The sequence below is a fragment of the Cyanistes caeruleus genome, unplaced genomic scaffold, assembly GCF_971803275.1.
Source record: "Cyanistes caeruleus unplaced genomic scaffold, bCyaCae1.hap1.1 HAP1_SCAFFOLD_69, whole genome shotgun sequence".
Classification (NCBI taxonomy): domain Eukaryota; kingdom Metazoa; phylum Chordata; class Aves; order Passeriformes; family Paridae; genus Cyanistes; species Cyanistes caeruleus.
This window is the reverse complement of record NW_028255886.1, coordinates 582,970-654,048: the sequence shown is the minus strand read 5'-3', so window position 1 is coordinate 654,048 and position 71,079 is coordinate 582,970. Positions and strand designations below refer to the sequence as shown.

The following is a 71,079-nucleotide window of genomic DNA, read 5'->3' as shown; positions in this document are numbered from 1 at the left end:
CCAGCTGAACCTGGCATCTCTGAATGGGTCTTTACATTCTTCCCAGGAAGATGAATGGCAATCACTATTTTGGCAGGGAGGAAAGTGCATCAGCTAGCAATTTGCTGTAGAAAATGTGCTTTCTGCTCCTCTCACAGCCAAAACTCCTACCCATTTCTTGGAAGTCCTTCTTAGATAAGGACCGTGTTCAACTGAGTGACAGTGAAGCCAAATGGCAATGCCGCAATCAATTGTCCTGTACACAATCTCCTTCATCCACGTGGAAGGTTACTCACGGGCACACAAGAGGACGGAAGAAACCCAAATGCATCGTTGGACATAATAAAATCAGACGTGTTGAGGGCTGAAGAAATCTTGCAGAGATATGGAAAGCTGCCCTGAAAACCCAGTTCGGGGAGAGCCTGAGCTCTTTTGTGCTTCTAGGCCTGAAGATGCTCAGCACCTTTCCCAGATGCTCAGCAGGCAGTAGGATTGTGCCTGAATCTGGCTCTGGAAATGCCAGTGCCTCAACTGAGAGCTGTGGCAATGATTTCCATTGCATGGAGAGGGGCCACAGTCCTGCAAGAGTCTTTCAGCAGAGCAAACAGCAGCCTGGAGGGTGGGCAATGCTGCATCTGGACCACTGCATGCTCATCCTTCACCACAATGCAGAGCTGCCGTGGATCACTTTTTCCATTTCTCCTGTTGGATATGTTTTGGAGAAGTTGTTCTAGGTGGCTTTGGATGGTGATCCAAGTAGGAAGCAGCCATTCGCCTGCTGTGATATCCTTACAACTAGTCCTAACTTCTCATTGCCTTTGGTTTGATTGAGGGTGTTTTATCTGTTTGTTTGATTGGTTTCTTTGGGTTGGTTTCTTTGTGTTTTTCTCTCTTTTGCTTGGAGTTTCTTTTCCTTTTTTAGAAATGACTGGTGAAGTTGGCACAAGCAAACTCCAGAAAACGTAAAGCAGGCTTGACTTTCCAGAAATTGCTTTTGGCTGGCTTTAGCTGCATTCCCCAGGATCACGATCAGCAGTAGATATTTGCAGGTTTTGCTCTGCATCCTCAGCCTGCCCAGGTGTTGTTCAGTGTTTCAGCAGTGGAGAAGACGATGGATATTTTGCTAAACCTCCTTTCAAACAACAAAACTTGGGTTAGCACGACAGAAAAGAAGAAAAGAAAATCTTCGCCAGTTAGAACAGAGCCAGAGTCCCACCATTTCCCCCTCCACTTTTCTTTCTTTTCTACATTTAGAGGTAAAGCTTCCATCTCCAAAAGCTTCCATCTCTCACTTCCTGATGTAGCCATTTGCTAGCCTTTAGCCTTGACTGCCACGCATCGGACTGCTGTCCGTGTGGGGCTGGGGATGCTCAGCCTGGAAAGAGAAGGGGGCTGGCGAGGCCTCCCTGCAGCTCTAGGAAAGATGGGCACAGAGAGGAGAAGCCTTTCAACTGCAGGAGTGAGCTTGAAGTTGGATCTAATGAAGCTGCTCTTTTCCACTCCGGCTGCTGGGCCACTGGCCCAGGCTGTGCACAGAGGCTGGGGATGCTCCATCTTTGGCAACATCCAAGGCCAGCTGGGAGCGGGGCTCTGAGCAACCTATTCTGGGCGAAGATTGCTCCGCTTGGAACAAGATGGTCTTTAGGGTCCCTTCCAAGCCCAAGCACCCAGGGATTCCATCATTCATTCTAGGGTCTCCGTTGTCCTCTTCAGCCTGGGCCTGAACTCCTGGCGGTGATGTCACAGTGCACGCTCCAGCTAGAACTTCCAGCATCCAGCAACGGCCACAACACAACCCTTGGCTCCTTGTGCCAGCACGCTCTTCACCCTGCTCCAAGCCTACCCCTGTCACCTTGTTGCCACCTGCTCCCTGATTCCCCCAGCAGTCCCCAAAGCTCCCCATCGCTTGGATTTTGCTCTCCATCCCTGCAGGATGTCTGCATTTGTTCCAAAAGAGGTATGCTACTATTCCACGGAGGCGGACACCCCGCAGCTGCCTGGCTGGGCTGGAGCTCTGTGGGACAGGCTGGGAAATTTTGCTACCTCTGCAGGCTGGCACAGACCGAGAGGAGGAGACGGACGTCGATACACAGACTGATAGAGAAGAAGCCATGGAAGTGGACGGAGAGGATACTGGAGAGGAAGAGATGGATGTGGATATGTACGAGACAGAGGAAGAGATGGAGGTGGAAACGAAAGATTCTATTGAAGAGATGGATATTGATCTAAAAGACAAGGAGGAAGACATGGTCTTGGGATGAAGACCGATGCCAGCAGCAGAACAGGCAGGTGCTCCCCACAGGCAGAGTGGGTCCCCTGCTGCCAGCCTGGGGCCGGGCTGGGCACTTCCTGCTCAGGGACACGCTAGCCCATGCACTGCATTCTGCTGGCCATCCCTGGCCTGGCCTGGGCTTGCTGTGGGCCACACAAGCCCTGTTCCAGTGCCTGGGCCACAGCCCACAGCCAGGCTCCCTTCTGGCAGCAGAGTCCCACTGGGCCAGTGTCCCAGCCCGGCAGCACATGGAACACCCTTCCGTGCCTGACTGCACTGACCGTGCTACTTGTTTTTCTTCCAGGACTTAGGGACATCACAGACACAGAAGCCACCCTGCTGTACATACGTTTTACAGTTGTTGTGTTCAGGATAGAGGTTTTAGAGTTTGTTTAAGTTGTCTGTAAATACGTTTCATAGAGTTTTTTTAGATCTGTTCTCAGGTAAATAGGTTCTATAGTTTGTTGTTGTTGTTGTTGTTGTTGTTACCAATATTCTTACAGTGTAAATATGTGGTGTAGTTCATTCTTGTTCCTTTTCTTCTACAGATAAACAGTCTTTGATTTTCACACCCCAGTTCTCTTTGCATTTTCTTCGGGCACATTTGCAAAGCTGTGGCTTGTTTCGGGAACAATGTTTGCAGGACTCTAAAAAGAGTATCAAAACCGCTCTGCCACACTCTCAGCTGCTGCTGCTGCCCCAAAAAGCACTGGCTGGCTTTGCTCACACAATCACAGTTGTGGTGGCATTTCTACCACACCACAGGACAGCGATGTTTTCCCTCTTCTCCTGGAAATACCTACAGCACTTGTGCGTAGCAAGGCAAACATGAGCCTCTTTTAGTGGCCCTTGAAATTGGACATGTGAAATGAGGCACACAAAGCCACAGGCCAGCTGAACCTGGCATCTCTGAATGGGTCTTTACATTCTTCCCAGGAAGATGAATGGCAATCACTATTTTGGCAGGGAGGAAAGTGCATCAGCTAGCAATTTGCTGTAGAAAATGTGCTTTCTGCTCCTCTCACAGCCAAAACTCCTACCCATTTCTTGGAAGTCCTTCTTAGATAAGGACCGTGTTCAACTGAGTGACAGTGAAGCCAAATGGCAATGCCGCAATCAATTGTCCTGTACACAATCTCCTTCATCCACGTGGAAGGTTACTCACGGGCACACAAGAGGACGGAAGAAACCCAAATGCATCGTTGGACATAATAAAATCAGACGTGTTGAGGGCTGAAGAAATCTTGCAGAGATATGGAAAGCTGCCCTGAAAACCCAGTTCGGGGAGAGCCTGAGCTCTTTTGTGCTTCTAGGCCTGAAGATGCTCAGCACCTTTCCCAGATGCTCAGCAGGCAGTAGGATTGTGCCTGAATCTGGCTCTGGAAATGCCAGTGCCTCAACTGAGAGCTGTGGCAATGATTTCCATTGCATGGAGAGGGGCCACAGTCCTGCAAGAGTCTTTCAGCAGAGCAAACAGCAGCCTGGAGGGTGGGCAATGCTGCATCTGGACCACTGCATGCTCATCCTTCACCACAATGCAGAGCTGCCGTGGATCACTTTTTCCATTTCTCCTGTTGGATATGTTTTGGAGAAGTTGTTCTAGGTGGCTTTGGATGGTGATCCAAGTAGGAAGCAGCCATTCGCCTGCTGTGATATCCTTACAACTAGTCCTAACTTCTCATTGCCTTTGGTTTGATTGAGGGTGTTTTATCTGTTTGTTTGATTGGTTTCTTTGGGTTGGTTTCTTTGTGTTTTTCTCTCTTTTGCTTGGAGTTTCTTTTCCTTTTTTAGAAATGACTGGTGAAGTTGGCACAAGCAAACTCCAGAAAACGTAAAGCAGGCTTGACTTTCCAGAAATTGCTTTTGGCTGGCTTTAGCTGCATTCCCCAGGATCACGATCAGCAGTAGATATTTGCAGGTTTTGCTCTGCATCCTCAGCCTGCCCAGGTGTTGTTCAGTGTTTCAGCAGTGGAGAAGACGATGGATATTTTGCTAAACCTCCTTTCAAACAACAAAACTTGGGTTAGCACGACAGAAAAGAAGAAAAGAAAATCTTCGCCAGTTAGAACAGAGCCAGAGTCCCACCATTTCCCCCTCCACTTTTCTTTCTTTTCTACATTTAGAGGTAAAGCTTCCATCTCCAAAAGCTTCCATCTCTCACTTCCTGATGTAGCCATTTGCTAGCCTTTAGCCTTGACTGCCACGCATCGGACTGCTGTCCGTGTGGGGCTGGGGATGCTCAGCCTGGAAAGAGAAGGGGGCTGGCGAGGCCTCCCTGCAGCTCTAGGAAAGATGGGCACAGAGAGGAGAAGCCTTTCAACTGCAGGAGTGAGCTTGAAGTTGGATCTAATGAAGCTGCTCTTTTCCACTCCGGCTGCTGGGCCACTGGCCCAGGCTGTGCACAGAGGCTGGGGATGCTCCATCTTTGGCAACATCCAAGGCCAGCTGGGAGCGGGGCTCTGAGCAACCTATTCTGGGCGAAGATTGCTCCGCTTGGAACAAGATGGTCTTTAGGGTCCCTTCCAAGCCCAAGCACCCAGGGATTCCATCATTCATTCTAGGGTCTCCGTTGTCCTCTTCAGCCTGGGCCTGAACTCCTGGCGGTGATGTCACAGTGCACGCTCCAGCTAGAACTTCCAGCATCCAGCAACGGCCACAACACAACCCTTGGCTCCTTGTGCCAGCACGCTCTTCACCCTGCTCCAAGCCTACCCCTGTCACCTTGTTGCCACCTGCTCCCTGATTCCCCCAGCAGTCCCCAAAGCTCCCCATCGCTTGGATTTTGCTCTCCATCCCTGCAGGATGTCTGCATTTGTTCCAAAAGAGGTATGCTACTATTCCACGGAGGCGGACACCCCGCAGCTGCCTGGCTGGGCTGGAGCTCTGTGGGACAGGCTGGGAAATTTTGCTACCTCTGCAGGCTGGCACAGACCGAGAGGAGGAGACGGACGTCGATACACAGACTGATAGAGAAGAAGCCATGGAAGTGGACGGAGAGGATACTGGAGAGGAAGAGATGGATGTGGATATGTACGAGACAGAGGAAGAGATGGAGGTGGAAACGAAAGATTCTATTGAAGAGATGGATATTGATCTAAAAGACAAGGAGGAAGACATGGTCTTGGGATGAAGACCGATGCCAGCAGCAGAACAGGCAGGTGCTCCCCACAGGCAGAGTGGGTCCCCTGCTGCCAGCCTGGGGCCGGGCTGGGCACTTCCTGCTCAGGGACACGCTAGCCCATGCACTGCATTCTGCTGGCCATCCCTGGCCTGGCCTGGGCTTGCTGTGGGCCACACAAGCCCTGTTCCAGTGCCTGGGCCACAGCCCCCAGCCAGGCTCCCTTCTGGCAGCAGAGTCCCACTGGGCCAGTGTCCCAGCCCGGCAGCACATGCAACACCCTTCCGTGCCTGACTGCACTGACCGTGCTACTTGTTTTTCTTCCAGGACTTAGGGACATCACAGACACAGAAGCCACCCTGCTGTACATACGTTTTACAGTTGTTGTGTTCAGGATAGAGGTTTTAGAGTTTGTTTAAGTTGTCTGTAAATACGTTTCATAGAGATTTTTTAGATCTGTTCTCAGGTAAATAGGTTCTATAGTTTGTTGTTGTTGTTGTTGTTGTTGTTACCAATATTCTTACAGTGTAAATATGTGGTGTAGTTCATTCTTGTTCCTTTTCTTCTACAGATAAACAGTCTTTGATTTTCACACCCCAGTTCTCTTTGCATTTTCTTCGGGCACATTTGCAAAGCTGTGGCTTGTTTCGGGAACAATGTTTGCAGGACTCTAAAAAGAGTATCAAAACCGCTCTGCCACACTCTCAGCTGCTGCTGCTGCCCCAAAAAGCACTGGCTGGCTTTGCTCACACAATCACAGTTGTGGTGGCATTTCTACCACACCACAGGACAGCGATGTTTTCCCTCTTCTCCTGGAAATACCTACAGCACTTGTGGGTAGCAAGGCAAACATGAGCCTCTTTTAGTGGCCCTTGAAATTGGACATGTGAAATGAGGCACACAAAGCCACAGGCCAGCTGAACCTGGCATCTCTGAATGGGTCTTTACATTCTTCCCAGGAAGATGAATGGCAATCACTATTTTGGCAGGGAGGAAAGTGCATCAGCTAGCAATTTGCTGTAGAAAATGTGCTTTCTGCTCCTCTCACAGCCAAAACTCCTACCCATTTCTTGGAAGTCCTTCTTAGATAAGGACCGTGTTCAACTGAGTGACAGTGAAGCCAAATGGCAATGCCGCAATCAATTGTCCTGTACACAATCTCCTTCATCCACGTGGAAGGTTACTCACGGGCACACAAGAGGACGGAAGAAACCCAAATGCATCGTTGGACATCATAAAGTCAGACGTGTTGAGGGCTGAAGAAATCTTGCAGAGATATGGAAAGCTGCCCTGAAAACCCAGTTCGGGGAGAGCCTGAGCTCTTTTGTGCTTCTAGGCCTGAAGATGCTCAGCACCTTTCCCAGATGCTCAGCAGGCAGTAGGATTGTGCCTGAATCTGGCTCTGGAAATGCCAGTGCCTCAACTGAGAGCTGTGGCAATGATTTCCATTGCATGGAGAGGGGCCACAGTCCTGCAAGAGTCTTTCAGCAGAGCAAACAGCAGCCTGGAGGGTGGGCAATGCTGCATCTGGACCACTGCATGCTCATCCTTCACCACAATGCAGAGCTGCCGTGGATCACTTTTTCCATTTGTCCTGTTGGATATGTTTTGGAGAAGTTGTTCTAGGTGGCTTTGGATGGTGATCCAAGTAGGAAGCAGCCATTCGCCTGCTGTGATATCCTTACAACTAGTCCTAACTTCTCATTGCCTTTGGTTTGATTGAGGGTGTTTTATCTGTTTGTTTGATTGGTTTCTTTGGGTTGGTTTCTTTGTGTTTTTCTCTCTTTTGCTTGGAGTTTCTTTTCCTTTTTTAGAAATGACTGGTGAAGTTGGCACAACCAAACTCCAGAAAACGTAAAGCAGGCTTGACTTTCCAGAAATTGCTTTTGGCTGGCTTTAGCTGCATTCCCCAGGATCACGATCAGCAGTAGATATTTGCAGGTTTTGCTCTGCATCCTCAGCCTGCCCAGGTGTTGTTCAGTGTTTCAGCAGTGGAGAAGACGATGGATATTTTGCTAAACCTCCTTTCAAACAACAAAACTTGGGTTAGCACGACAGAAAAGAAGAAAAGAAAATCTTCGCCAGTTAGAACAGAGCCAGAGTCCCACCATTTCCCCCTCCACTTTTCTTTCTTTTCTACATTTAGAGGTAAAGCTTCCATCTCCAAAAGCTTCCATCTCTCACTTCCTGATGTAGCCATTTGCTAGCCTTTAGCCTTGACTGCCACGCATCGGACTGCTGTCCGTGTGGGGCTGGGGATGCTCAGCCTGGAAAGAGAAGGGGGCTGGCGAGGCCTCCCTGCAGCTCTAGGAAAGATGGGCACAGAGAGGAGAAGCCTTTCAACTGCAGGAGTGAGCTTGAAGTTGGATCTAATGAAGCTGCTCTTTTCCACTCCGGCTGCTGGGCCACTGGCCCAGGCTGTGCACAGAGGCTGGGGATGCTCCATCTTTGGCAACATCCAAGGCCAGCTGGGAGCGGGGCTCTGAGCAACCTATTCTGGGCGAAGATTGCTCCGCTTGGAACAAGATGGTCTTTAGGGTCCCTTCCAAGCCCAAGCACCCAGGGATTCCATCATTCATTCTAGGGTCTCCGTTGTCCTCTTCAGCCTGGGCCTGAACTCCTGGCGGTGATGTCACAGTGCACGCTCCAGCTAGAACTTCCAGCATCCAGCAACGGCCACAACACAACCCTTGGCTCCTTGTGCCAGCACGCTCTTCACCCTGCTCCAAGCCTACCCCTGTCACCTTGTTGCCACCTGCTCCCTGATTCCCCCAGCAGTCCCCAAAGCTCCCCATCGCTTGGATTTTGCTCTCCATCCCTGCAGGATGTCTGCATTTGTTCCAAAAGAGGTATGCTACTATTCCACGGAGGCGGACACCCCGCAGCTGCCTGGCTGGGCTGGAGCTCTGTGGGACAGGCTGGGAAATTTTGCTACCTCTGCAGGCTGGCACAGACCGAGAGGAGGAGACAGACGTCGATACACAGACTGATAGAGAAGAAGCCATGGAAGTGGACGGAGAGGATACTGGAGAGGAAGAGATGGATGTGGATATGTACGAGACAGAGGAAGAGATGGAGGTGGAAACGAAAGATTCTATTGAAGAGATGGATATTGATCTAAAAGACAAGGAGGAAGACATGGTCTTGGGATGAAGACCGATGCCAGCAGCAGAACAGGCAGGTGCTCCCCACAGGCAGAGTGGGTCCCCTGCTGCCAGCCTGGGGCCGGGCTGGGCACTTCCTGCTCAGGGACACGCTAGCCCATGCACTGCGTTCTGCTGGCCATCCCTGGCCTGGCCTGGGCTTGCTGTGGGCCACACAAGCCCTGTTCCAGTGCCTGGGCCACAGCCCACAGCCAGGCTCCCTTCTGGCAGCAGAGTCCCACTGGGCCAGTGTCCCAGCCCGGCAGCACATGGAACACCCTTCCGTGCCTGACTGCACTGACCGTGCTACTTGTTTTTCTTCCAGGACTTAGGGACATCACAGACACAGATGCCACCCTGCTGTACATACGTTTTACAGTTGTTGTGTTCAGGATAGAGGTTTTAGAGTTTGTTTAAGTTGTCTGTAAATACGTTTCATAGAGTTTTTTTAGATCTGTTCTCAGGTAAATAGGTTCTATAGTTTGTTGTTGTTGTTGTTGTTGTTGTTACCAATATTCTTACAGTGTAAATATGTGGTGTAGTTCATTCTTGTTCCTTTTCTTCTACAGATAAACAGTCTTTGATTTTCACACCCCAGTTCTCTTTGCATTTTCTTCGGGCACATTTGCAAAGCTGTGGGTTGTTTCGGGAACAATGTTTGCAGGACTCTAAAAAGAGTATCAAAACCGCTCTGCCACACTCTCAGCTGCTGCTGCTGCCCCAAAAAGCACTGGCTGGCTTTGCTCACACAATCACAGTTGTGGTGGCATTTCTACCACACCACAGGACAGCAATGTTTTCCCTCTTCTCCTGGAAATACCTACAGCACTTGTGGGTAGCAAGGCAAACATGAGCCTCTTTTAGTGGCCCTTGAAATTGGACATGTGAAATGAGGCACACAAAGCCACAGGCCAGCTGAACCTGGCATCTCTGAATGGGTCTTTACATTCTTCCCAGGAAGATGAATGGCAATCACTATTTTGGCAGGGAGGAAAGTGCATCAGCTAGCAATTTGCTGTAGAAAATGTGCTTTCTGCTCCTCTCACAGCCAAAACTCCTACCCATTTCTTGGAAGTCCTTCTTAGATAAGGACCGTGTTCAACTGAGTGACAGTGAAGCCAAATGGCAATGCCGCAATCAATTGTCCTGTACACAATCTCCTTCATCCACGTGGAAGGTTACTCACGGGCACACAAGAGGACGGAAGAAACCCAAATGCATCGTTGGACATAATAAAGTCAGACGTGTTGAGGGCTGAAGAAATCTTGCAGAGATATGGAAAGCTGCCCTGAAAACCCAGTTCGGGGAGAGCCTGAGCTCTTTTGTGCTTCTAGGCCTGAAGATGCTCAGCACCTTTCCCAGATGCTCAGCAGGCAGTAGGATTGTGCCTGAATCTGGCTCTGGAAATGCCAGTGCCTCAACTGAGAGCTGTGGCAATGATTTCCATTGCATGGAGAGGGGCCACAGTCCTGCAAGAGTCTTTCAGCAGAGCAAACAGCAGCCTGGAGGGTGGGCAATGCTGCATCTGGACCACTGCATGCTCATCCTTCACCACAATGCAGAGCTGCCGTGGATCACTTTTTCCATTTGTCCTGTTGGATATGTTTTGGAGAAGTTGTTCTAGGTGGCTTTGGATGGTGATCCAAGTAGGAAGCAGCCATTCGCCTGCTGTGATATCCTTACAACTAGTCCTAACTTCTCATTGCCTTTGGTTTGATTGAGGGTGTTTTATCTGTTTGTTTGATTGGTTTCTTTGGGTTGGTTTCTTTGTGTTTTTCTCTCTTTTGCTTGGAGTTTCTTTTCCTTTTTTAGAAATGACTGGTGAAGTTGGCACAACCAAACTCCAGAAAACGTAAAGCAGGCTTGACTTTCCAGAAATTGCTTTTGGCTGGCTTTAGCTGCATTCCCCAGGATCACGATCAGCAGTAGATATTTGCAGGTTTTGCTCTGCATCCTCAGCCTGCCCAGGTGTTGTTCAGTGTTTCAGCAGTGGAGAAGACGATGGATATTTTGCTAAACCTCCTTTCAAACAACAAAACTTGGGTTAGCACGACAGAAAAGAAGAAAAGAAAATCTTCGCCAGTTAGAACAGAGCCAGAGTCCCACCATTTCCCCCTCCACTTTTCTTTCTTTTCTACATTTAGAGGTAAAGCTTCCATCTCCAAAAGCTTCCATCTCTCACTTCCTGATGTAGCCATTTGCTAGCCTTTAGCCTTGACTGCCACGCATCGGACTGCTGTCCGTGTGGGGCTGGGGATGCTCAGCCTGGAAAGAGAAGGGGGCTGGCGAGGCCTCCCTGCAGCTCTAGGAAAGATGGGCACAGAGAGGAGAAGCCTTTCAACTGCAGGAGTGAGCTTGAAGTTGGATCTAATGAAGCTGCTCTTTTCCACTCCGGCTGCTGGGCCACTGGCCCAGGCTGTGCACAGAGGCTGGGGATGCTCCATCTTTGGCAACATCCAAGGCCAGCTGGGAGCGGGGCTCTGAGCAACCTATTCTGGGCGAAGATTGCTCCGCTTGGAACAAGATGGTCTTTAGGGTCCCTTCCAAGCCCAAGCACCCAGGGATTCCATCATTCATTCTAGGGTCTCCGTTGTCCTCTTCAGCCTGGGCCTGAACTCCTGGCGGTGATGTCACAGTGCACGCTCCAGCTAGAACTTCCAGCATCCAGCAACGGCCACAACACAACCCTTGGCTCCTTGTGCCAGCACGCTCTTCACCCTGCTCCAAGCCTACCCCTGTCACCTTGTTGCCACCTGCTCCCTGATTCCCCCAGCAGTCCCCAAAGCTCCCCATCGCTTGGATTTTGCTCTCCATCCCTGCAGGATGTCTGCATTTGTTCCAAAAGAGGTATGCTACTATTCCACGGAGGCGGACACCCCGCAGCTGCCTGGCTGGGCTGGAGCTCTGTGGGACAGGCTGGGAAATTTTGCTACCTCTGCAGGCTGGCACAGACCGAGAGGAGGAGACAGACGTCGATACACAGACTGATAGAGAAGAAGCCATGGAAGTGGACGGAGAGGATACTGGAGAGGAAGAGATGGATGTGGATATGTACGAGACAGAGGAAGAGATGGAGGTGGAAACGAAAGATTCTATTGAAGAGATGGATATTGATCTAAAAGACAAGGAGGAAGACATGGTCTTGGGATGAAGACCGATGCCAGCAGCAGAACAGGCAGGTGCTCCCCACAGGCAGAGTGGGTCCCCTGCTGCCAGCCTGGGGCCGGGCTGGGCACTTCCTGCTCAGGGACACGCTAGCCCATGCACTGCGTTCTGCTGGCCATCCCTGGCCTGGCCTGGGCTTGCTGTGGGCCACACAAGCCCTGTTCCAGTGCCTGGGCCACAGCCCACAGCCAGGCTCCCTTCTGGCAGCAGAGTCCCACTGGGCCAGTGTCCCAGCCCGGCAGCACATGGAACACCCTTCCGTGCCTGACTGCACTGACCGTGCTACTTGTTTTTCTTCCAGGACTTAGGGACATCACAGACACAGATGCCACCCTGCTGTACATACGTTTTACAGTTGTTGTGTTCAGGATAGAGGTTTTAGAGTTTGTTTAAGTTGTCTGTAAATACGTTTCATAGAGTTTTTTTAGATCTGTTCTCAGGTAAATAGGTTCTATAGTTTGTTGTTGTTGTTGTTGTTGTTGTTACCAATATTCTTACAGTGTAAATATGTGGTGTAGTTCATTCTTGTTCCTTTTCTTCTACAGATAAACAGTCTTTGATTTTCACACCCCAGTTCTCTTTGCATTTTCTTCGGGCACATTTGCAAAGCTGTGGCTTGTTTCGGGAACAATGTTTGCAGGACTCTAAAAAGAGAATCAAAACCGCTCTGCCACACTCTCAGCTGCTGCTGCTGCCCCAAAGAGCACTGGCTGGCTTTGCTCACACAATCACAGTTGTGGTGGCATTTCTACCACACCACAGGACAGCAATGTTTTCCCTCTTCTCCTGGAAATACCTACAGCACTTGTGGGTAGCAAGGCAAACATGAGCCTCTTTTAGTGGCCCTTGAAATTGGACATGTGAAATGAGGCACACAAAGCCACAGGCCAGCTGAACCTGGCATCTCTGAATGGGTCTTTACATTCTTCCCAGGAAGATGAATGGCAATCACTATTTTGGCAGGGAGGAAAGTGCATCAGCTAGCAATTTGCTGTAGAAAATGTGCTTTCTGCTCCTCTCACAGCCAAAACTCCTACCCATTTCTTGGAAGTCCTTCTTAGATAAGGACCGTGTTCAACTGAGTGACAGTGAAGCCAAATGGCAATGCCGCAATCAATTGTCCTGTACACAATCTCCTTCATCCACGTGGAAGGTTACTCACGGGCACACAAGAGGACGGAAGAAACCCAAATGCATCGTTGGACATAATAAAGTCAGACGGGTTGAGGGATGAAGAAATCTTGCAGAGATATGGAAAGCTGCCCTGAAAACCCAGTTCGGGGAGAGCCTGAGCTCTTTTGTGCTTCTAGGCCTGAAGATGCTCAGCACCTTTCCCAGATGCTCAGCAGGCAGTAGGATTGTGCCTGAATCTGGCTCTGGAAATGCCAGTGCCTCGACTGAGAGCTGTGGCAGAGTCTTTCAGCAGAGCAAACAGCAGCCTGGAGGGTGGGCAGTGCTGCATCTGGACCACTGCATGCTCATCCTTCACCACAATGCAGAGCTGCCATGGATCACTTTTTCCATTTCTCCTGTTGGATATGTTTTGGAGAAGTTGTTCTAGGTGGCTTTGGATGGTGATCCAAGTAGGAAGCAGCCATTTGCCTGCTGTGATATCCTTACAACTAGTCCTAACTTCTCATTGCCTTTGGTTTGATTGGGGGTGTTTTATCTGTTTGTTTGATTGGTTTCTTTGGGTTGGTTTCTTTGTGTTTTTCTCTCTTTTGCTTGGAGTTTCTTTTCCTTTTTTAGAAATGACTGGTGAAGTTGGCACAACCAAACTCCAGAAAACGTAAAGCAGGCTTGACTTTCCAGAAATTGCTTTTGGCTGGCTTTAGCTGCATTCCCCAGGATCACGATCAGCAGTAGATATTTGCAGGTTTTGCTCTGCATCCTCAGCCTGCCCAGGTGTTGTTCAGTGTTTCAGCAGTGGAGAAGACGATGGATATTTTGCTAAACCTCCTTTCAAACAACAAAACTTGGGTTAGCACGACAGAAAAGAAGAAAAGAAAATCTTTGCCAGTTAGAACAGAGCCAGAGTCCCACCATTTCCCCCTCCACTTCTCTTTCTTTTCTACATTTAGAGGTAAAGCTTCCATCTCCAAAAGCTTCCATCTCTCACTTCCTGATGTAGCCATTTGCTAGCCTTTAGCCTTGACTGCCACGCATCGGACTGCTGTCCGTGTGGGGCTGGGGATGCTCAGCCTGGAAAGAGAAGGGGGCTGGCGAGGCCTCCCTGCAGCTCTAGGAAAGATGGGCACAGAGAGGAGAAGCCTTTCAACTGCAGGAGTGAGCTTGAAGTTGGATCTAATGAAGCTGCTCTTTTCCACTCCGGCTGCTGGGCCACTGGCCCAGGCTGTGCACAGAGGCTGGGGATGCTCCATCCTTGGCAACATCCAAGGCCAGCTGGGAGCGGGGCTCTGAGCAACCTATTCTGGGCGAAGATTGCTCCGCTTGGAACAAGATGGTCTTTAGGGTCCCTTCCAAGCCCAAGCACCCAGGGATTCCATCATTCATTCTACGGTCTCCGTTGTCCACTTCAGCCTGGGCCTCAACTCCTGGCGGTGATGTCACAGTGCACGCTCCAGCTAGAACTTCCAGCATCCAGCAACGGCCACAACACAACCCTTGGCTCCTTGTGCCAGCACGCTCTTCATTCACCCTGCTCCAAGCCTACCCCTGTCACCTTGTTGCCACCTGCTCCCTGATTCCCCCAGCAGTCCCCAAAGCTCCCCATCGCTTGGATTTTGCTCTCCATCCCTGCAGGATGTCTGCATTTGTTCCAAAAGAGGTATGGTACTATTCCACGGAGGCGGACACCCCGCAGCTGCCTGGCTGGGCTGGAGCTCTGTGGGACAGGGTGGGAAATTTTGCTACCTCTGCAGGCTGGCACAGACCGAGAGGAGGAGACGGACGTCGATACACAGACTGATAGAGAAGAAGCCATGGAAGTGGACGGAGAGGATACTGGAGAGGAAGAGATGGATGTGGATATGTACGAGACAGAGGAAGAGATGGAGGTGGAAACGAAAGATTCTATTGAAGAGATGGATATTGATCTAAAAGACAAGGAGGAAGACATGGTCTTGGGATGAAGACCGATGCCAGCAGCAGAACAGGCAGGTGCTCCCCACAGGCAGAGTGGGTCCCCTGCTGCCAGCCTGGGGCCGGGCTGGGCACTTCCTGCTCAGGGACACGCTAGCCCATGCACTGCATTCTGCTGGCCATCCCTGGCCTGGCCTGGGCTTGCTGTGGGCCACACAAGCCCTGTTCCAGTGCCTGGGCCACAGCCCCCAGCCAGGCTCCCTTCTGGCAGCAGAGTCCCACTGGGCCAGTGTCCCAGCCCGGCAGCACATGGAACACCCTTCCGTGCCTGACTGCACTGACCGTGCTACTTGTTTTTCTTCCAGGACTTAGGGATATCACAGACACAGATGCCACCCTGCTGTACATACGTTTTACAGTTGTTGTGTTCAGGACAGAAGTTTTAGAGTTTGTTTAAGTTGTCTGTAAATATGTTTCACAGAGTTTTGTTAGATCTGTTCTCGGGTAAATAGGTTTTATAGTTTGTTGTTGTTGTTGTTGTTGTTGTTACCAATATTCTTACAGTGTAAATATGTGGTGTAGTTCATTCTTGTTCCTTTTCTTCTACAGATAAACAGTCTTTGATTTTCACACCCCAGTTCTCTTTACATTTTCTTCGGGCACGTTTGCAAAGCTGTGGATTGTTTCGGGAACAATGTTTGCAGGACTCTAAAAAGAGTATCAAAACCGCTCTGCCACACTCTCAGCTGCTGCTGCTGCCCCAAAAAGCACTGGCTGGCTTTGCTCACACAATCACAGTTGTGGTGGCATTTCTACCACACCACAGGACAGCGATGTTTTCCCTCTTCTCCTGGAAATACCTACAGCACTTGTGGGTAGCAAGGCAAACATGAGCCTCTTTTAGTGGCCCTTGAAATTGGACATGTGAAATGAGGCACACAAAGCCACAGGCCAGCTGAACCTGGCATCTCTGAATGGGTCTTTACATTCTTCCCAGGAAGATGAATGGCAATCACTATTTTGGCAGGGAGGAAAGTGCATCAGCTAGCAATTTGCTGTAGAAAATGTGCTTTCTGCTCCTCTCACAGCCAAAACTCCTACCCATTTCTTGGAAGTCCTTCTTAGATAAGGACCGTGTTCAACTGAGTGACAGTGAAGCCAAATGGCAATGCCGCAATCAATTGTCCTGTACACAATCTCCTTCATCCACGTGGAAGGTTACTCACGGGCACACAAGAGGACGGAAGAAACCCAAATGCATCGTTGGACATCATAAAGTCAGACGTGTTGAGGGCTGAAGAAATCTTGCAGAGATATGGAAAGCTGCCCTGAAAACCCAGTTCGGGGAGAGCCTGAGCTCTTTTGTGCTTCTAGGCCTGAAGATGCTCAGCACCTTTCCCAGATGCTCAGCAGGCAGTAGGATTGTGCCTGAATCTGGCTCTGGAAATGCCAGTGCCTCAACTGAGAGCTGTGGCAATGATTTCCATTGCATGGAGAGGGGCCACAGTCCTGCAAGAGTCTTTCAGCAGAGCAAACAGCAGCCTGGAGGGTGGGCAATGCTGCATCTGGACCACTGCATGCTCATCCTTCACCACAATGCAGAGCTGCCATGGATCACTTTTTCCATTTCTCCTGTTGGATATGTTTTGGAGAAGTTGTTCTAGGTGGCTTTGGATGGTGATCCAAGTAGGAAGCAGCCATTCGCCTGCTGTGATATCCTTACAACTAGTCCTAACTTCTCATTGCCTTTGGTTTGATTGGGGCTGTTTTATCTGTTTGTTTGATTGGTTTCTTTGGGTTGGTTTCTTTGTGTTTTTCTCTCTTTTGCTTGGAGTTTCTTTTCCTTTTTTAGAAATGACTGGTGAAGTTGGCACAACCAAACTCCAGAAAACGTAAAGCAGGCTTGACTTTCCAGAAATTGCTTTTGGCTGGCTTTAGCTGCATTCCCCAGGATCACGATCAGCAGTAGATATTTGCAGGTTTTGCTCTGCATCCTCAGCCTGCCCAGATGTTGTTCAGTGTTTCAGCAGTGGAGAAGACGATGGATATTTTGCTAAACCTCCTTTCAAACAACAAAACTTGGGTTAGCACGACAGAAAAGAAGAAAAGAAAATCTTCGCCAGTTAGAACAGAGCCAGAGTCCCACCATTTCCCCCTCCACTTTTCTTTCTTTTCTACATTTAGAGGTAAAGCTTCCATCTCCAAAAGCTTCCATCTCTCACTTCCTGATGTAGCCATTTGCTAGCCTTTAGCCTTGACTGCCACGCATCGGACTGCTGTCCGTGTGGGGCTGGGGATGCTCAGCCTGGAAAGAGAAGGGGGCTGGCGAGGCCTCCCTGCAGCTCTAGGAAAGATGGGCACAGAGAGGAGAAGCCTTTCAACTGCAGGAGTGAGCTTGAAGTTGGATCTAATGAAGCTGCTCTTTTCCACTCCGGCTGCTGGGCCACTGGCCCGGGCTGTGCACAGAGGCTGGGGATGCTCCATCCTTGGCAACATCCAAGTCCAGCTGGGAGCGGGGCTCTGAGCAACCTATTCTGGGCGAAGATTGCTCCGCTTGGAACAAGATGGTCTTTAGGGTCCCTTCCAAGCCCAAGCACCCAGGGATTCCATCATTCATTCTACGGTCTCCGTTGTCCACTTCAGCCTGGGCCTCAACTCCTGGCGGTGATGTCACAGTGCACGCTCCAGCTAGAACTTCCAGCATCCAGCAACGGCCACAACACAACCCTTGGCTCCTTGTGCCAGCACGCTCTTCATTCACCCTGCTCCAAGCCTACCCCTGTCACCTTGTTGCCACCTGCTCCCTGATTCCCCCAGCAGTCCCCAAAGCTCCCCATCGCTTGGATTTTGCTCTCCATCCCTGCAGGATGTCTGCATTTGTTCCAAAAGAGCTATGGTACTATTCCACGGAGGCGGACACCTCGCAGCTGCCTGGCTGGGCTGGAGCTCTGTGGGACAGGGTGGGAAATTTTGCTACCTCTGCAGGCTGGCACAGACCGAGAGGAGGAGACGGACGTCGATACACAGACTGATAGAGAAGAAGCCATGGAAGTGGACGCAGAGGATACTGGAGAGGAATACATGGATGTGGATATGTACGAGAGAGAGGAAGAGATGGAGGTGGAAACGAAAGTTTATATTGAAGAGATGGATATTGATCTAAAAGACAAGGAGGAAGACATGGTCTTGGGATGAAGACCGATGCCAGCAGCAGAACAGGCAGGTGCTCCCCACAGGCAGAGTGGGTCCCCTGCTGCCAGCCTGGGGCCGGGCTGGGCACTTCCTGCTCAGGGACACGCTAGCCCATGCACTGCATTCTGCTGGCCATCCCTGGCCTGGCCTGGGCTTGCTGTGGGCCACACAAGCCCTGTTCCAGTGCCTGGGCCACAGCCCCCAGCCAGGCTCCCTTCTGGCAGCAGAGTCCCACTGGGCCAGTGTCCCAGCCCGGCAGCACATGGAACACCCTTCCGTGCCTGACTGCACTGACCGTGCTACTTGTTTTTCTTCCAGGACTTAGGGATATCACAGACACAGATGCCACCCTGCTGTACATACGTTTTACAGTTGTTGTGTTCAGGATAGAAGTTTTAGAGTTTGTTTAAGTTGTCTGTAAATACGTTTCACAGAGTTTTGTTAGATCTGTTCTCGGGTAAATAGGTTTTATAGTTTGTTGTTGTTGTTGTTGTTGTTGTTGTTGTTACCAATATTCTTACAGTGTAAATATGTGGTGTAGTTCATTCTTGTTCCTTTTCTTCTACAGATAAACAGTCTTTGATTTTCACACCCCAGTTCTCTTTGCATTTTCTTCGGGCACATTTGCAAAGCTGTGGGTTGTTTCGGGAACAATGTTTGCAGGACTCTAAAAAGAGTATCAAAACCGCTCTGCCACACTCTCAGCTGCTGCTGCTGCCCCAAAAAGCACTGGCTGGCTTTGCTCACACAATCACAGTTGTGGTGGCATTTCTACCACACCACAGGACAGCGATGTTTTCCCTCTTCTCCTGGAAATACCTACAGCACTTGTGGGTAGCAAGGCAAACATGAGCCTCTTTTAGTGGCCCTTGAAATTGGACATGTGAAATGAGGCACACAAAGCCACAGGCCAGCTGAACCTGGCATCTCTGAATGGGTCTTTACATTCTTCCCAGGAAGATGAATGGCAATCACTATTTTGGCAGGGAGGAAAGTGCATCAGCTAGCAATTTGCTGTAGAAAATGTGCTTTCTGCTCCTCTCACAGCCAAAACTCCTACCCATTTCTTGGAAGTCCTTCTTAGATAAGGACCGTGTTCAACTGAGTGACAGTGAAGCCAAATGGCAATGCCGCAATCAATTGTCCTGTACACAATCTCCTTCATCCACGTGGAAGGTTACTCACGGGCACACAAGAGGACGGAAGAAACCCAAATGCATCGTTGGACATAATGAAGTCAGACGTGTTGAGGGATGAAGAAATCTTGCAGAGATATGGAAAGCTGCCCTGAAAACCCAGTTCGGGGAGAGCCTGAGCTCTTTTGTGCTTCTAGGCCTGAAGATGCTCAGCACCTTTCCCAGATGCTCAGCAGGCAGTAGGATTGTGCCTGAATCTGGCTCTGGAAATGCCAGTGCCTCGACTGAGAGCTGTGGCAGAGTCTTTCAGCAGAGCAAACAGCAGCCTGGAGGGTGGGCAGTGCTGCATCTGGACCACTGCATGCTCATCCTTCACCACAATGCAGAGCTGCCATGGATCACTTTTTCCATTTCTCCTGTTGGATATGTTTTGGAGAAGTTGTTCTAGGTGGCTTTGGATGGTGATCCAAGTAGGAAGCAGCCATTTGCCTGCTGTGATATCCTTACAACTAGTCCTAACTTCTCATTGCCTTTGGTTTGATTGGGGGTGTTTTATCTGTTTGTTTGATTGGTTTCTTTGGGTTGGTTTCTTTGTGTTTTTCTCTCTTTTGCTTGGAGTTTCTTTTCCTTTTTTAGAAATGACTGGTGAAGTTGGCACAACCAAACTCCAGAAAACGTAAAGCAGGCTTGACTTTCCAGAAATTGCTTTTGGCTGGCTTTAGCTGCATTCCCCAGGATCACGATCAGCAGTAGATATTTGCAGGTTTTGCTCTGCATCCTCAGCCTGCCCAGGTGTTGTTCAGTGTTTCAGCAGTGGAGAAGACGATGGATATTTTGCTAAACCTCCTTTCAAACAACAAAACTTGGGTTAGCACGACAGAAAAGAAGAAAAGAAAATCTTTGCCAGTTAGAACAGAGCCAGAGTCCCACCATTTCCCCCTCCACTTCTCTTTCTTTTCTACATTTAGAGGTAAAGCTTCCATCTCCAAAAGCTTCCATCTCTCACTTCCTGATGTAGCCATTTGCTAGCCTTTAGCCTTGACTGCCACGCATCGGACTGCTGTCCGTGTGGGGCTGGGGATGCTCAGCCTGGAAAGAGAAGGGGGCTGGCGAGGCCTCCCTGCAGCTCTAGGAAAGATGGGCACAGAGAGGAGAAGCCTTTCAACTGCAGGAGTGAGCTTGAAGTTGGATCTAATGAAGCTGCTCTTTTCCACTCCGGCTGCTGGGCCACTGGCCCAGGCTGTGCACAGAGGCTGGGGATGCTCCATCCTTGGCAACATCCAAGGCCAGCTGGGAGCGGGGCTCTGAGCAACCTATTCTGGGCGAAGATTGCTCCGCTTGGAACAAGATGGTCTTTAGGGTCCCTTCCAAGCCCAAGCACCCAGGGATTCCATCATTCATTCTACGGTCTCCGTTGTCCACTTCAGCCTGGGCCTCAACTCCTGGCGGTGATGTCACAGTGCACGCTCCAGCTAGAACTTCCAGCATCCAGTAACGGCCACAACACAACCCTTGGCTCCTTGTGCCAGCACGCTCTTCATTCACCCTGCTCCAAGCCTACCCCTGTCACCTTGTTGCCACCTGCTCCCTGATTCCCCCAGCAGTCCCCAAAGCTCCCCATCGCTTGGATTTTGCTCTCCATCCCTGCAGGATGTCTGCATTTGTTCCAAAAGAGCTATGGTACTATTCCACGGAGGCGGACACCCCGCAGCTGCCTGGCTGGGCTGGAGCTCTGTGGGACAGGGTGGGAAAGGGACCCCACGCTGAAATTTTGCTACCTCTGCAGGCTGGCACAGACCGAGAGGAGGAGACGGACGTCGATACACAGACTGATAGAGAAGAAGCCATGGAAGTGGACGGAGAGGATACTGGAGAGGAAGAGATGGATGTGGATATGTACGAGACAGAGGAAGAGATGGAGGTGGAAACGAAAGATTCTATTGAAGAGATGGATATTGATCTAAAAGACAAGGAGGAAGACATGGTCTTGGGATGAAGACCGATGCCAGCAGCAGAACAGGCAGGTGCTCCCCACAGGCAGAGTGGGTCCCCTGCTGCCAGCCTGGGGCCGGGCTGGGCACTTCCTGCTCAGGGACACGCTAGCCCATGCACTGCATTCTGCTGGCCATCCCTGGCCTGGCCTGGGCTTGCTGTGGGCCACACAAGCCCTGTTCCAGTGCCTGGGCCACAGCCCCCAGCCAGGCTCCCTTCTGGCAGCAAAGTCCCACTGGGCCAGTGTCCCAGCCCGGCAGCACATGGAACACCCTTCCGTGCCTGACTGCACTGACCGTGCTACTTGTTTTTCTTCCAGGACTTAGGGACATCACAGACACAGATGCCACCCTGCTGTACATACGTTTTACAGTTGTTGTGTTCAGGATAGAGGTTTTAGAGTTTGTTTAAGTTGTCTGTAAATACGTTTCACAGAGTTTTGTTAGATCTGTTCTCAGGTAAATAGGTTCTATAGTTTGTTGTTGTTCTTGTTACCAATATTCTTACAGTGTAAATATGTGGTGTAGTTCATTCTTGTTCCTTTTCTTCTACAGATAAACAGTCTTTGATTTTCACACCCCAGTTCTCTTTGCATTTTCTTCGGGCACATTTGCAAAGCTGTGGCTTGTTTCGGGAACAATGTTTGCAGGACTCTAAAAAGGGTATCAAAACCGCTCTGCCACACTCTCAGCTGCTGCTGCTGCCCCAAAAAGCACTGGCTGGCTTTGCTCACACAATCACAGTTGTGGTGGCATTTCTACCACACCACAGGACAGCGATGTTTTCCCTCTTCTCCTGGAAATACCTACAGCACTTGTGGGTAGCAAGGCAAACATGAGCCTCTTTTAGTGGCCCTTGAAATTGGACATGTGAAATGAGGCACACAAAGCCACAGGCCAGCTGAACCTGGCATCTCTGAATGGGTCTTTACATTCTTCCCAGGAAGATGAATGGCAATCACTATTTTGGCAGGGAGGAAAGTGCATCAGCTAGCAATTTGCTGTAGAAAATGTGCTTTCTGCTCCTCTCACAGCCAAAACTCCTACCCATTTCTTGGAAGTCCTTCTTAGATAAGGACCGTGTTCAACTGAGTGACAGTGAAGCCAAATGGCAATGCCGCAATCAATTGTCCTGTACACAATCTCCTTCATCCACGTGGAAGGTTACTCACGGGCACACAAGAGGACGGAAGAAACCCAAATGCATCGTTGGACATAATGAAGTCAGACGTGTTGAGGGATGAAGAAATCTTGCAGAGATATGGAAAGCTGCCCTGAAAACCCAGTTCGGGGAGAGCCTGAGCTCTTTTGTGCTTCTAGGCCTGAAGATGCTCAGCACCTTTCCCAGATGCTCAGCAGGCAGTAGGATTGTGCCTGAATCTGGCTCTGGAAATGCCAGTGCCTCGACTGAGAGCTGTGGCAGAGTCTTTCAGCAGAGCAAACAGCAGCCTGGAGGGTGGGCAGTGCTGCATCTGGACCACTGCATGCTCATCCTTCACCACAATGCAGAGCTGCCATGGATCACTTTTTCCATTTCTCCTGTTGGATATGTTTTGGAGAAGTTGTTCTAGGTGGCTTTGGATGGTGATCCAAGTAGGAAGCAGCCATTTGCCTGCTGTGATATCCTTACAACTAGTCCTAACTTCTCATTGCCTTTGGTTTGATTGGGGGTGTTTTATCTGTTTGTTTGATTGGTTTCTTTGGGTTGGTTTCTTTGTGTTTTTCTCTCTTTTGCTTGGAGTTTCTTTTCCTTTTTTAGAAATGACTGGTGAAGTTGGCACAACCAAACTCCAGAAAACGTAAAGCAGGCTTGACTTTCCAGAAATTGCTTTTGGCTGGCTTTAGCTGCATTCCCCAGGATCACGATCAGCAGTAGATATTTGCAGGTTTTGCTCTGCATCCTCAGCCTGCCCAGGTGTTGTTCAGTGTTTCAGCAGTGGAGAAGACGATGGATATTTTGCTAAACCTCCTTTCAAACAACAAAACTTGGGTTAGCACGACAGAAAAGAAGAAAAGAAAATCTTTGCCAGTTAGAACAGAGCCAGAGTCCCACCATTTCCCCCTCCACTTCTCTTTCTTTTCTACATTTAGAGGTAAAGCTTCCATCTCCAAAAGCTTCCATCTCTCACTTCCTGATGTAGCCATTTGCTAGCCTTTAGCCTTGACTGCCACGCATCGGACTGCTGTCCGTGTGGGGCTGGGGATGCTCAGCCTGGAAAGAGAAGGGGGCTGGCGAGGCCTCCCTGCAGCTCTAGGAAAGATGGGCACAGAGAGGAGAAGCCTTTCAACTGCAGGAGTGAGCTTGAAGTTGGATCTAATGAAGCTGCTCTTTTCCACTCCGGCTGCTGGGCCACTGGCCCAGGCTGTGCACAGAGGCTGGGGATGCTCCATCCTTGGCAACATCCAAGGCCAGCTGGGAGCGGGGCTCTGAGCAACCTATTCTGGGCGAAGATTGCTCCGCTTGGAACAAGATGGTCTTTAGGGTCCCTTCCAAGCCCAAGCACCCAGGGATTCCATCATTCATTCTACGGTCTCCGTTGTCCACTTCAGCCTGGGCCTCAACTCCTGGCGGTGATGTCACAGTGCACGCTCCAGCTAGAACTTCCAGCATCCAGTAACGGCCACAACACAACCCTTGGCTCCTTGTGCCAGCACGCTCTTCATTCACCCTGCTCCAAGCCTACCCCTGTCACCTTGTTGCCACCTGCTCCCTGATTCCCCCAGCAGTCCCCAAAGCTCCCCATCGCTTGGATTTTGCTCTCCATCCCTGCAGGATGTCTGCATTTGTTCCAAAAGAGCTATGGTACTATTCCACGGAGGCGGACACCCCGCAGCTGCCTGGCTGGGCTGGAGCTCTGTGGGACAGGGTGGGAAATTTTGCTACCTCTGCAGGCTGGCACAGACGGAGAGGAGGAGACGGACGTCGATACACAGACTGATAGAGAAGAAGCCATGGAAGTGGACGCAGAGGACACTGGAGAGGAAGAGATGGATGTGGATATGTATGAGACAGAGGAAGAGATGGAGGTGGAAACGAAAGATTATATTGAAGAGATGGATATTGATCTAAAAGACAAGGAGGAAGACATGGTCTTGGGATGAAGACCGATGCCAGCAGCAGAACAGGCAGGTGCTCCCCACAGGCAGAGTGGGTCCCCTGCTGCCAGCCTGGGGCCGGGCTGGGCACTCCCTGCTCAGGGACACGCTAGCCCATGCACTGCATTCTGCTGGCCATCCCTGGCCCGGCCTGGGCTTGCTGTGGGCCACACAAGCCCTGTTCCAGTGCCTGGGCCACAGCCCCCAGCCAGGCTCCCTTCTGGCAGCAGAGTCCCACTGGGCCAGTGTCCCAGCCCGGCAGCACATGGAACACCCTTCCGTGCCTGACTGCACTGACCGTGCTACTTGTTTTTCTTCCAGGACTTAGGGACATCACAGACACAGATGCCACCCTGCTGTACATACGTCTTACAGTTGTTGTGTTCAGGATAGAGGTTTTAGAGTTTGTTTAAGTTGCCTGTAAATACGTTTCATAGAGTTTTGTTAGAGCTCTTCTCAGGTAAATAGGTTCTATAGTTTGTTGTTGTTGTTGTTGTTACCAATATTGTTACAGTGTAAATATGTGGTGTAGTTCATTCTTGTTCCTTTTCTTCTACAGATAAACAGTCTTTGATTTTCACACCCCAGTTCTCTTTGCATTTTCTTCGGGCACATTTGCAAAGCTGTGGCTTGTTTCGGGAACAATGTTTGCAGGACTCTAAAAAGAGTATCAAAACCGCTCTGCCACACTCTCAGCTGCTGCTGCTGCCCCAAAAAGCACTGGCTGGCTTTGCTCACACAATCACAGTTGTGGTGGCATTTCTACCACACCACTGGACAGCGATGTTTTCCCTCTTCTCCTGGAAATACCTACAGCACTTGTGGGTAGCAAGGCAAACATGAGCCTCTTTTAGTGGCCCTTGAAATTGGACATGTGAAATGAGGCACACAAAGCCACAGGCCAGCTGAACCTGGCATCTCTGAATGGGTCTTTACATTCTTCCCAGGAAGATGAATGGCAATCACTATTTTGGCAGGGAGGAAAGTGCATCAGCTAGCAATTTGCTGTAGAAAATGTGCTTTCTGCTCCTCTCACAGCCAAAACTCCTACCCATTTCTTGGAAGTCCTTCTTAGATAAGGACCGTGTTCAACTGAGTGACAGTGAAGCCAAATGGCAATGCCGCAATCAATTGTCCTGTACACAATCTCCTTCATCCACGTGGAAGGTTACTCACGGGCACACAAGAGGACGGAAGAAACCCAAATGCATCGTTGGACATAATAAAGTCAGACGGGTTGAGGGATGAAGAAATCTTGCAGAGATATGGAAAGCTGCCCTGAAAACCCAGTTCGGGGAGAGCCTGAGCTCTTTTGTGCTTCTAGGCCTGAAGATGCTCAGCACCTTTCCCAGATGCTCAGCAGGCAGTAGAATTGTGCCTGAATCTGGCTCTGGAAATGCCAGTGCCTCGACTGAGAGCTGTGGCAGAGTCTTTCAGCAGAGCAAACAGCAGCCTGGAGGGTGGGCAGTGCTGCATCTGGACCACTGCATGCTCATCCTTCACCACAATGCAGAGCTGCCATGGATCACTTTTTCCATTTCTCCTGTTGGATATGTTTTGGAGAAGTTGTTCTAGGTGGCTTTGGATGGTGATCCAAGTAGGAAGCAGCCATTTGCCTGCTGTGATATCCTTACAACTAGTCCTAACTTCTCATTGCCTTTGGTTTGATTGGGGGTGTTTTATCTGTTTGTTTGATTGGTTTCTTTGGGTTGGTTTCTTTGTGTTTTTCTCTCTTTTGCTTGGAGTTTCTTTTCCTTTTTTAGAAATGACTGGTGAAGTTGGCACAACCAAACTCCAGAAAACGTAAAGCAGGCTTGACTTTCCAGAAATTGCTTTTGGCTGGCTTTAGCTGCATTCCCCAGGATCACGATCAGCAGTAGATATTTGCAGGTTTTGCTCTGCATCCTCAGCCTGCCCAGGTGTTGTTCAGTGTTTCAGCAGTGGAGAAGACGATGGATATTTTGCTAAACCTCCTTTCAAACAACAAAACTTGGGTTAGCACGACAGAAAAGAAGAAAAGAAAATCTTTGCCAGTTAGAACAGAGCCAGAGTCCCACCATTTCCCCCTCCACTTTTCTTTCTTTTCTACATTTAGAGGTAAAGCTTCCATCTCCAAAAGCTTCCATCTCTCACTTCCTGATGTAGCCATTTGCTAGCCTTTAGCCTTGACTGCCACGCATCGGACTGCTGTCCGTGTGGGGCTGGGGATGCTCAGCCTGGAAAGAGAAGGGGGCTGGCGAGGCCTCCCTGCAGCTCTAGGAAAGATGGGCACAGAGAGGAGAAGCCTTTCAACTGCAGGAGTGAGCTTGAAGTTGGATCTAATGAAGCTGCTCTTTTCCACTCCGGCTGCTGGGCCACTGGCCCGGGCTGTGCACAGAGGCTGGGGATGCTCCATCCTTGGCAACATCCAAGGCCAGCTGGGAGCGGGGCTCTGAGCAACCTATTCTGGGCGAAGATTGCTCCGCTTGGAACAAGATGGTCTTTAGGGTCCCTTCCAAGCCCAAGCACCCAGGGATTCCATCATTCATTCTACGGTCTCCGTTGTCCACTTCAGCCTGGGCCTCAACTCCTGGCGGTGATGTCACAGTGCACGCTCCAGCTAGAACTTCCAGCATCCAGCAACGGCCACAACACAACCCTTGGCTCCTTGTGCCAGCACGCTCTTCATTCACCCTGCTCCAAGCCTACCCCTGTCACCTTGTTGCCACCTGCTCCCTGATTCCCCCAGCAGTCCCCAAAGCTCCCCATCGCTTGGATTTTGCTCTCCATCCCTGCAGGATGTCTGCATTTGTTCCAAAAGAGCTATGGTACTATTCCACGGAGGCGGACACCCCGCAGCTGCCTGGCTGGGCTGGAGCTCTGTGGGACAGGATGGGAAATTTTGCTACCTCTGCAGGCTGGCACAGACCGAGAGGAGGAGACGGACGTCGATACACAGACTGATAGAGAAGAAGCCATGGAAGTGGACGCAGAGGACACTGGAGAGGAAGAGATGGATGTGGATATGTACGAGACAGAGGAAGAGATGGAGGTGGAAACGAAAGATTCTATTGAAGAGATGGATATTGATCTAAAAGACAAGGAGGAAGACATGGTCTTGGGATGAAGACCGATGCCAGCAGCAGAACAGGCAGGTGCTCCCCACAGGCAGAGTGGGTCCCCTGCTGCCAGCCTGGGGCCGGGCTGGGCACTCCCTGCTCAGGGACACGCTAGCCCATGCACTGCATTCTGCTGGCCATCCCTGGCCCGGCCTGGGCTTGCTGTGGGCCACACAAGCCTTGTTCCAGTGCCTGGGCCACAGCCCCCAGCCAGGCTCCCTTCTGGCAGCAGAGTCCCACTGGGCCAGTGTCCCAGCCCGGCAGCACATGGAACACCCTTCCGTGCCTGACTGCACTGACCGTGCTACTTGTTTTTCTTGCAGGACTTAGGGACATCACAGACACAGATGCCACCCTGCTGTACATACGTCTTACAGTTGTTGTGTTCAGGATAGAGGTTTTAGAGTTTGTTTAAGTTGCCTGTAAATACGTTTCATAGAGTTTTGTTAGATCTGTTCTCAGGTAAATAGGTTCTATAGTTTGTTGTTGTTGTTGTTGTTACCAATATTCTTACAGTGTAAATATGTGGTGTAGTTCATTCTTGTTCCTTTTCTTCTACAGATAAACAGTCTTTGATTTTCACACCCCAGTTCTCTTTGCATTTTCTTCGGGCACATTTGCAAAGCTGTGGGTTGTTTCGGGAACAATGTTTGCAGGACTCTAAAAAGAGTATCAAAACCGCTCTGCCACACTCTCAGCTGCTGCTGCTGCCCCAAAAAGCACTGGCTGGCTTTGCTCACACAATCACAGTTGTGGTGGCATTTCTACCACACCACTGGACAGCGATGTTTTCCCTCTTCTCCTGGAAATACCTACAGCACTTGTGGGTAGCAAGGCAAACATGAGCCTCTTTTAGTGGCCCTTGAAATTGGACATGTGAAATGAGGCACACAAAGCCACAGGCCAGCTGAACCTGGCATCTCTGAATGGGTCTTTACATTCTTCCCAGGAAGATGAATGGCAATCACTATTTTGGCAGGGAGGAAAGTGCATCAGCTAGCAATTTGCTGTAGAAAATGTGCTTTCTGCTCCTCTCACAGCCAAAACTCCTACCCATTTCTTGGAAGTCCTTCTTAGATAAGGACCGTGTTCAACTGAGTGACAGTGAAGCCAAATGGCAATGCCGCAATCAATTGTCCTGTACACAATCTCCTTCATCCACGTGGAAGGTTACTCACGGGCACACAAGAGGACGGAAGAAACCCAAATGCATCGTTGGACATAATAAAATCAGACGTGTTGAGGGATGAAGAAATCTTGCAGAGATATGGAAAGCTGCCCTGAAAACCCAGTTCGGGGAGAGCCTGAGCTCTTTTGTGCTTCTAGGCCTGAAGATGCTCAGCACCTTTCCCAGATGCTCAGCAGGCAGTAGGATTGTGCCTGAATCTGGCTCTGGAAATGCCAGTGCCTCAACTGAGAGCTGTGGCAATGATTTCCATTGCATGGAGAGGGGCCACAGTCCTGCAAGAGTCTTTCAGCAGAGCAAACAGCAGCCTGGAGGGTGGGCAATGCTGCATCTGGACCACTGCATGCTCATCCTTCACCACAATGCAGAGCTGCCATGGATCACTTTTTCCATTTCTCCTGTTGGATATGTTTTGGAGAAGTTGTTCTAGGTGGCTTTGGATGGTGATCCAAGTAGGAAGCAGCCATTTGCCTGCTGTGATATCCTTACAACTAGTCCTAACTTCTCATTGCCTTTGGTTTGATTGGGGCTGTTTTATCTGTTTGTTTGATTGGTTTCTTTGGGTTGGTTTCTTTGTGTTTTTCTCTCTTTTGCTTGGAGTTTCTTTTCCTTTTTTAGAAATGACTGGTGAAGTTGGCACAAGCAAACTCCAGAAAACGTAAAGCAGGCTTGACTTTCCAGAAATTGCTTTTGGCTGGCTTTAGCTGCATTCCCCAGGATCACGATCAGCAGTAGATATTTGCAGGTTTTGCTCTGCATCCTCAGCCTGCCCAGATGTTGTTCAGTGTTTCAGCAGTGGAGAAGACGATGGATATTTTGCTAAACCTCCTTTCAAACAACAAAACTTGGGTTAGCACGACAGAAAAGAAGAAAAGAAAATCTTCGCCAGTTAGAACAGAGCCAGAGTCCCACCATTTCCCCCTCCACTTTGCTTTCTTTTCTACATTTAGAGGTAAAGCTTCCATCTCCAAAAGCTTCCATCTCTCACTTCCTGATGTAGCCATTTGCTACCCTTTAGCCTTGACTGCCACGCATCAGACTGCTGTCCGTGTGGGGCTGGGGATGCTCAGCCTGGAAAGAGAAGGGGGCTGGCGAGGCCTCCCTGCAGCTCTAGGAAAGATGGGCACAGAGAGGAGAAGCCTTTCAACTGCAGGAGTGAGCTTGAAGTTGGATCTAATGAAGCTGCTCTTTTCCACTCCGGCTGCTGGGGCACTGGCCCAGGCTGTGCACAGAGGCTGGGGATGCTCCATCCTTGGCAACATCCAAGGCCAGCTGGGAGCGGGGCTCTGAGCAACCTATTCTGGGCGAAGATTGCTCCGCTTGGAACAAGATGGTCTTTAGGGTCCCTTCCAAGCCCAAGCACCCAGGGATTCCATCATTCATTCTACGGTCTCCGTTGTCCACTTCAGCCTGGGCCTGAACTCCTGGCGGTGATGTCACAGTGCACGCTCCAGCTAGAACTTCCAGCATCCAGCAACGGCCACAACACAACCCTTGGCTCCTTGTGCCAGCACGCTCTTCATTCACCCTGCTCCAAGCCTACCCCTGTCACCTTGTTGCCACCTGCTCCCTGATTCCCCCAGCAGTCCCCAAAGCTCCCCATCGCTTGGATTTTGCTCTCCATCCCTGCAGGATATCTGCATTTGTTCCAAAAGAGGTATGGTACTATTCCACGGAGGCGGACGCCCCGCAGCTGCCTGGCTGGGCTGGAGCTCTGTGGGACAGGGTGGGAAAGGGACCCCACGCTGAAATTTTGCTACCTCTGCAGGCTGGCACAGACGGAGAGGAGGAGACGGACGTCGATACACAGACTGATAGAGAAGAAGCCATGGAAGTGGACGCAGAGGACACTGGAGAGGAAGAGATGGATGTGGATATGTACGAGACAGAGGAAGAGATGGAGGTGGAAACGAAAGTTTATATTGAAGAGATGGATATTGATCTAAAAGACAAGGAGGAAGACATGGTCTTGGGATGAAGACCGATGCCAGCAGCAGAACAGGCAGGTGCTCCCCACAGGCAGAGTGGGTCCCCTGCTGCCAGCCTGGGGCCGGGCTGGGCACTCCCTGCTCAGGGACACGCTAGCCCATGCACTGCATTCTGCTGGCCATCCCTGGCCTGGCCTGGGCTTGCTGTGGGCCACACAAGCCCTGTTCCAGTGCCTGGGCCACAGCCCCCAGCCAGGCTCCCTTCTGGCAGCAGAGTCCCACTGGGCCAGTGTCCCAGCCCGGCAGCACATGCAACACCCTTCCGTGCCTGACTGCACTGACCGTGCTACTTGTTTTTCCTTCCAGGACTTAGGGACATCACAGACACAGATGCCACCCTGCTGTACATACGTTTTACAGTTGTTGTGTTCAGGATAGAGGTTTTAGAGTTTGTTTAAGTTGTCTGTAAATACGTTTCATAGAGTTTTGTTAGAGCTGTTCTCAGGTAAATAGGTTCTATAGTTTGTTGTTGTTGTTGTTGTTGTTGTTGTTGTTACCAATATTCTTACAGTGTAAATATGTGGTGTAGTTCATTCTTGTTCCTTTTCTTCTACAGATAAACAGTCTTTGATTTTCACACCCCAGTTCTCTTTGCATTTTCTTCGGGCACATTTGCAAAGCTGTGGCTTGTTTCGGGAACAATGTTTGCAGGACTCTAAAAAGGGTATCAAAACCGCTCTGCCACACTCTCAGCTGCTGCTGCTGCCCCAAAAAGCACTGGCTGGCTTTGCTCACACAATCACAGTTGTGGTGGCATTTCTACCACACCACAGGACAGCGATGTTTTCCCTCTTCTCCTGGAAATACCTACAGCACTTGTGGGTAGCAAGGCAAACATGAGCCTCTTTTAGTGGCCCTTGAAATTGGACATGTGAAATGAGGCACACAAAGCCACAGGCCAGCTGAACCTGGCATCTCTGAATGGGTCTTTACATTCTTCCCAGGAAGATGAATGGCAATCACTATTTTGGCAGGGAGGAAAGTGCATCAGCTAGCAATTTGCTGTAGAAAATGTGCTTTCTGCTCCTCTCACAGCCAAAACTCCTACCCATTTCTTGGAAGTCCTTCTTAGATAAGGACCGTGTTCAACTGAGTGACAGTGAAGCCAAATGGCAATGCCGCAATCAATTGTCCTGTACACAATCTCCTTCATCCACGTGGAAGGTTACTCACGGGCACACAAGAGGACGGAAGAAACCCAAATGCATCGTTGGACATAATGAAGTCAGACGTGTTGAGGGATGAAGAAATCTTGCAGAGATATGGAAAGCTGCCCTGAAAACCCAGTTCGGGGAGAGCCTGAGCTCTTTTGTGCTTCTAGGCCTGAAGATGCTCAGCACCTTTCCCAGATGCTCAGCAGGCAGTAGGATTGTGCCTGAATCTGGCTCTGGAAATGCCAGTGCCTCGACTGAGAGCTGTGGCAGAGTCTTTCAGCAGAGCAAACAGCAGCCTGGAGGGTGGGCAGTGCTGCATCTGGACCACTGCATGCTCATCCTTCACCACAATGCAGAGCTGCCATGGATCACTTTTTCCATTTCTCCTGTTGGATATGTTTTGGAGAAGTTGTTCTAGGTGGCTTTGGATGGTGATCCAAGTAGGAAGCAGCCATTTGCCTGCTGTGATATCCTTACAACTAGTCCTAACTTCTCATTGCCTTTGGTTTGATTGGGGGTGTTTTATCTGTTTGTTTGATTGGTTTCTTTGGGTTGGTTTCTTTGTGTTTTTCTCTCTTTTGCTTGGAGTTTCTTTTCCTTTTTTAGAAATGACTGGTGAAGTTGGCACAACCAAACTCCAGAAAACGTAAAGCAGGCTTGACTTTCCAGAAATTGCTTTTGGCTGGCTTTAGCTGCATTCCCCAGGATCACGATCAGCAGTAGATATTTGCAGGTTTTGCTCTGCATCCTCAGCCTGCCCAGGTGTTGTTCAGTGTTTCAGCAGTGGAGAAGACGATGGATATTTTGCTAAACCTCCTTTCAAACAACAAAACTTGGGTTAGCACGACAGAAAAGAAGAAAAGAAAATCTTTGCCAGTTAGAACAGAGCCAGAGTCCCACCATTTCCCCCTCCACTTCTCTTTCTTTTCTACATTTAGAGGTAAAGCTTCCATCTCCAAAAGCTTCCATCTCTCACTTCCTGATGTAGCCATTTGCTAGCCTTTAGCCTTGACTGCCACGCATCGGACTGCTGTCCGTGTGGGGCTGGGGATGCTCAGCCTGGAAAGAGAAGGGGGCTGGCGAGGCCTCCCTGCAGCTCTAGGAAAGATGGGCACAGAGAGGAGAAGCCTTTCAACTGCAGGAGTGAGCTTGAAGTTGGATCTAATGAAGCTGCTCTTTTCCACTCCGGCTGCTGGGCCACTGGCCCAGGCTGTGCACAGAGGCTGGGGATGCTCCATCCTTGGCAACATCCAAGGCCAGCTGGGAGCGGGGCTCTGAGCAACCTATTCTGGGCGAAGATTGCTCCGCTTGGAACAAGATGGTCTTTAGGGTCCCTTCCAAGCCCAAGCACCCAGGGATTCCATCATTCATTCTACGGTCTCCGTTGTCCACTTCAGCCTGGGCCTCAACTCCTGGCGGTGATGTCACAGTGCACGCTCCAGCTAGAACTTCCAGCATCCAGTAACGGCCACAACACAACCCTTGGCTCCTTGTGCCAGCACGCTCTTCATTCACCCTGCTCCAAGCCTACCCCTGTCACCTTGTTGCCACCTGCTCCCTGATTCCCCCAGCAGTCCCCAAAGCTCCCCATCGCTTGGATTTTGCTCTCCATCCCTGCAGGATGTCTGCATTTGTTCCAAAAGAGCTATGGTACTATTCCACGGAGGCGGACACCCCGCAGCTGCCTGGCTGGGCTGGAGCTCTGTGGGACAGGGTGGGAAATTTTGCTACCTCTGCAGGCTGGCACAGACCGAGAGGAGGAGACGGACGTCGATACACAGACTGATAGAGAAGAAGCCATGGAAGTGGACGCAGAGGACACTGGAGAGGAAGAGATGGATGTGGATATGTATGAGACAGAGGAAGAGATGGAGGTGGAAACGAAAGATTATATTGAAGAGATGGATATTGATCTAAAAGACAAGGAGGAAGACATGGTCTTGGGATGAAGACCGATGCCAGCAGCAGAACAGGCAGGTGCTCCCCACAGGCAGAGTGGGTCCCCTGCTGCCAGCCTGGGGCCGGGCTGGGCACTCCCTGCTCAGGGACACGCTAGCCCATGCACTGGATTCTGCTGGCCATCCCTGGCCCGGCCTGGGCTTGCTGTGGGCCACACAAGCCCTGTTCCAGTGCCTGGGCCACAGCCCCCAGCCAGGCTCCCTTCTGGCAGCAGAGTCCCACTGGGCCAGTGTCCCAGCCCGGCAGCACATGCAACACCCTTCCGTGCCTGACTGCACTGACCGTGCTACTTGTTTTTCTTCCAGGACTTAGGGACATCACAGACACAGATGCCACCCTGCTGTACATACGTCTTACAGTTGTTGTGTTCAGGATAGAGGTTTTAGAGTTTGTTTAAGTTGCCTGTAAATACGTTTCATAGAGTTTTGTTAGATCTGTTCTCAGGTAAATAGGTTCTATAGTTTGTTGTTGTTGTTGTTGTTGTTACCAATATTCTTACAGTGTAAATATGTGGTGTAGTTCATTCTTGTTCCTTTTCTTCTACAGATAAACAGTCTTTGATTTTCACACCCCAGTTCTCTTTGCATTTTCTTCGGGCACATTTGCAAAGCTGTGGCTTGTTTCGGGAACAATGTTTGCAGGACTCTAAAAAGAGTATCAAAACCGCTCTGCCACACTCTCAGCTGCTGCTGCTGCCCCAAAGAGCACTGGCTGGCTTTGCTCACACAATCACAGTTGTGGTGGCATTTCTACCACACCACTGGACAGCGATGTTTTCCCTCTTCTCCTGGAAATACCTACAGCACTTGTGGGTAGCAAGGCAAACATGAGCCTCTTTTAGTGGCCCTTGAAATTGGACATGTGAAATGAGGCACACAAAGCCACAGGCCAGCTGAACCTGGCATCTCTGAATGGGTCTTTACATTCTTCCCAGGAAGATGAATGGCAATCACTATTTTGGCAGGGAGGAAAGTGCATCAGCTAGCAATTTGCTGTAGAAAATGTGCTTTCTGCTCCTCTCACAGCCAAAACTCCTACCCATTTCTTGGAAGTCCTTCTTAGATAAGGACCGTGTTCAACTGAGTGACAGTGAAGCCAAATGGCAATGCCGCAATCAATTGTCCTGTACACAATCTCCTTCATCCACGTGGAAGGTTACTCACGGGCACACAAGAGGACGGAAGAAACCCAAATGCATCGTTGGACATAATAAAGTCAGACGGGTTGAGGGATGAAGAAATCTTGCAGAGATATGGAAAGCTGCCCTGAAAACCCAGTTCGGGGAGAGCCTGAGCTCTTTTGTGCTTCTAGGCCTGAAGATGCTCAGCACCTTTCCCAGATGCTCAGCAGGCAGTAGAATTGTGCCTGAATCTGGCTCTGGAAATGCCAGTGCCTCGACTGAGAGCTGTGGCAGAGTCTTTCAGCAGAGCAAACAGCAGCCTGGAGGGTGGGCAGTGCTGCATCTGGACCACTGCATGCTCATCCTTCACCACAATGCAGAGCTGCCATGGATCACTTTTTCCATTTCTCCTGTTGGATATGTTTTGGAGAAGTTGTTCTAGGTGGCTTTGGATGGTGATCCAAGTAGGAAGCAGCCATTCGCCTGCTGTGATATCCTTACAACTAGTCCTAACTTCTCATTGCCTTTGGTTTGATTGGGGGTGTTTTATCTGTTTGTTTGATTGGTTTCTTTGGGTTGGTTTCTTTGTGTTTTTCTCTCTTTTGCTTGGAGTTTCTTTTCCTTTTTTAGAAATGACTGGTGAAGTTGGCACAACCAAACTCCAGAAAACGTAAAGCAGGCTTGACTTTCCAGAAATTGCTTTTGGCTGGCTTTAGCTGCATTCCCCAGGATCACGATCAGCAGTAGATATTTGCAGGTTTTGCTCTGCATCCTCAGCCTGCCCAGGTGTTGTTCAGTGTTTCAGCAGTGGAGAAGACGATGGATATTTTGCTAAACCTCCTTTCAAACAACAAAACTTGGGTTAGCACGACAGAAAAGAAGAAAAGAAAATCTTTGCCAGTTAGAACAGAGCCAGAGTCCCACCATTTCCCCCTCCACTTTTCTTTCTTTTCTACATTTAGAGGTAAAGCTTCCATCTCCAAAAGCTTCCATCTCTCACTTCCTGATGTAGCCATTTGCTAGCCTTTAGCCTTGACTGCCACGCATCGGACTGCTGTCCGTGTGGGGCTGGGGATGCTCAGCCTGGAAAGAGAAGGGGGCTGGCGAGGCCTCCCTGCAGCTCTAGGAAAGATGGGCACAGAGAGGAGAAGCCTTTCAACTGCAGGAGTGAGCTTGAAGTTGGATCTAATGAAGCTGCTCTTTTCCACTCCGGCTGCTGGGCCACTGGCCCGGGCTGTGCACAGAGGCTGGGGATGCTCCATCCTTGGCAACATCCAAGGCCAGCTGGGAGCGGGGCTCTGAGCAACCTATTCTGGGCGAAGATTGCTCCGCTTGGAACAAGATGGTCTTTAGGGTCCCTTCCAAGCCCAAGCACCCAGGGATTCCATCATTCATTCTACGGTCTCCGTTGTCCACTTCAGCCTGGGCCTGAACTCCTGGCGGTGATGTCACAGTGCACGCTCCAGCTAGAACTTCCAGCATCCAGCAACGGCCACAACACAACCCTTGGCTCCTTGTGCCAGCACGCTCTTCATTCACCCTGCTCCAAGCCTACCCCTGTCACCTTGTTGCCACCTGCTCCCTGATTCCCCCAGCAGTCCCCAAAGCTCCCCATCGCTTGGATTTTGCTCTCCATCCCTGCAGGATGTCTGCATTTGTTCCAAAATAGGTATGGTACTATTCCACGGAGGCGGACACCCCGCAGCTGCCTGGCTGGGCTGGAGCTCTGTGGGACAGGCTGGGAAATTTTGCTACCTCTGCAGGCTGGCACAGACCGAGAGGAGGAGACGGACGTCGATACACAGACTGATAGAGAAGAAGCCATGGAAGTGGACGCAGAGGACACTGGAGAGGAAGAGATGGATGTGGATATGTACGAGACAGAGGAAGAGATGGAGGTGGAAACGAAAGATTCTATTGAAGAGATGGATATTGATCTAAAAGACAAGGAGGAAGACATGGTCTTGGGATGAAGACCGATGCCAGCAGCAGAACAGGCAGGTGCTCCCCACAGGCAGAGTGGGTCCCCTGCTGCCAGCCTGGGGCCGGGCTGGGCACTCCCTGCTCAGGGACACGCTAGCCCATGCACTGCATTCTGCTGGCCATCCCTGGCCCGGCCTGGGCTTGCTGTGGGCCACACAAGCCCTGTTCCAGTGCCTGGGCCACAGCCCCCAGCCAGGCTCCCTTCTGGCAGCAGAGTCCCACTGGGCCAGTGTCCCAGCCCGGCAGCACATGGAACACCCTTCCGTGCCTGACTGCACTGACCGTGCTACTTGTTTTTCTTCCAGGACTTAGGGACATCACAGACACAGATGCCACCCTGCTGTACATACGTCTTACAGTTGTTGTGTTCAGGATAGAGGTTTTAGAGTTTGTTTAAGTTGCCTGTAAATACGTTTCATAGAGTTTTGTTAGATCTGTTCTCAGGTAAATAGGTTCTATAGTTTGTTGTTGTTGTTGTTGTTACCAATATTCTTACAGTGTAAATATGTGGTGTAGTTCATTCTTGTTCCTTTTCTTCTACAGATAAACAGTCTTTGATTTTCACACCCCAGTTCTCTTTGCATTTTCTTCGGGCACATTTGCAAAGCTGTGGCTTGTTTCGGGAACAATGTTTGCAGGACTCTAAAAAGAGTATCAAAACCGCTCTGCCACACTCTCAGCTGCTGCTGCTGCCCCAAAAAGCACTGGCTGGCTTTGCTCACACAATCACAGTTGTGGTGGCATTTCTACCACACCACTGGACAGCGATGTTTTCCCTCTTCTCCTGGAAATACCTACAGCACTTGTGGGTAGCAAGGCAAACATGAGCCTCTTTTAGTGGCCCTTGAAATTGGACATGTGAAATGAGGCACACAAAGCCACAGGCCAGCTGAACCTGGCATCTCTGAATGGGTCTTTACATTCTTCCCAGGAAGATGAATGGCAATCACTATTTTGGCAGGGAGGAAAGTGCATCAGCTAGCAATTTGCTGTAGAAAATGTGCTTTCTGCTCCTCTCACAGCCAAAACTCCTACCCATTTCTTGGAAGTCCTTCTTAGATAAGGACCGTGTTCAACTGAGTGACAGTGAAGCCAAATGGCAATGCCGCAATCAATTGTCCTGTACACAATCTCCTTCATCCACGTGGAAGGTTACTCACGGGCACACAAGAGGACGGAAGAAACCCAAATGCATCGTTGGACATAATAAAGTCAGACGGGTTGAGGGATGAAGAAATCTTGCAGAGATATGGAAAGCTGCCCTGAAAACCCAGTTCGGGGAGAGCCTGAGCTCTTTTGTGCTTCTAGGCCTGAAGATGCTCAGCACCTTTCCCAGATGCTCAGCAGACAGTAGAATTGTGCCTGAATCTGGCTCTGGAAATGCCAGTGCCTCGACTGAGAGCTGTGGCAGAGTCTTTCAGCAGAGCAAACAGCAGCCTGGAGGGTGGGCAGTGCTGCATCTGGACCACTGCATGCTCATCCTTCACCACAATGCAGAGCTGCCATGGATCACTTTTTCCATTTGTCCTGTTGGATATGTTTTGGAGAAGTTGTTCTAGGTGGCTTTGGATGGTGATCCAAGTAGGAAGCAGCCATTCGCCTGCTGTGATATCCTTACAACTAGTCCTAACTTCTCATTGCCTTTGGTTTGATTGGGGCTGTTTTATCTGTTTGTTTGATTGGTTTCTTTGGGTTGGTTTCTTTGTGTTTTTCTCTCTTTTGCTTGGAGTTTCTTTTCCTTTTTTAGAAATGACTGGTGAAGTTGGCACAACCAAACTCCAGAAAACGTAAAGCAGGCTTGACTTTCCAGAAATTGCTTTTGGCTGGCTTTAGCTGCATTCCCCAGGATCACGATCAGCAGTAGATATTTGCAGGTTTTGCTCTGCATCCTCAGCCTGCCCAGGTGTTGTTCAGTGTTTCAGCAGTGGAGAAGACGATGGATATTTTGCTAAACCTCCTTTCAAACAACAAAACTTGGGTTAGCACGACAGAAAAGAAGAAAAGAAAATCTTTGCCAGTTAGAACAGAGCCAGAGTCCCACCATTTCCCCCTCCACTTTTCTTTCTTTTCTACATTTAGAGGTAAAGCTTCCATCTCCAAAAGCTTCCATCTCTCACTTCCTGATGTAGCCATTTGCTACCCTTTAGCCTTGACTGCCACGCATCGGACTGCTGTCCGTGTGGGGCTGGGGATGCTCAGCCTGGAAAGAGAAGGGGGCTGGCGAGGCCTCCCTGCAGCTCTAGGAAAGATGGGCACAGAGAGGAGAAGCCTTTCAACTGCAGGAGTGAGCTTGAAGTTGGATCTAATGAAGCTGCTCTTTTCCACTCCGGCTGCTGGGCCACTGGCCCAGGCTGTGCACAGAGGCTGGGGATGCTCCATCCTTGGCAACATCCAAGGCCAGCTGGGAGCGGGGCTCTGAGCAACCTATTCTGGGCGAAGATTGCTCCGCTTGGAACAAGATGGTCTTTAGGGTCCCTTCCAAGCCCAAGCACCCAGGGATTCCATCATTCATTCTACGGTCTCCGTTGTCCACTTCAGCCTGGGCCTCAACTCCTGGCGGTGATGTCACAGTGCACGCTCCAGCTAGAACTTCCAGCATCCAGCAACGGCCACAACACAACCCTTGGCTCCTTGTGCCAGCACGCTCTTCATTCACCCTGCTCCAAGCCTACCCCTGTCACCTTGTTGCCACCTGCTCCCTGATTCCCCCAGCAGTCCCCAAAGCTCCCCATCGCTTGGATTTTGCTCTCCATCCCTGCAGGATGTCTGCATTTGTTCCAAAAGAGGTATGGTACTATTCCACGGAGGCGGACGCCCCGCAGCTGCCTGGCTGGGCTGGAGCTCTGTGGGACAGGGTGGGAAAGGGACCCCACGCTGAAATTTTGCTACCTCTGCAGGCTGGCACAGACGGAGAGGAGGAGACGGACGTCGATACACAGACTGATAGAGAAGAAGCCATGGAAGTGGACGCAGAGGACACTGGAGAGGAAGAGATGGATGTGGATATGTACGAGACAGAGGAAGAGATGGAGGTGGAAACGAAAGTTTATATTGAAGAGATGGATATTGATCTAAAAGACAAGGAGGAAGACATGGTCTTGGGATGAAGACCGATGCCAGCAGCAGAACAGGCAGGTGCTCCCCACAGGCAGAGTGGGTCCCCTGCTGCCAGCCTGGGGCCGGGCTGGGCACTCCCTGCTCAGGGACACGCTAGCCCATGCACTGGATTCTGCTGGCCATCCCTGGCCTGGCCTGGGCTTGCTGTGGGCCACACAAGCCCTGTTCCAGTGCCTGGGCCACAGCCCCCAGCCAGGCTCCCTTCTGGCAGCAGAGTCCCACTGGGCCAGTGTCCCAGCCCGGCAGCACATGCAACACCCTTCCGTGCCTGACTGCACTGACCGTGCTACTTGTTTTTCCTTCCAGGACTTAGGGACATCACAGACACAGATGCCACCCTGCTGTACATACGTTTTACAGTTGTTGTGTTCAGGATAGAGGTTTTAGAGTTTGTTTAAGTTGTCTGTAAATACGTTTCATAGAGTTTTGTTAGAGCTGTTCTCAGGTAAATAGGTTCTATAGTTTGTTGTTGTTGTTGTTGTTGTTGTTGTTGTTACCAATATTCTTACAGTGTAAATATGTGGTGTAGTTCATTCTTGTTCCTTTTCTTCTACAGATAAACAGTCTTTGATTTTCACACCCCAGTTCTCTTTGCATTTTCTTCGGGCACATTTGCAAAGCTGTGGGTTGTTTCGGGAACAATGTTTGCAGGACTCTAAAAAGGGTATCAAAACCGCTCTGCCACACTCTCAGCTGCTGCTGCTGCCCCAAAAAGCACTGGCTGGCTTTGCTCACACAATCACAGTTGTGGTGGCATTTCTACCACACCACAGGACAGCGATGTTTTCCCTCTTCTCCTGGAAATACCTACAGCACTTGTGGGTAGCAAGGCAAACATGAGCCTCTTTTAGTGGCCCTTGAAATTGGACATGTGAAATGAGGCACACAAAGCCACAGGCCAGCTGAACCTGGCATCTCTGAATGGGTCTTTACATTCTTCCCAGGAAGATGAATGGCAATCACTATTTTGGCAGGGAGGAAAGTGCATCAGCTAGCAATTTGCTGTAGAAAATGTGCTTTCTGCTCCTCTCACAGCCAAAACTCCTACCCATTTCTTGGAAGTCCTTCTTAGATAAGGACCGTGTTCAACTGAGTGACAGTGAAGCCAAATGGCAATGCCGCAATCAATTGTCCTGTACACAATCTCCTTCATCCACGTGGAAGGTTACTCACGGGCACACAAGAGGACGGAAGAAACCCAAATGCATCGTTGGACATAATGAAGTCAGACGTGTTGAGGGATGAAGAAATCTTGCAGAGATATGGAAAGCTGCCCTGAAAACCCAGTTCGGGGAGAGCCTGAGCTCTTTTGTGCTTCTAGGCCTGAAGATGCTCAGCACCTTTCCCAGATGCTCAGCAGGCAGTAGGATTGTGCCTGAATCTGGCTCTGGAAATGCCAGTGCCTCGACTGAGAGCTGTGGCAGAGTCTTTCAGCAGAGCAAACAGCAGCCTGGAGGGTGGGCAGTGCTGCATCTGGACCACTGCATGCTCATCCTTCACCACAATGCAGAGCTGCCATGGATCACTTTTTCCATTTCTCCTGTTGGATATGTTTTGGAGAAGTTGTTCTAGGTGGCTTTGGATGGTGATCCAAGTAGGAAGCAGCCATTTGCCTGCTGTGATATCCTTACAACTAGTCCTAACTTCTCATTGCCTTTGGTTTGATTGGGGGTGTTTTATCTGTTTGTTTGATTGGTTTCTTTGGGTTGGTTTCTTTGTGTTTTTCTCTCTTTTGCTTGGAGTTTCTTTTCCTTTTTTAGAAATGACTGGTGAAGTTGGCACAACCAAACTCCAGAAAACGTAAAGCAGGCTTGACTTTCCAGAAATTGCTTTTGGCTGGCTTTAGCTGCATTCCCCAGGATCACGATCAGCAGTAGATATTTGCAGGTTTTGCTCTGCATCCTCAGCCTGCCCAGGTGTTGTTCAGTGTTTCAGCAGTGGAGAAGACGATGGATATTTTGCTAAACCTCCTTTCAAACAACAAAACTTGGGTTAGCACGACAGAAAAGAAGAAAAGAAAATCTTTGCCAGTTAGAACAGAGCCAGAGTCCCACCATTTCCCCCTCCACTTCTCTTTCTTTTCTACATTTAGAGGTAAAGCTTCCATCTCCAAAAGCTTCCATCTCTCACTTCCTGATGTAGCCATTTGCTAGCCTTTAGCCTTGACTGCCACGCATCGGACTGCTGTCCGTGTGGGGCTGGGGATGCTCAGCCTGGAAAGAGAAGGGGGCTGGCGAGGCCTCCCTGCAGCTCTAGGAAAGATGGGCACAGAGAGGAGAAGCCTTTCAACTGCAGGAGTGAGCTTGAAGTTGGATCTAATGAAGCTGCTCTTTTCCACTCCGGCTGCTGGGCCACTGGCCCAGGCTGTGCACAGAGGCTGGGGATGCTCCATCCTTGGCAACATCCAAGGCCAGCTGGGAGCGGGGCTCTGAGCAACCTATTCTGGGCGAAGATTGCTCCGCTTGGAACAAGATGGTCTTTAGGGTCCCTTCCAAGCCCAAGCACCCAGGGATTCCATCATTCATTCTACGGTCTCCGTTGTCCACTTCAGCCTGGGCCTCAACTCCTGGCGGTGAAGTCACAGTGCACGCTCCAGCTAGAACTTCCAGCATCCAGTAACGGCCACAACACAACCCTTGGCTCCTTGTGCCAGCACGCTCTTCATTCACCCTGCTCCAAGCCTACCCCTGTCACCTTGTTGCCACCTGCTCCCTGATTCCCCCAGCAGTCCCCAAAGCTCCCCATCGCTTGGATTTTGCTCTCCATCCCTGCAGGATGTCTGCATTTGTTCCAAAAGAGCTATGGTACTATTCCACGGAGGCGGACACCCCGCAGCTGCCTGGCTGGGCTGGAGCTCTGTGGGACAGGGTGGGAAATTTTGCTACCTCTGCAGGCTGGCACAGACGGAGAGGAGGAGACGGACGTCGATACACAGACTGATAGAGAAGAAGCCATGGAAGTGGACGCAGAGGACACTGGAGAGGAAGAGATGGATGTGGATATGTATGAGACAGAGGAAGAGATGGAGGTGGAAACGAAAGATTATATTGAAGAGATGGATATTGATCTAAAAGACAAGGAGGAAGACATGGTCTTGGGATGAAGACCGATGCCAGCAGCAGAACAGGCAGGTGCTCCCCACAGGCAGAGTGGGTCCCCTGCTGCCAGCCTGGGGCCGGGCTGGGCACTCCCTGCTCAGGGACACGCTAGCCCATGCACTGGATTCTGCTGGCCATCCCTGGCCCGGCCTGGGCTTGCTGTGGGCCACACAAGCCCTGTTCCAGTGCCTGGGCCACAGCCCCCAGCCAGGCTCCCTTCTGGCAGCAGAGTCCCACTGGGCCAGTGTCCCAGCCCGGCAGCACATGCAACACCCTTCCGTGCCTGACTGCACTGACCGTGCTACTTGTTTTTCTTGCAGGACTTAGGGACATCACAGACACAGATGCCACCCTGCTGTACATACGTCTTACAGTTGTTGTGTTCAGGATAGAGGTTTTAGAGTTTGTTTAAGTTGCCTGTAAATACGTTTCATAGAGTTTTGTTAGATCTGTTCTCAGGTAAATAGGTTCTATAGTTTGTTGTTGTTGTTGTTGTTGTTACCAATATTCTTACAGTGTAAATATGTGGTGTAGTTCATTCTTGTTCCTTTTCTTCTACAGATAAACAGTCTTTGATTTTCACACCCCAGTTCTCTTTGCATTTTCTTCGGGCACATTTGCAAAGCTGTGGCTTGTTTCGGGAACAATGTTTGCAGGACTCTAAAAAGAGTATCAAAACCGCTCTGCCACACTCTCAGCTGCTGCTGCTGCCCCAAAGAGCACTGGCTGGCTTTGCTCACACAATCACAGTTGTGGTGGCATTTCTACCACACCACTGGACAGCGATGTTTTCCCTCTTCTCCTGGAAATACCTACAGCACTTGTGGGTAGCAAGGCAAACATGAGCCTCTTTTAGTGGCCCTTGAAATTGGACATGTGAAATGAGGCACACAAAGCCACAGGCCAGCTGAACCTGGCATCTCTGAATGGGTCTTTACATTCTTCCCAGGAAGATGAATGGCAATCACTATTTTGGCAGGGAGGAAAGTGCATCAGCTAGCAATTTGCTGTAGAAAATGTGCTTTCTGCTCCTCTCACAGCCAAAACTCCTAGCCATTTCTTGGAAGTCCTTCTTAGATAAGGACCGTGTTCAACTGAGTGACAGTGAAGCCAAATGGCAATGCCGCAATCAATTGTCCTGTACACAATCTCCTTCATCCACGTGGAAGGTTACTCACGGGCACACAAGAGGACGGAAGAAACCCAAATGCATCGTTGGACATAATAAAGTCAGACGGGTTGAGGGATGAAGAAATCTTGCAGAGATATGGAAAGCTGCCCTGAAAACCCAGTTCGGGGAGAGCCTGAGCTCTTTTGTGCTTCTAGGCCTGAAGATGCTCAGCACCTTTCCCAGATGCTCAGCAGACAGTAGAATTGTGCCTGAATCTGGCTCTGGAAATGCCAGTGCCTCGACTGAGAGCTGTGGCAGAGTCTTTCAGCAGAGCAAACAGCAGCCTGGAGGGTGGGCAGTGCTGCATCTGGACCACTGCATGCTCATCCTTCACCACAATGCAGAGCTGCCATGGATCACTTTTTCCATTTGTCCTGTTGGATATGTTTTGGAGAAGTTGTTCTAGGTGGCTTTGGATGGTGATCCAAGTAGGAAGCAGCCATTCGCCTGCTGTGATATCCTTACAACTAGTCCTAACTTCTCATTGCCTTTGGTTTGATTGGGGCTGTTTTATCTGTTTGTTTGATTGGTTTCTTTGGGTTGGTTTCTTTGTGTTTTTCTCTCTTTTGCTTGGAGTTTCTTTTCCTTTTTTAGAAATGACTGGTGAAGTTGGCACAACCAAACTCCAGAAAACGTAAAGCAGGCTTGACTTTCCAGAAATTGCTTTTGGCTGGCTTTAGCTGCATTCCCCAGGATCACGATCAGCAGTAGATATTTGCAGGTTTTGCTCTGCATCCTCAGCCTGCCCAGGTGTTGTTCAGTGTTTCAGCAGTGGAGAAGACGATGGATATTTTGCTAAACCTCCTTTCAAACAACAAAACTTGGGTTAGCACGACAGAAAAGAAGAAAAGAAAATCTTTGCCAGTTAGAACAGAGCCAGAGTCCCACCATTTCCCCCTCCACTTTTCTTTCTTTTCTACATTTAGAGGTAAAGCTTCCATCTCCAAAAGCTTCCATCTCTCACTTCCTGATGTAGCCATTTGCTACCCTTTAGCCTTGACTGCCACGCATCGGACTGCTGTCCGTGTGGGGCTGGGGATGCTCAGCCTGGAAAGAGAAGGGGGCTGGCGAGGCCTCCCTGCAGCTCTAGGAAAGATGGGCACAGAGAGGAGAAGCCTTTCAACTGCAGGAGTGAGCTTGAAGTTGGATCTAATGAAGCTGCTCTTTTCCACTCCGGCTGCTGGGGCACTGGCCCAGGCTGTGCACAGAGGCTGGGGATGCTCCATCCTTGGCAACATCCAAGGCCAGCTGGGAGCGGGGCTCTGAGCAACCTATTCTGGGCGAAGATTGCTCCGCTTGGAACAAGATGGTCTTTAGGGTCCCTTCCAAGCCCAAGCACCCAGGGATTCCATCATTCATTCTACGGTCTCCGTTGTCCACTTCAGCCTGGGCCTCAACTCCTGGCGGTGATGTCACAGTGCACGCTCCAGCTAGAACTTCCAGCATCCAGCAACGGCCACAACACAACCCTTGGCTCCTTGTGCCAGCACGCTCTTCATTCACCCTGCTCCAAGCCTACCCCTGTCACCTTGTTGCCACCTGCTCCCTGATTCCCCCAGCAGTCCCCAAAGCTCCCCATCGCTTGGATTTTGCTCTCCATCCCTGCAGGATGTCTGCATTTGTTCCAAAAGAGGTATGGTACTATTCCACGGAGGCGGACGCCCCGCAGCTGCCTGGCTGGGCTGGAGCTCTGTGGGACAGGGTGGGAAAGGGACCCCACGCTGAAATTTTGCTACCTCTGCAGGCTGGCACAGACGGAGAGGAGGAGACGGACGTCGATACACAGACTGATAGAGAAGAAGCCATGGAAGTGGACGCAGAGGACACTGGAGAGGAAGAGATGGATGTGGATATGTACGAGACAGAGGAAGAGATGGAGGTGGAAACGAAAGTTTATATTGAAGAGATGGATATTGATCTAAAAGACAAGGAGGAAGACATGGTCTTGGGATGAAGACCGATGCCAGCAGCAGAACAGGCAGGTGCTCCCCACAGGCAGAGTGGGTCCCCTGCTGCCAGCCTGGGGCCGGGCTGGGCACTCCCTGCTCAGGGACACGCTAGCCCATGCACTGGATTCTGCTGGCCATCCCTGGCCTGGCCTGGGCTTGCTGTGGGCCACACAAGCCCTGTTCCAGTGCCTGGGCCACAGCCCCCAGCCAGGCTCCCTTCTGGCAGCAGAGTCCCACTGGGCCAGTGTCCCAGCCCGGCAGCACATGCAACACCCTTCCGTGCCTGACTGCACTGACCGTGCTACTTGTTTTTCCTTCCAGGACTTAGGGACATCACAGACACAGATGCCACCCTGCTGTACATACGTTTTACAGTTGTTGTGTTCAGGATAGAGGTTTTAGAGTTTGTTTAAGTTGTCTGTAAATACGTTTCATAGAGTTTTGTTAGAGCTGTTCTCAGGTAAATAGGTTCTATAGTTTGTTGTTGTTGTTGTTGTTGTTGTTGTTGTTACCAATATTCTTACAGTGTAAATATGTGGTGTAGTTCATTCTTGTTCCTTTTCTTCTACAGATAAACAGTCTTTGATTTTCACACCCCAGTTCTCTTTGCATTTTCTTCGGGCACATTTGCAAAGCTGTGGGTTGTTTCGGGAACAATGTTTGCAGGACTCTAAAAAGGGTATCAAAACCGCTCTGCCACACTCTCAGCTGCTGCTGCTGCCCCAAAAAGCACTGGCTGGCTTTGCTCACACAATCACAGTTGTGGTGGCATTTCTACCACACCACAGGACAGCGATGTTTTCCCTCTTCTCCTGGAAATACCTACAGCACTTGTGGGTAGCAAGGCAAACATGAGCCTCTTTTAGTGGCCCTTGAAATTGGACATGTGAAATGAGGCACACAAAGCCACAGGCCAGCTGAACCTGGCATCTCTGAATGGGTCTTTACATTCTTCCCAGGAAGATGAATGGCAATCACTATTTTGGCAGGGAGGAAAGTGCATCAGCTAGCAATTTGCTGTAGAAAATGTGCTTTCTGCTCCTCTCACAGCCAAAACTCCTACCCATTTCTTGGAAGTCCTTCTTAGATAAGGACCGTGTTCAACTGAGTGACAGTGAAGCCAAATAGCAATGCCGCAATCAATTGTCCTGTACACAATCTCCTTCATCCACGTGGAAGGTTACTCACGGGCACACAAGAGGACGGAAGAAACCCAAATGCATCGTTGGACATAATGAAGTCAGACGTGTTGAGGGATGAAGAAATCTTGCAGAGATATGGAAAGCTGCCCTGAAAACCCAGTTCGGGGAGAGCCTGAGCTCTTTTGTGCTTCTAGGCCTGAAGATGCTCAGCACCTTTCCCAGATGCTCAGCAGGCAGTAGGATTGTGCCTGAATCTGGCTCTGGAAATGCCAGTGCCTCAACTGAGAGCTGTGGCAAGGATTTCCATTGCATGGAGAGGGGCCACAGTCCTGCAAGAGTCTTTCAGCAGAGCAAACAGCAGCCTGGAGGGTGGGCAATGCTGCATCTGGACCACTGCATGCTCATCCTTCACCACAATGCAGAGCTGCCATGGATCACTTTTTCCATTTCTCCTGTTGGATATGTTTTGGAGAAGTTGTTCTAGGTGGCTTTGGATGGTGATCCAAGTAGGAAGCAGCCATTCGCCTGCTGTGATATCCTTACAACTAGTCCTAACTTCTCATTGCCTTTGGTTTGATTGGGGGTGTTTTATCTGTTTGTTTGATTGGTTTCTTTGGGTTGGTTTCTTTGTGTTTTTCTCTCTTTTGCTTGGAGTTTCTTTTCCTTTTTTAGAAATGACTGGTGAAGTTGGCACAACCAAACTCCAGAAAACGTAAAGCAGGCTTGACTTTCCAGAAATTGCTTTTGGCTGGCTTTAGCTGCATTCCCCAGGATCACGATCAGCAGTAGATATTTGCAGGTTTTGCTCTGCATCCTCAGCCTGCCCAGATGTTGTTCAGTGTTTCAGCAGTGGAGAAGACGATGGATATTTTGCTAAACCTCCTTTCAAACAACAAAACTTGGGTTAGCACGACAGAAAAGAAGAAAAGAAAATCTTCGCCAGTTAGAACAGAGCCAGAGTCCCACCATTTCCCCCTCCACTTTGCTTTCTTTTCTACATTTAGAGGTAAAGCTTCCATCTCCAAAAGCTTCCATCTCTCACTTCCTGATGTAGCCATTTGCTACCCTTTAGCCTTGACTGCCACGCATCAGACTGCTGTCCGTGTGGGGCTGGGGATGCTCAGCCTGGAAAGAGAAGGGGGCTGGCGAGGCCTCCCTGCAGCTCTAGGAAAGATGGGCACAGAGAGGAGAAGCCTTTCAACTGCAGGAGTGAGCTTGAAGTTGGATCTAATGAAGCTGCTCTTTTCCACTCCGGCTGCTGGGCCACTGGCCCGGGCTGTGCACAGAGGCTGGGGATGCTCCATCCTTGGCAACATCCAAGGCCAGCTGGGAGCGGGGCTCTGAGCAACCTATTCTGGGCGAAGATTGCTCCGCTTGGAACAAGATGGTCTTTAGGGTCCCTTCCAAGCCCAAGCACCCAGGGATTCCATCATTCATTCTACGGTCTCCGTTGTCCACTTCCGCCTGGGCCTGAACTCCTGGCGGTGATGTCACAGTGCACGCTCCAGCTAGAACTTCCAGCATCCAGCAACGGCCACAACACAACCCTTGGCTCCTTGTGCCAGCACGCTCTTCATTCACCCTGCTCCAAGCCTACCCCTGTCACCTTGTTGCCACCTGCTCCCTGATTCCCCCAGCAGTCCCCAAAGCTCCCCATCGCTTGGATTTTGCTCTCCATCCCTGCAGGATGTCTGCATTTGTTCCAAAAGAGGTATGGTACTATTCCACGGAGGCGGACGCCCCGCAGCTGCCTGGCTGGGCTGGAGCTCTGTGGGACAGGGTGGGAAAGGGACCCCACGCTGAAATTTTGCTACCTCTGCAGGCTGGCACAGACGGAGAGGAGGAGACGGACGTCGATACACAGACTGATAGAGAAGAAGCCATGGAAGTGGACGCAGAGGACACTGGAGAGGAAGAGATGGATGTGGATATGTACGAGACAGAGGAAGAGATGGAGGTGGAAACGAAAGTTTATATTGAAGAGATGGATATTGATCTAAAAGACAAGGAGGAAGACATGGTCTTGGGATGAAGACCGATGCCAGCAGCAGAACAGGCAGGTGCTCCCCACAGGCAGAGTGGGTCCCCTGCTGCCAGCCTGGGGCCGGGCTGGGCACTCCCTGCTCAGGGACACGCTAGCCCATGCACTGGATTCTGCTGGCCATCCCTGGCCTGGCCTGGGCTTGCTGTGGGCCACACAAGCCCTGTTCCAGTGCCTGGGCCACAGCCCCCAGCCAGGCTCCCTTCTGGCAGCAGAGTCCCACTGGGCCAGTGTCCCAGCCCGGCAGCACATGCAACACCCTTCCGTGCCTGACTGCACTGACCGTGCTACTTGTTTTTCCTTCCAGGACTTAGGGACATCACAGACACAGATGCCACCCTGCTGTACATACGTTTTACAGTTGTTGTGTTCAGGATAGAGGTTTTAGAGTTTGTTTAAGTTGTCTGTAAATACGTTTCATAGAGTTTTGTTAGAGCTGTTCTCAGGTAAATAGGTTCTATAGTTTGTTGTTGTTGTTGTTGTTGTTGTTGTTGTTACCAATATTCTTACAGTGTAAATATGTGGTGTAGTTCATTCTTGTTCCTTTTCTTCTACAGATAAACAGTCTTTGATTTTCACACCCCAGTTCTCTTTGCATTTTCTTCGGGCACATTTGCAAAGCTGTGGGTTGTTTCGGGAACAATGTTTGCAGGACTCTAAAAAGGGTATCAAAACCGCTCTGCCACACTCTCAGCTGCTGCTGCTGCCCCAAAAAGCACTGGCTGGCTTTGCTCACACAATCACAGTTGTGGTGGCATTTCTACCACACCACAGGACAGCGATGTTTTCCCTCTTCTCCTGGAAATACCTACAGCACTTGTGGGTAGCAAGGCAAACATGAGCCTCTTTTAGTGGCCCTTGAAATTGGACATGTGAAATGAGGCACACAAAGCCACAGGCCAGCTGAACCTGGCATCTCTGAATGGGTCTTTACATTCTTCCCAGGAAGATGAATGGCAATCACTATTTTGGCAGGGAGGAAAGTGCATCAGCTAGCAATTTGCTGTAGAAAATGTGCTTTCTGCTCCTCTCACAGCCAAAACTCCTACCCATTTCTTGGAAGTCCTTCTTAGATAAGGACCGTGTTCAACTGAGTGACAGTGAAGCCAAATAGCAATGCCGCAATCAATTGTCCTGTACACAATCTCCTTCATCCACGTGGAAAGTTACTCACGGGCACACAAGAGGACGGAAGAAACCCAAATGCATCGTTGGACATAATGAAGTCAGACGTGTTGAGGGATGAAGAAATCTTGCAGAGATATGGAAAGCTGCCCTGAAAACCCAGTTCGGGGAGAGCCTGAGCTCTTTTGTGCTTCTAGGCCTGAAGATGCTCAGCACCTTTCCCAGATGCTCAGCAGGCAGTAGGATTGTGCCTGAATCTGGCTCTGGAAATGCCAGTGCCTCAACTGAGAGCTGTGGCAAGGATTTCCATTGCATGGAGAGGGGCCACAGTCCTGCAAGAGTCTTTCAGCAGAGCAAACAGCAGCCTGGAGGGTGGGCAATGCTGCATCTGGACCACTGCATGCTCATCCTTCACCACAATGCAGAGCTGCCATGGATCACTTTTTCCATTTCTCCTGTTGGATATGTTTTGGAGAAGTTGTTCTAGGTGGCTTTGGATGGTGATCCAAGTAGGAAGCAGCCATTCGCCTGCTGTGATATCCTTACAACTAGTCCTAACTTCTCATTGCCTTTGGTTTGATTGGGGGTGTTTTATCTGTTTGTTTGATTGGTTTCTTTGGGTTGGTTTCTTTGTGTTTTTCTCTCTTTTGCTTGGAGTTTCTTTTCCTTTTTTAGAAATGACTGGTGAAGTTGGCACAACCAAACTCCAGAAAACGTAAAGCAGGCTTGACTTTCCAGAAATTGCTTTTGGCTGGCTTTAGCTGCATTCCCCAGGATCACGATCAGCAGTAGATATTTGCAGGTTTTGCTCTGCATCCTCAGCCTGCCCAGATGTTGTTCAGTGTTTCAGCAGTGGAGAAGACGATGGATATTTTGCTAAACCTCCTTTCAAACAACAAAACTTGGGTTAGCACGACAGAAAAGAAGAAAAGAAAATCTTCGCCAGTTAGAACAGAGCCAGAGTCCCACCATTTCCCCCTCCACTTTGCTTTCTTTTCTACATTTAGAGGTAAAGCTTCCATCTCCAAAAGCTTCCATCTCTCACTTCCTGATGTAGCCATTTGCTACCCTTTAGCCTTGACTGCCACGCATCGGACTGCTGTCCGTGTGGGGCTGGGGATGCTCAGCCTGGAAAGAGAAGGGGGCTGGCGAGGCCTCCCTGCAGCTCTAGGAAAGATGGGCACAGAGAGGAGAAGCCTTTCAACTGCAGGAGTGAGCTTGAAGTTGGATCTAATGAAGCTGCTCTTTTCCACTCCGGCTGCTGGGCCACTGGCCCGGGCTGTGCACAGAGGCTGGGGATGCTCCATCCTTGGCAACATCCAAGGCCAGCTGGGAGCGGGGCTCTGAGCAACCTATTCTGGGCGAAGATTGCTCCGCTTGGAACAAGATGGTCTTTAGGGTCCCTTCCAAGCCCAAGCACCCAGGGATTCCATCATTCATTCTACGGTCTCCGTTGTCCACTTCAGCCTGGGCCTGAACTCCTGGCGGTGATGTCACAGTGCACGCTCCAGCTAGAACTTCCAGCATCCAGCAACGGCCACAACACAACCCTTGGCTCCTTGTGCCAGCACGCTCTTCATTCACCCTGCTCCAAGCCTACCCCTGTCACCTTGTTGCCACCTGCTCCCTGATTCCCCCAGCAGTCCCCAAAGCTCCCCATCGCTTGGATTTTGCTCTCCATCCCTGCAGGATGTCTGCATTTGTTCCAAAAGAGCTATGGTACTATTCCACGGAGGCGGACACCCCGCAGCTGCCTGGCTGGGCTGGAGCTCTGTGGGACAGGATGGGAAATTTTGCTACCTCTGCAGGCTGGCACAGACGGAGAGGAGACGGACGTCGATACACAGACTGATAGAGAAGAAGCCATGGAAGTGGACGGAGAGGATACTGGAGAGCAAGAGATGGATGTGGATATGTACGAGAGAGAGGAAGAGATGGAGGTGGAAACGAAAGATTCTATTGAAGAGATGGATATTGATCTAAAAGACAAGGAGGAAGACATGGTCTTGGGATGAAGACCGATGCCAGCAGCAGAACAGGCAGGTGCTCCCCACAGGCAGAGTGGGTCCCCTGCTGCCAGCCTGGGGCCGGGCTGGGCACTCCCTGCTCAGGGACACGCTAGCCCATGCACTGCATTCTGCTGGCCATCCCTGGCCCGGCCTGGGCTTGCTGTGGGCCACACAAGCCCTGTTCCAGTGCCTGGGCCACAGCCCCCAGCCAGGCTCCCTTCTGGCAGCAGAGTCCCACTGGGCCAGTGTCCCAGCCCGGCAGCACATGGAACACCTTTCCGTGCCTGACTGCACTGACCGTGCTACTTGTTTTTCTTCCAGGACTTAGGGACATCACAGACACAGATGCCACCCTGCTGTACATACGTCTTACAGTTGTTGTGTTCAGGATAGAGGTTTTAGAGTTTGTTTAAGTTGCCTGTAAATACGTTTCATAGAGTTTTGTTAGATCTGTTCTCAGGTAAATAGGTTCTATAGTTTGTTGTTGTTGTTGTTGTTACCAATATTCTTACAGTGTAAATATGTGGTGTAGTTCATTCTTGTTCCTTTTCTTCTACAGATAAACAGTCTTTGATTTTCACACCCCAGTTCTCTTTGCATTTTCTTCGGGCACATTTGCAAAGCTGTGGCTTGTTTCGGGAACAATGTTTGCAGGACTCTAAAAAGAGTATCAAAACCGCTCTGCCACACTCTCAGCTGCTGCTGCTGCCCCAAAAAGCACTGGCTGGCTTTGCTCACACAATCACAGTTGTGGTGGCATTTCTACCACACCACTGGACAGCGATGTTTTCCCTCTTCTCCTGGAAATACCTACAGCACTTGTGGGTAGCAAGGCAAACATGAGCCTCTTTTAGTGGCCCTTGAAATTGGACATGTGAAATGAGGCACACAAAGCCACAGGCCAGCTGAACCTGGCATCTCTGAATGGGTCTTTACATTCTTCCCAGGAAGATGAATGGCAATCACTATTTTGGCAGGGAGGAAAGTGCATCAGCTAGCAATTTGCTGTAGAAAATGTGCTTTCTGCTCCTCTCACAGCCAAAACTCCTACCCATTTCTTGGAAGTCCTTCTTAGATAAGGACCGTGTTCAACTGAGTGACAGTGAAGCCAAATGGCAATGCCGCAATCAATTGTCCTGTACACAATCTCCTTCATCCACGTGGAAGGTTACTCACGGGCACACAAGAGGACGGAAGAAACCCAAATGCATCGTTGGACATAATAAAGTCAGACGGGTTGAGGGATGAAGAAATCTTGCAGAGATATGGAAAGCTGCCCTGAAAACCCAGTTCGGGGAGAGCCTGAGCTCTTTTGTGCTTCTAGGCCTGAAGATGCTCAGCACCTTTCCCAGATGCTCAGCAGGCAGTAGAATTGTGCCTGAATCTGGCTCTGGAAATGCCAGTGCCTCGACTGAGAGCTGTGGCAGAGTCTTTCAGCAGAGCAAACAGCAGCCTGGAGGGTGGGCAGTGCTGCATCTGGACCACTGCATGCTCATCCTTCACCACAATGCAGAGCTGCCATGGATCACTTTTTCCATTTCTCCTGTTGGATATGTTTTGGAGAAGTTGTTCTAGGTGGCTTTGGATGGTGATCCAAGTAGGAAGCAGCCATTCGCCTGCTGTGATATCCTTACAACTAGTCCTAACTTCTCATTGCCTTTGGTTTGATTGGGGGTGTTTTATCTGTTTGTTTGATTGGTTTCTTTGGGTTGGTTTCTTTGTGTTTTTCTCTCTTTTGCTTGGAGTTTCTTTTCCTTTTTTAGAAATGACTGGTGAAGTTGGCACAACCAAACTCCAGAAAACGTAAAGCAGGCTTGACTTTCCAGAAATTGCTTTTGGCTGGCTTTAGCTGCATTCCCCAGGATCACGATCAGCAGTAGATATTTGCAGGTTTTGCTCTGCATCCTCAGCCTGCCCAGGTGTTGTTCAGTGTTTCAGCAGTGGAGAAGACGATGGATATTTTGCTAAACCTCCTTTCAAACAACAAAACTTGGGTTAGCACGACAGAAAAGAAGAAAAGAAAATCTTTGCCAGTTAGAACAGAGCCAGAGTCCCACCATTTCCCCCTCCACTTTTCTTTCTTTTCTACATTTAGAGGTAAAGCTTCCATCTCCAAAAGCTTCCATCTCTCACTTCCTGATGTAGCCATTTGCTACCCTTTAGCCTTGACTGCCACGCATCGGACTGCTGTCCGTGTGGGGCTGGGGATGCTCAGCCTGGAAAGAGAAGGGGGCTGGCGAGGCCTCCCTGCAGCTCTAGGAAAGATGGGCACAGAGAGGAGAAGCCTTTCAAATGCAGGAGTGAGCTTGAAGTTGGATCTAATGAAGCTGCTCTTTTCCACTCCGGCTGCTGGGCCACTGGCCCGGGCTGTGCACAGAGGCTGGGGATGCTCCATCCTTGGCAACATCCAAGGCCAGCTGGGAGCGGGGCTCTGAGCAACCTATTCTGGGCGAAGATTGCTCCGCTTGGAACAAGATGGTCTTTAGGGTCCCTTCCAAGCCCAAGCACCCAGGGATTCCATCATTCATTCTACGGTCTCCGTTGTCCACTTCAGCCTGGGCCTCAACTCCTGGCGGTGATGTCACAGTGCACGCTCCAGCTAGAACTTCCAGCATCCAGCAACGGCCACAACACAACCCTTGGCTCCTTGTGCCAGCACGCTCTTCATTCACCCTGCTCCAAGCCTACCCCTGTCACCTTGTTGCCACCTGCTCCCTGATTCCCCCAGCAGTCCCCAAAGCTCCCCATCGCTTGGATTTTGCTCTCCATCCCTGCAGGATGTCTGCATTTGTTCCAAAAGAGCTATGGTACTATTCCACGGAGGCGGACACCCCGCAGCTGCCTGGCTGGGCTGGAGCTCTGTGGGACAGGGTGGGAAATTTTGCTACCTCTGCAGGCTGGCACAGACGGAGAGGAGGAGACGGACGTCGATACACAGACTGATAGAGAAGAAGCCATGGAAGTGGACGGAGAGCATACTGGAGAGGAAGAGATGGATGTGGATATGTACGAGAGAGAGGAAGAGATGGAGGTGGAAACGAAAGATTCTATTGAAGAGATGGATATTGATCTAAAAGACAAGGAGGAAGACATGGTCTTGGGATGAAGACCGATGCCAGCAGCAGAACAGGCAGGTGCTCCCCACAGGCAGAGTGGGTCCCCTGCTGCCAGCCTGGGGCCGGGCTGGGCACTCCCTGCTCAGGGACACGCTAGCCCATGCACTGCATTCTGCTGGCCATCCCTGGCCCGGCCTGGGCTTGCTGTGGGCCACACAAGCCCTGTTCCAGTGCCTGGGCCACAGCCCCCAGCCAGGCTCCCTTCTGGCAGCAGAGTCCCACTGGGCCAGTGTCCCAGCCCGGCAGCACATGCAACACCTTTCCGTGCCTGACTGCACTGACCGTGCTACTTGTTTTTCTTCCAGGACTTAGGGACATCACAGACACAGATGCCACCCTGCTGTACATACGTCTTACAGTTGTTGTGTTCAGGATAGAGGTTTTAGAGTTTGTTTAAGTTGCCTGTAAATACGTTTCATAGAGTTTTGTTAGATCTGTTCTCAGGTAAATAGGTTCTATAGTTTGTTGTTGTTGTTGTTGTTACCAATATTCTTACAGTGTAAATATGTGGTGTAGTTCATTCTTGTTCCTTTTCTTCTACAGATAAACAGTCTTTGATTTTCACACCCCAGTTCTCTTTGCATTTTCTTCGGGCACATTTGCAAAGCTGTGGGTTGTTTCGGGAACAATGTTTGCAGGACTCTAAAAAGAGTATCAAAACCGCTCTGCCACACTCTCAGCTGCTGCTGCTGCCCCAAAGAGCACTGGCTGGCTTTGCTCACACAATCACAGTTGTGGTGGCATTTCTACCACACCACTGGACAGCGATGTTTTCCCTCTTCTCCTGGAAATACCTATAGCACTTGTGGGTAGCAAGGCAAACATGAGCCTCTTTTAGTGGCCCTTGAAATTGGACATGTGAAATGAGGCACACAAAGCCACAGGCCAGCTGAACCTGGCATCTCTGAATGGGTCTTTACATTCTTCCCAGGAAGATGAATGGCAATCACTATTTTGGCAGGGAGGAAAGTGCATCAGCTAGCAATTTGCTGTAGAAAATGTGCTTTCTGCTCCTCTCACAGCCAAAACTCCTAGCCATTTCTTGGAAGTCCTTCTTAGATAAGGACCGTGTTCAACTGAGTGACAGTGAAGCCAAATGGCAATGCCGCAACCAATTGTCCTGTACACAATCTCCTTCATCCACGTGGAAGGTTACTCACGGGCACACAAGAGGACGGAAGAAACCCAAATGCATCGTTGGACATAATAAAGTCAGACGGGTTGAGGGATGAAGAAATCTTGCAGAGATATGGAAAGCTGCCCTGAAAACCCAGTTCGGGGAGAGCCTGAGCTCTTTTGTGCTTCTAGGCCTGAAGATGCTCAGCACCTTTCCCAGATGCTCAGCAGGCAGTAGGATTGTGCCTGAATCTGGCTCTGGAAATGCCAGTGCCTCGACTGAGAGCTGTGGCAGAGTCTTTCAGCAGAGCAAACAGCAGCCTGGAGGGTGGGCAGTGCTGCATCTGGACCACTGCATGCTCATCCTTCACCACAATGCAGAGCTGCCATGGATCACTTTTTCCATTTCTCCTGTTGGATATGTTTTGGAGAAGTTGTTCTAGGTGGCTTTGGATGGTGATCCAAGTAGGAAGCAGCCATTCGCCTGCTGTGATATCCTTACAACTAGTCCTAACTTCTCATTGCCTTTGGTTTGATTGGGGGTGTTTTATCTGTTTGTTTGATTGGTTTCTTTGGGTTGGTTTCTTTGTGTTTTTCTCTCTTTTGCTTGGAGTTTCTTTTCCTTTTTTAGAAATGACTGGTGAAGTTGGCACAACCAAACTCCAGAAAACGTAAAGCAGGCTTGACTTTCCAGAAATTGCTTTTGGCTGGCTTTAGCTGCATTCCCCAGGATCACGATCAGCAGTAGATATTTGCAGGTTTTGCTCTGCATCCTCAGCCTGCCCAGGTGTTGTTCAGTGTTTCAGCAGTGGAGAAGACGATGGATATTTTGCTAAACCTCCTTTCAAACAACAAAACTTGGGTTAGCACGACAGAAAAGAAGAAAAGAAAATCTTTGCCAGTTAGAACAGAGCCAGAGTCCCACCATTTCCCCCTCCACTTTTCTTTCTTTTCTACATTTAGAGGTAAACCTTCCATCTCCAAAAGCTTCCATCTCTCACTTCCTGATGTAGCCATTTGCTACCCTTTAGCCTTGACTGCCACGCATCGGACTGCTGTCCGTGTGGGGCTGGGGATGCTCAGCCTGGAAAGAGAAGGGGGCTGGCGAGGCCTCCCTGCAGCTCTAGGAAAGATGGGCACAGAGAGGAGAAGCCTTTCAACTGCAGGAGTGAGCTTGAAGTTGGATCTAATGAAGCTGCTCTTTTCCACTCCGGCTGCTGGGGCACTGGCCCAGGCTGTGCACAGAGGCTGGGGATGCTCCATCCTTGGCAACATCCAAGGCCAGCTGGGAGCGGGGCTCTGAGCAACCTATTCTGGGCGAAGATTGCTCCGCTTGGAACAAGATGGTCTTTAGGGTCCCTTCCAAGCCCAAGCACCCAGGGATTCCATCATTCATTCTACGGTCTCCGTTGTCCACTTCAGCCTGGGCCTCAACTCCTGGCGGTGATGTCACAGTGCACGCTCCAGCTAGAACTTCCAGCATCCAGCAACGGCCACAACACAACCCTTGGCTCCTTGTGCCAGCACGCTCTTCATTCACCCTGCTCCAAGCCTACCCCTGTCACCTTGTTGCCACCTGCTCCCTGATTCCCCCAGCAGTCCCCAAAGCTCCCCATCGCTTGGATTTTGCTCTCCATCCCTGCAGGATGTCTGCATTTGTTCCAAAATAGGTATGGTACTATTCCACGGAGGCGGACACCCTGCAGCTGCCTGGCTGGGCTGGAGCTCTGTGGGACAGGGTGGGAAATTTTGCTACCTCTGCAGGCTGGCACAGACCGAGAGGAGGAGACGGACGTCGATACACAGACTGATAGAGAAGAAGCCATGGAAGTGGACGGAGAGGATACTGGAGAGGAAGAGGTGGATGTGGATATGTACGAGAGAGAGGAAGAGATGGAGGTGGAAACGAAAGATTATATTGAAGAGATGGATATTGATCTAAAAGACAAGGAGGAAGACATGGTCTTGGGATGAAGACCGATGCCAGCAGCAGAACAGGCAGGTGCTCCCCACAGGCAGAGTGGGGCCCCTGCTGCCAGCCTGGGGCCGGGCTGGGCACTCCCTGCTCAGGGACACGCTAGCCCATGCACTGCATTCTGCTGGCCATCCCTGGCCCGGCCTGGGCTTGCTGTGGGCCACACAAGCCCTGTTCCAGTGCCTGGGCCACAGCCCCCAGCCAGGCTCCCTTCTGGCAGCAGAGTCCCACTGGGCCAGTGTCCCAGCCCGGCAGCACATGGAACACCCTTCCGTGCCTGACTGCACTGACCGTGCTACTTGTTTTTCTTCCAGGACTTAGGGACATCACAGACACAGATGCCACCCTGCTGTACATACGTCTTACAGTTGTTGTGTTCAGGATAGAGGTTTTAGAGTTTGTTTAAGTTGCCTGTAAATACGTTTCATAGAGTTTTGTTAGATCTGTTCTCAGGTAAATAGGTTCTATAGTTTGTTGTTGTTGTTGTTGTTACCAATATTCTTACAGTGTAAATATGTGGTGTAGTTCATTCTTGTTCCTTTTCTTCTACAGATAAACAGTCTTTGATTTTCACACCCCAGTTCTCTTTGCATTTTCTTCGGGCACATTTGCAAAGCTGTGGCTTGTTTCGGGAACAATGTTTGCAGGACTCTAAAAAGAGTATCAAAACCGCTCTGCCACACTCTCAGCTGCTGCTGCTGCCCCAAAAAGCACTGGCTGGCTTTGCTCACACAATCACAGTTGTGGTGGCATTTCTACCACACCACAGGACAGCGATGTTTTCCCTCTTCTCCTGGAAATACCTACAGCACTTGTGGGTAGCAAGGCAAACATGAGCCTCTTTTAGTGGCCCTTGAAATTGGACATGTGAAATGAGGCACACAAAGCCACAGGCCAGCTGAACCTGGCATCTCTGAATGGGTCTTTACATTCTTCCCAGGAAGATGAATGGCAATCACTATTTTGGCAGGGAGGAAAGTGCATCAGCTAGCAATTTGCTGTAGAAAATGTGCTTTCTGCTCCTCTCACAGCCAAAACTCCTACCCATTTCTTGGAAGTCCTTCTTAGATAAGGACCGTGTTCAACTGAGTGACAGTGAAGCCAAATGGCAATGCCGCAATCAATTGTCCTGTACACAATCTCCTTCATCCACGTGGAAGGTTACTCACGGGCACACAAGAGGACGGAAGAAACCCAAATGCATCGTTGGACATAATAAAGTCAGACGGGTTGAGGGATGAAGAAATCTTGCAGAGATATGGAAAGCTGCCCTGAAAACCCAGTTCGGGGAGAGCCTGAGCTCTTTTGTGCTTCTAGGCCTGAAGATGCTCAGCAGCTTTCCCAGATGCTCAGCAGGCAGTAGAATTGTGCCTGAATCTGGCTCTGGAAATGCCAGTGCCTCGACTGAGAGCTGTGGCAGAGTCTTTCAGCAGAGCAAACAGCAGCCTGGAGGGTGGGCAGTGCTGCATCTGGACCACTGCATGCTCATCCTTCACCACAATGCAGAGCTGCCATGGATCACTTTTTCCATTTCTCCTGTTGGATATGTTTTGGAGAAGTTGTTCTAGGTGGCTTTGGATGGTGATCCAAGTAGGAAGCAGCCATTTGCCTGCTGTGATATCCTTACAACTAGTCCTAACTTCTCATTGCCTTTGGTTTGATTGGGGGTGTTTTATCTGTTTGTTTGATTGGTTTCTTTGGGTTGGTTTCTTTGTGTTTTTCTCTCTTTTGCTTGGAGTTTCTTTTCCTTTTTTAGAAATGACTGGTGAAGTTGGCACAACCAAACTCCAGAAAACGTAAAGCAGGCTTGACTTTCCAGAAATTGCTTTTGGCTGGCTTTAGCTGCATTCCCCAGGATCACGATCAGCAGTAGATATTTGCAGGTTTTGCTCTGCATCCTCAGCCTGCCCAGATGTTGTTCAGTGTTTCAGCAGTGGAGAAGACGATGGATATTTTGCTAAACCTCCTTTCAAACAACAAAACTTGGGTTAGCACGACAGAAAAGAAGAAAAGAAAATCTTCGCCAGTTAGAACAGAGCCAGAGTCCCACCATTTCCCCCTCCACTTTTCTTTCTTTTCTACATTTAGAGGTAAACCTTCCATCTCCAAAAGCTTCCATCTCTCACTTCCTGATGTAGCCATTTGCTACCCTTTAGCCTTGACTGCCACGCATCAGACTGCTGTCCGTGTGGGGCTGGGGATGCTCAGCCTGGAAAGAGAAGGGGGCTGGCGAGGCCTCCCTGCAGCTCTAGGAAAGATGGGCACAGAGAGGAGAAGCCTTTCAACTGCAGGAGTGAGCTTGAAGTTGGATCTAATGAAGCTGCTCTTTTCCACTCCGGCTGCTGGGCCACTGGCCCGGGCTGTGCACAGAGGCTGGGGATGCTCCATCCTTGGCAACATCCAAGGCCAGCTGGGAGCGGGGCTCTGAGCAACCTATTCTGGGCGAAGATTGCTCCGCTTGGAACAAGATGGTCTTTAGGGTCCCTTCCAAGCCCAAGCACCCAGGGATTCCATCATTCATTCTACGGTCTCCGTTGTCCACTTCAGCCTGGGCCTCAACTCCTGGCGGTGATGTCACAGTGCACGCTCCAGCTAGAACTTCCAGCATCCAGCAACGGCCACAACACAACCCTTGGCTCCTTGTGCCAGCACGCTCTTCATTCACCCTGCTCCAAGCCTACCCCTGTCACCTTGTTGCCACCTGCTCCCTGATTCCCCCAGCAGTCCCCAAAGCTCCCCATCGCTTGGATTTTGCTCTCCATCCCTGCAGGATGTCTGCATTTGTTCCAAAAGAGCTATGGTACTATTCCACGGAGGCGGACACCCCGCAGCTGCCTGGCTGGGCTGGAGCTCTGTGGGACAGGATGGGAAATTTTGCTACCTCTGCAGGCTGGCACAGACGGAGAGGAGACGGACGTCGATACACAGACTGATAGAGAAGAAGCCATGGAAGTGGACGGAGAGGATACTGGAGAGCAAGAGATGGATGTGGATATGTACGAGACAGAGGAAGAGATGGAGGTGGAAACGAAAGATTATATTGAAGAGATGGATATTGATCTAAAAGACAAGGAGGAAGACATGGTCTTGGGATGAAGACCGATGCCAGCAGCAGAACAGGCAGGTGCTCCCCACAGGCAGAGTGGGGCCCCTGCTGCCAGCCTGGGGCCGGGCTGGGCACTCCCTGCTCAGGGACACGCTAGCCCATGCACTGGATTCTGCTGGCCATCCCTGGCCTGGCCTGGGCTTGCTGTGGGCCACACAAGCCCTGCTCCAGTGCCTGGGCCACAGCCCCCAGCCAGGCTCCCTTCTGGCAGCAGAGTCCCACTGGGCCAGTGTCCCAGCCCGGCAGCACATGCAACACCCTTCCGTGCCTGACTGCACTGACCGTGCTACTTGTTTTTCTTCCAGGACTTAGGGACATCACAGACACATATGCCACCCTGCTGTACATACGTCTTACAGTTGTTGTGTTCAGGATAGAGGTTTTAGAGTTTGTTTAAGTTGCCTGTAAGTACGTTTCATAGAGTTTTGTTAGAGCTCTTCTCAGGTAAATAGGTTCTATAGTTTGTTGTTGTTGTTGTTGTTGTTGTTACCAATATTCTTACAGTGTAAATATGTGGTGTAGTTCATTCTTGTTCCTTTTCTTCTACAGATAAACAGTCTTTGATTTTCACACCCCAGTTCTCTTTGCATTTTCTTCGGGCACATTTGCAAAGCTGTGGGTTGTTTCGGGAACAATGTTTGCAGGACTCTAAAAAGGGTATCAAAACCGCTCTGCCACACTCTCAGCTGCTGCTGCTGCCCCAAAAAGCACTGGCTGGCTTTGCTCACACAATCACAGTTGTGGTAGCATTTCTACCACACCACAGGACAGCGATGTTTTCCCTCTTCTCCTGGAAATACCTACAGCACTTGTGGGTAGCAAGGCAAACATGAGCCTCTTTTAGTGGCCCTTGAAATTGGACATGTGAAATGAGGCACACAAAGCCACAGGCCAGCTGAACCTGGCATCTCTGAATGGGTCTTTACATTCTTCCCAGGAAGATGAATGGCAATCACTATTTTGGCAGGGAGGAAAGTGCATCAGCTAGCAATTTGCTGTAGAAAATGTGCTTTCTGCTCCTCTCACAGCCAAAACTCCTACCCATTTCTTGGAAGTCCTTCTTAGATAAGGACCGTGTTCAACTGAGTGACAGTGAAGCCAAATGGCAATGCCGCAATCAATTGTCCTGTACACAATCTCCTTCATCCACGTGGAAGGTTACTCACGGGCACACAAGAGGACGGAAGAAACCCAAATGCATCGTTGGACATAATAAAGTCAGACGGGTTGAGGGATGAAGAAATCTTGCAGAGATATGGAAAGCTGCCCTGAAAACCCAGTTCGGGGAGAGCCTGAGCTCTTTTGTGCTTCTAGGCCTGAAGATGCTCAGCAGCTTTCCCAGATGCTCAGCAGACAGTAGAATTGTGCCTGAATCTGGCTCTGGAAATGCCAGTGCCTCGACTGAGAGCTGTGGCAGAGTCTTTCAGCAGAGCAAACAGCAGCCTGGAGGGTGGGCAGTGCTGCATCTGGACCACTGCATGCTCATCCTTCACCACAATGCAGAGCTGCCATGGATCACTTTTTCCATTTCTCCTGTTGGATATGTTTTGGAGAAGTTGTTCTAGGTGGCTTTGGATGGTGATCCAAGTAGGAAGCAGCCATTCGCCTGCTGTGATATCCTTACAACTAGTCCTAACTTCTCATTGCCTTTGGTTTGATTGGGGGTGTTTTATCTGTTTGTTTGATTGGTTTCTTTGGGTTGGTTTCTTTGTGTTTTTCTCTCTTTTGCTTGGAGTTTCTTTTCCTTTTTTAGAAATGACTGGTGAAGTTGGCACAACCAAACTCCAGAAAACGTAAAGCAGGCTTGACTTTCCAGAAATTGCTTTTGGCTGGCTTTAGCTGCATTCCCCAGGATCACGATCAGCAGTAGATATTTGCAGGTTTTGCTCTGCATCCTCAGCCTGCCCAGGTGTTGTTCAGTGTTTCAGCAGTGGAGAAGACGATGGATATTTTGCTAAACCTCCTTTCAAACAACAAAACTTGGGTTAGCACGACAGAAAAGAAGAAAAGAAAATCTTTGCCAGTTAGAACAGAGCCAGAGTCCCACCATTTCCCCCTCCACTTTTCTTTCTTTTCTACATTTAGAGGTAAACCTTCCATCTCCAAAAGCTTCCATCTCTCACTTCCTGATGTAGCCATTTGCTACCCTTTAGCCTTGACTGCCACGCATCGGACTGCTGTCCGTGTGGGGCTGGGGATGCTCAGCCTGGAAAGAGAAGGGGGCTGGCGAGGCCTCCCTGCAGCTCTAGGAAAGATGGGCACAGAGAGGAGAAGCCTTTCAACTGCAGGAGTGAGCTTGAAGTTGGATCTAATGAAGCTGCTCTTTTCCACTCCGGCTGCTGGGCCACTGGCCCGGGCTGTGCACAGAGGCTGGGGATGCTCCATCCTTGGCAACATCCAAGGCCAGCTGGGAGCGGGGCTCTGAGCAACCTATTCTGGGCGAAGATTGCTCCGCTTGGAACAAGATGGTCTTTAGGGTCCCTTCCAAGCCCAAGCACCCAGGGATTCCATCATTCATTCTACGGTCTCCGTTGTCCACTTCAGCCTGGGCCTCAACTCCTGGCGGTGATGTCACAGTGCACGCTCCAGCTAGAACTTCCAGCATCCAGCAACGGCCACAACACAACCCTTGGCTCCTTGTGCCAGCACGCTCTTCATTCACCCTGCTCCAAGCCTACCCCTGTCACCTTGTTGCCACCTGCTCCCTGATTCCCCCAGCAGTCCCCAAAGCTCCCCATCGCTTGGATTTTGCTCTCCATCCCTGCAGGATGTCTGCATTTGTTCCAAAAGAGCTATGGTACTATTCCACGGAGGCGGACACCCCGCAGCTGCCTGGCTGGGCTGGAGCTCTGTGGGACAGGATGGGAAATTTTGCTACCTCTGCAGGCTGGCACAGACGGAGAGGAGACGGACGTCGATACACAGACTGATAGAGAAGAAGCCATGGAAGTGGACGGAGAGGATACTGGAGAGCAAGAGATGGATGTGGATATGTACGAGACAGAGGAAGAGATGGAGGTGGAAACGAAAGATTATATTGAAGAGATGGATATTGATCTAAAAGACAAGGAGGAAGACATGGTCTTGGGATGAAGACCGATGCCAGCAGCAGAACAGGCAGGTGCTCCCCACAGGCAGAGTGGGGCCCCTGCTGCCAGCCTGGGGCCGGGCTGGGCACTCCCTGCTCAGGGACACGCTAGCCCATGCACTGGATTCTGCTGGCCATCCCTGGCCTGGCCTGGGCTTGCTGTGGGCCACACAAGCCCTGTTCCAGTGCCTGGGCCACAGCCCCCAGCCAGGCTCCCTTCTGGCAGCAGAGTCCCACTGGGCCAGTGTCCCAGCCCGGCAGCACATGCAACACCCTTCCGTGCCTGACTGCACTGACCGTGCTACTTGTTTTTCTTCCAGGACTTAGGGACATCACAGACACATATGCCACCCTGCTGTACATACGTCTTACAGTTGTTGTGTTCAGGATAGAGGTTTTAGAGTTTGTTTAAGTTGCCTGTAAGTACGTTTCATAGAGTTTTGTTAGAGCTCTTCTCAGGTAAATAGGTTCTATAGTTTGTTGTTGTTGTTGTTGTTGTTGTTACCAATATTCTTACAGTGTAAATATGTGGTGTAGTTCATTCTTGTTCCTTTTCTTCTACAGATAAACAGTCTTTGATTTTCACACCCCAGTTCTCTTTGCATTTTCTTCGGGCACATTTGCAAAGCTGTGGGTTGTTTCGGGAACAATGTTTGCAGGACTCTAAAAAGGGTATCAAAACCGCTCTGCCACACTCTCAGCTGCTGCTGCTGCCCCAAAAAGCACTGGCTGGCTTTGCTCACACAATCACAGTTGTGGTAGCATTTCTACCACACCACAGGACAGCGATGTTTTCCCTCTTCTCCTGGAAATACCTACAGCACTTGTGGGTAGCAAGGCAAACATGAGCCTCTTTTAGTGGCCCTTGAAATTGGACATGTGAAATGAGGCACACAAAGCCACAGGCCAGCTGAACCTGGCATCTCTGAATGGGTCTTTACATTCTTCCCAGGAAGATGAATGGCAATCACTATTTTGGCAGGGAGGAAAGTGCATCAGCTAGCAATTTGCTGTAGAAAATGTGCTTTCTGCTCCTCTCACAGCCAAAACTCCTACCCATTTCTTGGAAGTCCTTCTTAGATAAGGACCGTGTTCAACTGAGTGACAGTGAAGCCAAATGGCAATGCCGCAATCAATTGTCCTGTACACAATCTCCTTCATCCACGTGGAAGGTTACTCACGGGCACACAAGAGGACGGAAGAAACCCAAATGCATCGTTGGACATAATAAAGTCAGACGGGTTGAGGGATGAAGAAATCTTGCAGAGATATGGAAAGCTGCCCTGAAAACCCAGTTCGGGGAGAGCCTGAGCTCTTTTGTGCTTCTAGGCCTGAAGATGCTCAGCAGCTTTCCCAGATGCTCAGCAGACAGTAGAATTGTGCCTGAATCTGGCTCTGGAAATGCCAGTGCCTCGACTGAGAGCTGTGGCAGAGTCTTTCAGCAGAGCAAACAGCAGCCTGGAGGGTGGGCAGTGCTGCATCTGGACCACTGCATGCTCATCCTTCACCACAATGCAGAGCTGCCATGGATCACTTTTTCCATTTCTCCTGTTGGATATGTTTTGGAGAAGTTGTTCTAGGTGGCTTTGGATGGTGATCCAAGTAGGAAGCAGCCATTTGCCTGCTGTGATATCCTTACAACTAGTCCTAACTTCTCATTGCCTTTGGTTTGATTGGGGGTGTTTTATCTGTTTGTTTGATTGGTTTCTTTGGGTTGGTTTCTTTGTGTTTTTCTCTCTTTTGCTTGGAGTTTCTTTTCCTTTTTTAGAAATGACTGGTGAAGTTGGCACAACCAAACTCCAGAAAACGTAAAGCAGGCTTGACTTTCCAGAAATTGCTTTTGGCTGGCTTTAGCTGCATTCCCCAGGATCACGATCAGCAGTAGATATTTGCAGGTTTTGCTCTGCATCCTCAGCCTGCCCAGGTGTTGTTCAGTGTTTCAGCAGTGGAGAAGACGATGGATATTTTGCTAAACCTCCTTTCAAACAACAAAACTTGGGTTAGCACGACAGAAAAGAAGAAAAGAAAATCTTTGCCAGTTAGAACAGAGCCAGAGTCCCACCATTTCCCCCTCCACTTTTCTTTCTTTTCTACATTTAGAGGTAAAGCTTCCATCTCCAAAAGCTTCCATCTCTCACTTCCTGATGTAGCCATTTGCTACCCTTTAGCCTTGACTGCCACGCATCGGACTGCTGTCCGTGTGGGGCTGGGGATGCTCAGCCTGGAAAGAGAAGGGGGCTGGCGAGGCCTCCCTGCAGCTCTAGGAAAGATGGGCACAGAGAGGAGAAGCCTTTCAACTGCAGGAGTGAGCTTGAAGTTGGATCTAATGACGCTGCTCTTTTCCACTCCGGCTGCTGGGCCACTGGCCCGGGCTGTGCACAGAGGCTGGGGATGCTCCATCCTTGGCAACATCCAAGGCCAGCTGGGAGCGGGGCTCTGAGCAACCTATTCTGGGCGAAGATTGCTCCGCTTGGAACAAGATGGTCTTTAGGGTCCCTTCCAAGCCCAAGCACCCAGGGATTCCATCATTCATTCTACGGTCTCCGTTGTCCACTTCAGCCTGGGCCTCAACTCCTGGCGGTGATGTCACAGTGCACGCTCCAGCTAGAACTTCCAGCATCCAGCAACGGCCACAACACAACCCTTGGCTCCTTGTGCCAGCACGCTCTTCATTCACCCTGCTCCAAGCCTACCCCTGTCACCTTGTTGCCACCTGCTCCCTGATTCCCCCAGCAGTCCCCAAAGCTCCCCATCGCTTGGATTTTGCTCTCCATCCCTGCAGGATGTCTGCATTTGTTCCAAAAGAGCTATGGTACTATTCCACGGAGGCGGACACCCCGCAGCTGCCTGGCTGGGCTGGAGCTCTGTGGGACAGGATGGGAAATTTTGCTACCTCTGCAGGCTGGCACAGACGGAGAGGAGACGGACGTCGATACACAGACTGATAGAGAAGAAGCCATGGAAGTGGACGGAGAGGATACTGGAGAGCAAGAGATGGATGTGGATATGTACGAGACAGAGGAAGAGATGGAGGTGGAAACGAAAGATTCTATTGAAGAGATGGATATTGATCTAAAAGACAAGGAGGAAGACATGGTCTTGGGATGAAGACCGATGCCAGCAGCAGAACAGGCAGGTGCTCCCCACAGGCAGAGTGGGGCCCCTGCTGCCAGCCTGGGGCCGGGCTGGGCACTCCCTGCTCAGGGACACGCTAGCCCATGCACTGGATTCTGCTGGCCATCCCTGGCCTGGCCTGGGCTTGCTGTGGGCCACACAAGCCCTGTTCCAGTGCCTGGGCCACAGCCCCCAGCCAGGCTCCCTTCTGGCAGCAGAGTCCCACTGGGCCAGTGTCCCAGCCCGGCAGCACATGCAACACCCTTCCGTGCCTGACTGCACTGACCGTGCTACTTGTTTTTCTTCCAGGACTTAGGGACATCACAGACACATATGCCACCCTGCTGTACATACGTCTTACAGTTGTTGTGTTCAGGATAGAGGTTTTAGAGTTTGTTTAAGTTGCCTGTAAGTACGTTTCATAGAGTTTTGTTAGAGCTCTTCTCAGGTAAATAGGTTCTATAGTTTGTTGTTGTTGTTGTTGTTGTTGTTACCAATATTCTTACAGTGTAAATATGTGGTGTAGTTCATTCTTGTTCCTTTTCTTCTACAGATAAACAGTCTTTGATTTTCACACCCCAGTTCTCTTTGCATTTTCTTCGGGCACATTTGCAAAGCTGTGGGTTGTTTCGGGAACAATGTTTGCAGGACTCTAAAAAGGGTATCAAAACCGCTCTGCCACACTCTCAGCTGCTGCTGCTGCCCCAAAAAGCACTGGCTGGCTTTGCTCACACAATCACAGTTGTGGTAGCATTTCTACCACACCACAGGACAGCGATGTTTTCCCTCTTCTCCTGGAAATACCTACAGCACTTGTGGGTAGCAAGGCAAACATGAGCCTCTTTTAGTGGCCCTTGAAATTGGACATGTGAAATGAGGCACACAAAGCCACAGGCCAGCTGAACCTGGCATCTCTGAATGGGTCTTTACATTCTTCCCAGGAAGATGAATGGCAATCACTATTTTGGCAGGGAGGAAAGTGCATCAGCTAGCAATTTGCTGTAGAAAATGTGCTTTCTGCTCCTCTCACAGCCAAAACTCCTAGCCATTTCTTGGAAGTCCTTCTTAGATAAGGACCGTGTTCAACTGAGTGACAGTGAAGCCAAATGGCAATGCCGCAACCAATTGTCCTGTACACAATCTCCTTCATCCACGTGGAAGGTTACTCACGGGCACACAAGAGGACGGAAGAAACCCAAATGCATCGTTGGACATAATAAAGTCAGACGGGTTGAGGGATGAAGAAATCTTGCAGAGATATGGAAAGCTGCCCTGAAAACCCAGTTCGGGGAGAGCCTGAGCTCTTTTGTGCTTCTAGGCCTGAAGATGCTCAGCAGCTTTCCCAGATGCTCAGCAGGCAGTAGGATTGTGCCTGAATCTGGCTCTGGAAATGCCAGTGCCTCGACTGAGAGCTGTGGCAGAGTCTTTCAGCAGAGCAAACAGCAGCCTGGAGGGTGGGCAGTGCTGCATCTGGACCACTGCATGCTCATCCTTCACCACAATGCAGAGCTGCCATGGATCACTTTTTCCATTTGTCCTGTTGGATATGTTTTGGAGAAGTTGTTCTAGGTGGCTTTGGATGGTGATCCAAGTAGGAAGCAGCCATTCGCCTGCTGTGATATCCTTACAACTAGTCCTAACTTCTCATTGCCTTTGGTTTGATTGGGGGTGTTTTATCTGTTTGTTTGATTGGTTTCTTTGGGTTGGTTTCTTTGTGTTTTTCTCTCTTTTGCTTGGAGTTTCTTTTCCTTTTTTAGAAATGACTGGTGAAGTTGGCACAACCAAACTCCAGAAAACGTAAAGCAGGCTTGACTTTCCAGAAATTGCTTTTGGCTGGCTTTAGCTGCATTCCCCAGGATCACGATCAGCAGTAGATATTTGCAGGTTTTGCTCTGCATCCTCAGCCTGCCCAGGTGTTGTTCAGTGTTTCAGCAGTGGAGAAGACGATGGATATTTTGCTAAACCTCCTTTCAAACAACAAAACTTGGGTTAGCACGACAGAAAAGAAGAAAAGAAAATCTTTGCCAGTTAGAACAGAGCCAGAGTCCCACCATTTCCCCCTCCACTTTTCTTTCTTTTCTACATTTAGAGGTAAAGCTTCCATCTCCAAAAGCTTCCATCTCTCACTTCCTGATGTAGCCATTTGCTACCCTTTAGCCTTGACTGCCACGCATCGGACTGCTGTCCGTGTGGGGCTGGGGATGCTCAGCCTGGAAAGAGAAGGGGGCTGGCGAGGCCTCCCTGCAGCTCTAGGAAAGATGGGCACAGAGAGGAGAAGCCTTTCAAATGCAGGAGTGAGCTTGAAGTTGGATCTAATGAAGCTGCTCTTTTCCACTCCGGCTGCTGGGCCACTGGCCCGGGCTGTGCACAGAGGCTGGGGATGCTCCATCCTTGGCAACATCCAAGGCCAGCTGGGAGCGGGGCTCTGAGCAACCTATTCTGGGCGAAGATTGCTCCGCTTGGAACAAGATGGTCTTTAGGGTCCCTTCCAAGCCCAAGCACCCAGGGATTCCATCATTCATTCTACGGTCTCCGTTGTCCACTTCAGCCTGGGCCTCAACTCCTGGCGGTGATGTCACAGTGCACGCTCCAGCTAGAACTTCCAGCATCCAGCAACGGCCACAACACAACCCTTGGCTCCTTGTGCCAGCACGCTCTTCATTCACCCTGCTCCAAGCCTACCCCTGTCACCTTGTTGCCACCTGCTCCCTGATTCCCCCAGCAGTCCCCAAAGCTCCCCATCGCTTGGATTTTGCTCTCCATCCCTGCAGGATGTCTGCATTTGTTCCAAAAGAGCTATGGTACTATTCCACGGAGGCGGACACCCCGCAGCTGCCTGGCTGGGCTGGAGCTCTGTGGGACAGGGTGGGAAATTTTGCTACCTCTGCAGGCTGGCACAGACCGAGAGGAGGAGACGGACGTCGATACACAGACTGATAGAGAAGAAGCCATGGAAGTGGACGGAGAGCATACTGGAGAGGAAGAGATGGATGTGGATATGTACGAGAGAGAGGAAGAGATGGAGGTGGAAACGAAAGATTCTATTGAAGAGATGGATATTGATCTAAAAGACAAGGAGGAAGACATGGTCTTGGGATGAAGACCGATGCCAGCAGCAGAACAGGCAGGTGCTCCCCACAGGCAGAGTGGGGCCCCTGCTGCCAGCCTGGGGCCGGGCTGGGCACTTCCTGCTCAGGGACACGCTAGCCCATGCACTGGATTCTGCTGGCCATCCCTGGCCTGGCCTGGGCTTGCTGTGGGCCACACAAGCCCTGTTCCAGTGCCTGGGC

At 50.4% G+C, this 71,079-nt stretch overlaps 1 long non-coding RNA gene across 1 annotated transcript; it reads left to right on the top strand.

Annotated features, from left to right (window-relative positions):
- The first annotated feature begins 27,793 nt into the window (after window positions 1-27,793).
- On the top strand, window positions 27,794-32,521 carry LOC147646972 (uncharacterized). Its single transcript, XR_015281674.1, has 3 exons — window positions 27,794-30,075; window positions 30,187-30,420; window positions 30,713-32,521. It is a non-coding gene; the product is annotated as an uncharacterized LOC147646972 (long non-coding RNA).
- Window positions 32,522-71,079: the final 38,558 nt, after the last annotated feature.